Genomic DNA, 72089 nt, shown 5'->3' with positions numbered 1-72089 from the left:
AGCGGTTAGATAAAGTCAACTAGTGTAGTTCGAAAGAATATGTCTATTAAATTATTGTAGTTGCTCGAGAGAGAATTACGACACCTAAAGTACTCACGATCAGTAGAGAATACATTGACAAATTTGTAGGGAACATAGCTAGCAGGATTCCGACAATTGGGAAAATCATAACTCTAGACCTCCTTAATTTAGTCTCCAACCTTTTGCCTCGTTAGTTGATAATTTTACCGCTTTCTAGTATTTGCTAGTTAATTAGTTAGAAAAATAAATCTCAATCTTTTTAATTTAGAAAATTGTTCAAACTTGTATTTTTAGTGGTATTAAACAGATATAGCTAAGCCTTAGTTATCTGTGGGATTTGATTCCCAACTTTTAGACCGGATTATATTTACATCGACCGTTTATCCTTTTTAGGACTAGAGTTGGACAACCCAAAAATACTGCATAATTTTGTAAAGAATGGTTTCTTTGTGTAAGGAGTTGGCTAAACATGATTATCAATTTAATATTTGTTATTTTTAGAAACTTACGACTTATTTTCTTGGTTTTATTTTATAACTCAAAAATATTTTTAATATTATTTGTTTGATATTCTTGTAAGTTTATGCTCATTAATACAGGATACACATGCATCACATGACCCTAACTCTATGCAATATTCAAGATAACTTTTTAATGTGAATTGTATTTTTTTCACTAATTCTCTTAAATATCTTATATTTTTAATTTTGTTTATTAGCATCTTTGTTGATTTATATTTATATTTCGTTATTTTAGGAACTCGAACGTCGAAATATCAAAACTAAAGTTTGGCCAAACCTTAAAGAGGACAGAGATATAGTTGTTCTATGTGCATGTATAATTTTATTGTAAGATTTATATAAGGCAAAATTTTAATAAATCTAAATTCCCAAAATATAACGATTTCTTAACTATTTCAAATAAGCAAAGACTTAATAAGTAAAATTTGAGTTAATTTTAAACTTCTAAAAAATAGAAAAATAATCAAATGACCATTTTGTCTAGTGTGAACGCTATTTTAAAAGGGTAAAAAGACGAACGATATTTCATTAAGGGCCTTCGTGCTTTTAATATAGTATAGAATAAATATAGATATGAGGCAAAATTTTAAGTGATTTTAAAGTCATAAATTTTAGGATATTCTTTAAGTTCAAATAAGGAAAGTCTAATAATCAAAATTTTAATCGATTTTTTAAAGTCCTAAATATTAATTAAAATGACTATTTTTCCTAGTATGAAATCTATTTTTAAAGGTTCAAACAGGGGAAATATATATATATATATATATAATAAATATAGATATGAGGCAAAATTTTAAGTGATTTTAAAGTCATAAATTTTAGGATATTCTTTAAGTTCATATAAGGAAAGTCTAATAATCAAAATTTTAATCGATTTTTTAAAGTCCTAAATATTAATTAAAATGACTATTTTTCCTAGTATGAAATCTATTTTTAAGGGTTCAAACAGGGGAAATATATATATATATATATATATATATATAAATAATTTGTGTTCACCAAGCCAGATAAATTTATTTCTCTTCAAGTGTTTGAGGATTTAAGGGAACATATAATTTGGAGTCATTTGTTAGGTTCCGGATTTCTACCATGATTAGAAATGGTTTTATTGTTAAAAAAAAGTCTCTTCAATATTTAACTTTTTTTTTTGGAGAAAAATATTTTACGCTTCTATAAATTGAGTATTCATTTTTCTCATTTTACACAACACAATAGCATCCATGATATTATTATTAAAAGTCTTATTTTGGGGGAGATTATTATCTCAATAGTTTTATATTTTCTTTTTATATTAGTTTATATATATATATATATATATATATATATATATATATATATTATTAACTTACACATAATACCTTATTATTTTGATCTCAATGCCATTTTCAGTAGAAAGAAAAAGATGATTTCATATGATGAATCACTAGAATGATAGAAAAAGAGATATAATAGCGAAAAGAGAGAGAACAAAGCAAGAAAAAAGGGTCATTCGAATAATATACTAATTATTGGTGCATGATATTTACAAAGTGGGCTAAACATTAAATAACACAATATTATCACGACCCATAATTTCTCTTAAGATTGTGATGGTGTCTAACCTACTTGCTAGGCAAGCCAACACTCTAAAAAATACCTATAATTATAATATATTGGTCTGCTTGATGAAATTGCGTCTTTTTGTTGTGTACGACCAAAAGATTCTACTTTGTTCATTAAAAAAAGAATATTTTAGTTTAATTAATTCTTTCTTAAAATTTTCAGTCTATTTTCTTTAGTATAATATAGATGTAAGACAAAACATTTATTTAATTAATTCTTTCTTAAAAAAGAATACGTACAATAACTGAATTATACATAAAATTTAATTAAAGATACTTATAGTAATGTATATGATACCTATATTAATGTATATTATTCGCAAATAAGGTCAGATACAAAGCTTGTACTAAATATAGAGTTATTATTTCAACTTAAAATTAATGTGTAAGATACAAAATAAATTTTAATTGATTCTTTCTCGAAAAAGGATGCCTACCATAAAAGAAATCCTTAATAGTATTACAAATCGATGATCCTGTAATTTTGTATGGCAAGTGTGAGTAATCATATATTGTCATGTCACAATGATCTTTTTCTTTTACTTATTTTTGGACTTTGGTCCATAACATGGAAAGAATTTTTTCTTTCCATTTTTATGTCAGCAGAATATTTCATACCTTTTTCTCTTACTCATATTAACTCAAAGCATTAATTTCATATTTCAACAGAATATTTGTCATATGTAATATTACTCCGAATATGGTTATATATGTTCACGGACAGCTCTATTTCATATTTCATTCCCACAAAAAAAAGTAATTATTAATTAGATACAAAAGAACATCAAATAATAATTTTTTGACGGAAACCATGAAGTTATATATAATATAATATAGATATGGTAATATATGTTCACGGATAGCTCGATTTCATCTTTCTTTCCCAACAGATTTTTTTATCCAATTAATAATTAGATACAAAAGAATATCAAATAATACTTTTTCAATGTTATACAAATAGAATCCAACAGATAGATTTCATAAAAGTGCCAAGTGGCTTTTTCTCAATACGCCACTTGGCTTAACCTCATGCTTCATTACTCTCATTTTAATATAATATAGATAGATTGAGTAAGATCTTATTTTGCTGCTTGAATTTATTTAATTTTTATACTCAATAAATTTTTAATATCATAAATAAATTTTAATTTTATTTTATATTTTAACATACTCCAAAATATAATTAGTCATAGATTATCTCAATTTACGTATTTCTGTATTTTTTTATTTTTTTCTATTATAGTTTTTTAATGTTTAATTAATTTTTCACTTCCATATTTCTAGCTAATATAGAAGAAAATCTAGGAGTGGATCAATATATCTATACTATATTAAAGCACGAAGACCCTTAGCAAAATTTCGTTCGCCTTTTTTACCCTTCCAAAACATATTTTCTGCTGGATAAAATCGTAATTTAAGTAACTTTCCTAAATTTTAGGACTTTAAAATCAACTAAAATTTTACTTATTAAATCGTTCCTTAATTGATCTAGATACGGAGTCCTAACACTTAGGAGTTTAAATTTACCTTATATAGTTTATTTAAATATCTTAATTTTCACAAATTATAAAAATTATGAAGTGACTCTTATGAAAGATGAATTCAAACTTGCGCGAACTTGAAGCGAGGGAAAAAACCTAATTTGATATGACTAAAGCATGTCGAGAGAATTATTTACATAGCGAATACTAAAACTTGAAGAAAAACAGGGTATCATGATAAGATAGACTTTCGATACATGAGCAATATATTTAAGGATTGATAAGGAAACAAATTTCAATATACACAACTACAAAATCTCCAAAAGAAAAAACTACTCCGGCTTAATATATATTATAGCATATGATCTAGGTTAAGACAATTAAGTGCTCAGAACCAACATGCAAATTAAACTAAGTTAATATGTCCATAGTTTTTCTTTTTTAAGAACTAATTTTACAATAAAAAAAATATTTTTTATTCTATATATTTAGGATTTTTTTATATTCATTTATCAAGGTACACGCGCAACGCACATAGCCAAAAACTAGTATAGATATGAATATATATATATATATATATATAGATACAAATATACATATAAATATAGATATATAGATTAGATTTGTCTAAGATCTATTTAGATTATGTATAAGAGTCATTAAATTACTCCCATTAATTATATTTCTATTTATAATTTTTAATAATTAATGTTGTCTTAAAATTGCCAAGTGGCTTCATTTTAGTTTGTCACTTGGCTTAACCACATGCTTCACTACTCTCCTTTTAATATAATATAGATGTTTCACTACTCTCTTTTTAATATAATATAGATTTATGCACTTCTGAATCATAAGAAAAGGAGAATTTATGCTATTATTTTTGGTTAACTTTAGAACTTACACTACCATTTTCGGTCAATTTTAGATTATTTTGAATTAAGTAGTCTAACGTTTGATTTACATTTCAATAGTTTTTCTATGATGGAGGAAAAAAGAAAAAAAATAGGGGTTTGGGTAGGGTGGGGATGAAAAAAAAGTTTACTTCCACTTGTGAAGCGATATTATAATGTGCAATTTTTTTTTAAAATGAACGGAGAAGGGTTAAAAATGCCCTTAAACTATTGGAAAAGGTTTAAAAATATCCTTCATTCACCTATTAGGTTAAAAATACCCCTACATCCACCTTTTTGGTTCACTTATGCCCTTTGACCGTTAGGTCAATGTTGAATTAAAAATAATAATTATTTAAATTCCACGTGAAAACTTTTTATGGATTGAAATTAAAACATCTAACCTATTAAAAAGACCCACCCATATCTACCCGTTTTGGACTATTCCGCCCCAAACACTAACCCGACCCGAATAAAAAGTTGGAACTTACTCCTGATTAACTGCTGCAAAAAAATGAAGTCTTCCAAAGAGACAGGCTACCAAGCGCCAGAAGGTCCCATCCTTTGCATCAACAACTGTGGATTCTTTGGTAGTGCAACTACCATGAATGTGTTCTAAGTATAACAAGGACATGATACTGAAGCAAGACAAACTAAATTTGCAGCTACATCAATCGCAACATTGTAAATGGAAACTCTAGCAGTAATGACAAAGAGCATCTTCAGATTTATCCTCAGGTCAGAGTTCAGATGTGAAGCCAAAAGAGGGCCCAACTAGGTGCACTACTTGTCGCAAGCATGTAGGTTTAACAAGATTCAATTGCAAGTGTGGGAATCTTTTATGTGCGGCTCATCGTTATTCTGACAAGCACGACTACCCATATGATTGTAAGAATGCTGGTCGGGATGCTATTGCTAAGGCAGTTCCTGCTGTTGTAGTAGAAAAGCCAAAGAAGATCTAGGATCCCTCTACTATATGAACTGAAGTACGATGTTCCTGCTTTAAAATCTATTGGTCTTCCTATAAATTGGCCTTTTATAAGTTGGAGTTAGATAGAAGTGGGGCGTCCTTTTTCTAGTTCAACTTTTTATTTGGGATGGGTTAGTGTTTGGGGTCGGTTAGTCCTAAAAACGGGTAGATATGGGTGAGTCTTTCTTAATTTCGATCAATAATAAGTTGCCACGTGGAATTTGCAAAGGGCCAAATATACCACCCTGCACTATGAGAGAATGTTTAAATATACTCTTTGTTATACTTTGGGTCTAAATATATCCCTGCCGTAATACTTTCTATACTATATTAAAAGCACGAAGACCCTTAGCGAAATGTCGTTCGCCTTTTTTGCCCTTTAAAAATAGAGTTTACAATGAATAAAATAGTCATTTTATTAATTTTTTAATATTTAGGATTTTAAAATCAACTAAAACTTTAGTTATTATAATAGGAAATCCCAATATTTAAGATATTAAAATCAACTAAAATTTTCCTTTTATAATTTAAAATCCTAATATTTAGGATCAAATATAAGAACTAATTCTGACATTGAAATACGTTTTAGGAATTCAAATTTCAAAGTATTAATGTCTCACCACTAAGCATTAAATTGGGATTCTAGACATTAAATGCAAAAAAAATGAGACGAACTATTACTACTTTTTAATTTGAAGAAAAAACTACTATTATTAATTCTTCTTTTTATTTCTAAGTACTATCGATATTCTAAAAGTCAAGCTAGATGAGAATTAGAGTTAAAATAAGCCAATATATAATTAATATAAGGGAATTAATTTCTACTCCCTCCATCTCAAGTTATTTATCGTAATTCTAAAAATAGATATTTCAAATTATTTGTCATTTTAGAAGTAATTGTTTCAAACTAATTTGTTTTTATTATATTCTTAGTAGTAATTGTTCTTGAAGATGGAGATGGCACATAAATTAAGTAAATGTTCAACGAAGAGATATTATATTTATGACATAATAAGGGTTAAATAGTTAAAAAAATCCTTTGAAATAAAATTTTCTTTAGGTGTTTGTAATAGAAATACGATAAATAGTTTAAGACAAAGGAAATATTTATTAGTAATCAAGAGCATTTAAATAGGTAAAAAATGGTGAACTTATTAATTATATGAAACATTTATTTTAACAACAAGAACGTAACTCCAATCAAACAAATAATTGATCAATGTCAGAAATCACATCAATTGGTAAATGAAACGATTACCGTTACAGATGTTAGTACTGAAGTTGCACTAATCAATAAACTCATGAGTTTACTAGCAAAATTAACTAAGTTCTGGTTGGTGGAATTGTATTTTCTAAAAGATGAAGACAGTAAATTTTATTTATATTTGACATAAAAAAAAAAATAGAAAAAAAAATTATAACTCACAAAGTTAAAATCATGTATCAAAATTATTTAACATTGAAATAACTCACAAAGTTAAAACCATGTATCAAAATTATTTAAAGTCGCCAATCGAAAACTATATTTTTTTAAATATAAAAGGACTAAAAACAATTAACATTAGATCTTTGTTTAATTTTAACTATATGTATTGTGCACAACAACAGAAATGTACACGGATCTATCTATCTGTCTATCTTATTTTAATAAGAAAAATATATTATGCAAATTAAAATAGAGGAAGTAATATTTATATCTTCTAAATTTAGCATTCATTGATACAAGTACACGCGCAAAGCGCGTACCATAAAGCTAGTTGGTTCAAATATACCTCTATTCTGTTAAGTTTGTCCAAAATGGACATCCAATCCTACATGACACTAATATTTGATGAGGTGAATGCCACATGGCATGCCACCTCAGCGCCCCTAATCCATATATAAAAGACTAAAATTTGAAATATATTTTTCATGGTAGCAGTAAGTGGAGAGGAAGAAAATTTTAGGCGTGGAAAAGAAATAGAAGAGAGGGATAAAATGGGTTAGGCGCGCTGAAGTGGCGAGTCATGTGACATACACCTCATCAAATGTTAGTGCCACGTAAGATTGAATGTCTACTTAGGACAAACTTAACGGAAAAGGGGTATATTTGAACCAATAGTATAACGACAAGGGTATATTTCGACTCAAAGTATAACGGGGGTTACATTTAAACCTTTTCTAGTAGTAAATGGATATATTTGACCATTTTTTTGTTTAAATAATTATTATTTTTAATTCAGCATTGACCTAACGATTAAAGGGAATAAGTGGACCAAAAAATAAATAAAGGGATATTTTTAGCCTAATAGGTAAATGAAGTATATTTTTAAAGCATTTTTAACCCTTTTCCGTTTAAATGAACAATATACATAGTCTTTATTAATGCTGTATTTTGTCCCGGGCCCGGGCCTTAGTGGGCCTAACGGGCCGGGTCTCGCGGTCCCGGGCTTCGTGGTCCCGGGCTCTGGCGGTCCCGGGCCTGGCGGTCCCGGTCTTCGTGGGCCTAATGGGTGGAACCGGCCCGTGACGGGCCTAAGCCCACATGGTCCTGTGCTTAACGGGCCGGGCTCGTGGGCTTCGCGGGCCTAGCGGGTTTTTTTTTTTTTTTTTTAAGACAATTTCTTGTAGTATCATGGCTATATTAATATGTAGTATATATGTATATCTAATTATTAAAGTGCTTGACGAAAAAGAAAATAACAAAACAATAGTAAAACACTAAATTGTCATGCATAAATATCACTTCTTGAAGTATATTATATTGTATCTTATGTATATATATTCTCTTATATATTTTCTTGTAGTATATATATTGTATCTTATGTATATATTGTAGCTTATAAATATATTTTCTTGTAGTATATATATTGTATATTATGTATATATTGTAGCATAATATATTTTCTTGTAGTATATTATATTGTATCTTATGTATATATATTCTCTTATATATTTTCTTGTAGTATATATATTGTATCTTATGTATATATATTCGCATAATATATTTTCTTGTAGTATATATATTGTATCTTATGTATATATTGTAGCATAATATATTTTCTTGTAGTATATTATATTGTATCTTATGTATATATATTCTCTTATATATTTTCTTGTAGTATATATATTGTATCTTATGTATATATTGTAGCTTATAAATATATTTTCTTGTAGTATATATATTGTATATTATGTATATATTGTAGCATAATATATTTGCTTGTAGTATATTATATTGTATCTTATGTATATATATTCTCTTATATATTTGCTTGTAGTATATTATATTGTATCTTATGTATATATATTCTCTTATATATTTTCTTGTAGTATATATATTGTATATTATGTATATATTGTAGCTTATAAATATATTTTCTTGTAGTATATATATTGTATATTATGTATATATTGTAGCATAATATATTTGCTTGTAGTATATTATATTGTATCTTATGTATATATATTCTCTTATATATTTGCTTGTAGTATATTATATTGTATCTTATGTATATATATTCTCTTATATATTTTCTTGTAGTATATATATTGTATCTTATGTATATATTGTAGCTTATAAATATATTTTCTTGTAGTATATATATTGTATCTTATGTATATATTGTATCTTATAAATATATTTTCTTGTAGTATATATATTGTATATTATGTATATATTGTAGCATATAAATAATTCTAAGTATAGACAAAGAAATATTGCGAAAAGAAGCTCATGGGTAGAAGCAATAAATTTTATTACCAAAAATGACATATCTTTCTTAGTCATCCTTCCCCCAATGGAATGAGCACAACAAGGTACTAATACCACCATTAGAAGGAAAAAAACTAAGGAAGATGTGCCAAAATACAAGTTACATATTATTCTATGTATTATCTCTAACAAATCTCATACGAAACCCCACCGAACCTCCTTGACCTAAAAACCCTAAACCCAGCATCGTCTCCTCTCCAGTCCTCTCCATTCTCACCCCAAAAACCCCAATGGAGTCTCCGCCACCCTCCGCCTCCAAGGTCGGCCGTGCCACCATAGAGAAGGCAGTGAGCGCCCTCCTCAAATGGAAAGAATCCCAGTCCAAACTCCAGAAAGCCCAACTGCTCCCACAAGACGACTTCATCTACCTCAACCTCACTCTCAAGAAAATCCCACCAAAGCCTCGTACCAACGCTTTCAGAATCCCTTTCCCTAACCCTATTCACGATCCTTCCTCCTCCGAGCTCTGCCTCATTATCGACGACAGACCCAATTCCAAACTCACTTCGGACGCCGCCAAAAAGATCATCAAATCCCAAAACATACCCATCAGTAAAGTCATTAAGCTCTCGAAGCTTAAAACTAACTACAAACCCTTTGAAGCAAAAAGAAAGCTTTGTGATTCTTACGACCTTTTCTTGGTCGATAGGAGGATTGTTCATTTGCTTCCTAAGCTTTTAGGGAAGCAATTTTTCAAGAAAAAGAAGCTGCCTTTGCCATTGGATTTGACACACAAGAATTGGAAGGAGCAAGTGGAGAGGGCTTGTGGGTCCGGGTTGTTTTACTTGAGGACTGGGACTTGTTGTGTGATGAGGGTTGGTAAGGTTTCAATGGAGAGTGAGCAGATTGTGGAGAATGTGGTGGAAGCAATAAAGGGTGTTGTTCAGGTGGTTCCCAAGAAATGGGGCGGTGTGAGGAGCTTGCACTTGAGGCTTTCTGATTCTCTTGCATTGCCTTTGTATCAAGCTTTGCCTGATATCAAGCTCAAGATTGAGGGGTTTAAGGAGAAACAAGCCGAAGAAGAAGTGAGTGGTGGTTTGGTTGAGGTTAAGGAGAGTGAAAAGAAAGCTGATGAGGAGTCAGGGAATAAGAAGGGGAAGAAGAATAAAGGGAGGATTCATGAAGTTAGGTATATGGACTTTGACACTGGTGTGGATGAATCCGAGAGTGATGATGATGTTGGTATTATTGCAGATAATGTTTGCAATGATGCAGAAGAGGACAACAGTGATGAAGATATCGAGGAGAGCGAGGATGATGGAGTTGAGAAAGCAAAGAAGAGGAAAACTGAGAAGAAAGCCAAAAAATTGAAAAATGCTGAGAAGCGTGGTGATGTTCTGAGTGAGTTGAATGGTGAGAAGAAGGCCAAGAAGTTGAAAAGTGCTGAGAAACAGAAGAAGAGTAAGTTGTCTTTGAAAGATGGAAAGAAGAATAAGAAGACTAGTGAGGTTGGGAAAAAACTGAAAGATGGGTCCGCAAAGAGTAAGAGAAACAAGATGAGAGCATAAGAATAATCGATTAGGAGTTTTTCTGATACCACACCCCTACTATCCTGGAGTATTCAACAGGGGGCATCACCTAAGCTTCAGCTGATTCTTTCTATCCTGAAGTCTTCAGCAGGCATTGCCCTCAGACTCTTTCGGAAGTCTCCTGTTTTACTTTTCCTATTTATTTTGTTATCAATTTTGATTTTGAAGGAATCCGTAGTTCAACTACTGACCTGCTGTGAGTAGCTGGCTCTTCTATGTTAATCAAAGATATGTTATTTTATTTAAAGCTCTCACTTGTAGTCTTTAATGATGTTTAGAGATTCTGTGGCATGCTTTTCTGTGTTTTAATTGTCTTTCTTGATGTGAGTATCATGTCAATCTTGAATTTTGATATTTATGATGACTTTCAATTTCATAAGTAGGGATGAAGAGCTGTAATCCGTTTTGACTGCTTTTTTCAAACTAGCTTGTTAGTAGTTTTACAACCTTTAGCGGTTGAGGCATGTAGCAGACAGATTGTCCCCTCTTCAGCATATGCTGTTAAAAATTTCACTTTATATGGCAAAGAGGGAGATTCTACTCTACATTGGTTCTTGTAAGAGGATGCTATTTAATTTCGAGCGGCTGTTGGAAATTGACATTTGACCTGCCTGATGAAATGTCAAAATAACTGGTGATGTACTTGTACATTATTAGCATGAATTTTTTGTCCGATTTTAACATTTTACTATTGTATTATTTCCTCCACACGGAGCAAACATGGAATTGAGGCATAGTAGTTCTATATGGAGCAAACATGGGAGTGCTAGAGAATATTAGACTTTGTGAATAATGCTGCCATGTTATGATTAACTGCAGAAATAGGATTAAAAATTTCTGCTCATGGTCCTGCCTCGACAAGTTTAGCGATGCTGGGTTTGCTTTTCTAAATGTAGGTGAAATGTGGGCTATGAAGTATTGACAGCATTAGGGTTGATAAGTTTGAGAAACCGAAGAAATAACGTCTGTATCTAGTCCATTAGTAGTTCCCAAATCATCATGGAATCATTTTTGATATGTTGGGGAAATCCCCTTACACAAACAGTACACTAAAGACCTAGAAATATCATTTAGATATTGATGTCTTTTTCTCTTTGTGGATGCTTCATTAACCCTTTCTCTCTGCTTCAATCTTCATTTGTTATCATGATTCATGGATATTATGCTTCTCTTAGTGATTGAAACATATCTCTATACATCTTGTAAGATAATATTCCATTGATGTAGAAGGGGGGCATCCCATATACAATAGCAGTAGACCAAAAGTTGTCAATCTCATGCGAATTCTCTACAAGATTCTCAGACAAAATAACCTTTTCTGCATTTTCTTCTGCCATCTCTTTCTTTTAGTGACAGAAACTTCTCCCCGTGCACATATTTTCCTCTGCCTATTAGTTGCTCAAAAGATCCTTCCTTCATGTCTGACTGCATCTATTGAACTCAATTTCTATTGGGCTGATTTTATTTTACATATTGCCGACCTATATAGCTTTGCATTCTTTGTATGTAGATAGTTGTTTTGGCAAGCAAAAGTCAATGAATTGGTATTTGCACTCTGTAGGTCATTCTCAGATCAAATCTTTACATCTGGTTTCAACTCAAAAGTGGGTGGCCTATAATTTGCCTACATTGAATTGGCCTGGTATAAACAGCCTGGTACGCGTTTGTGATTTTTGCATTCTGGAGCCTATTTTGCATCCTGCTTGAAATATTTTTGAAAGGACACTCGAAAAGGGAAAGGAACTTCCATTACAAGTAGTGTTTGAATCCAGTTGGTACCTTTTTCTCTTTGTCCAAATAGCTTGCAGGAGTTTGAGGCTTAATCAGTTGAGCAACATATAACTTGAGGAAAATGTAGACGGTATATCACTTGGTGCTTGCCCCTAGGGCTTTGGTTCAATGATAAGAGCGTGCATGTCGTGTGTGGGCTAGGTGCGCATCACGAGTTTGAGTTTGCCATAAATAAAGCCTGGTATTTAAGTGAAATAGGGTAGAGGGGTGAGTTATTATCCATCAGGTTACGTACTGCACCAGTTGGCCTGTAGAGGGGCGAGTCCATTATCCACTGATTAACGAACTACACCAGTGGGCCCTTAGGGATTTTTTGGTTACAAATAAAGAGAACACTTGGTGTTTGTGAATTGTGATGAGGATGCTGCAATTAAGATGCTCTTGAAGCATTAAAATTTTGCATTATCCTTGGTCTTAGGAATGACGCTGTTGACATGATGTGCATGGTAACAATGATTAGGCAACTGCTGCTCTTGCTTTGGTGTAATTAGTTTGTGCTTCCGGAATGCAGAGCAGATTAGGGCTTGGCATATATCGGGTAAACGCGATAGACCGAACCGAAAAAAGTTTATTGGGTTATCGGTACCGGGTTATTAGGTTAACAATTTGCTAACGGTTTAGTGTTATTTTACTATTGGGCTATCAGTTCGGGTCTCGATTTGCCTAATTTTATTAACGGTTTAACCGATAACCCAATAAACTTTATCAAAATACGATTTTATCCTTAGGTATATAAATTTTTCCGTTTTCACAATTCTCTATCTACTGTTGTAACCCTCCCAAATGTGTCATTCAACACATAGAGAAACAATGTTGTAAGATTTATCATATTCTTTGAGAGGGTTACAATAATAAAGAAAGTTTATCATATTCTTTATACAGTACACATTATCCTTCATTACTTCTTCCCTTTAGAATCTAGATTGAGTTATTTTATCGTGTAAACTGATAACCGAACCAATAGCGATCGATAACCGATATTTTATCGGTTTATCATATTTATAAATTGATAACCAATATACCAAACCGATAATATTCACAACTGAACCGACCGATGCCCACCTATGGAGGAGATCAAGTGAAAGATTTGCCACAGTGTGCAGGGCTGGATTATCCTACTGCTAGCTGTTACAGTCCAGGCCGTCTCCCATGTCCAGGTTGTCATCTAGGTCTACATACAACAATAATATTATTTGCCTCAATCATGTTGAAGTCGACGGTATGAATCCTTATTGATCCTGTTCATCATTAACATGTACTTTTCGCCTCTAAATAGCCAGACTGGCCCCAAGACGACCAGGACCGCGTTTCTCCGACCAGCACTAATTTAACCTTTAAATAATTAGACGTGCAGACCTCATTTTTTGACTTGGCATTCATCTTTTTTTATTTTGGTCCTCCATGACATTCTCATCCTCCTTTTTTTAAACAACTATTACCTACTACTATTATTGTATCTTGGTAATCTGTGTATCACTAACTTATGATCACGTTTAGCTCATTACTCTGTCGACAACTAATACCACTGTTAGTAACATGTTTATGGTCATCCACCTAAACCTAAAAAGTTATTACTAATTTTATTTATATTTTAGTAATATCTGCGTCTACACTAAGTCATGATCCTATATCAAGACACTTTGTTCACAACTTTCTTGGGAACTAAAATCATAAGCCAAAGAGAAAAAAAAAACAAGAATATTTAAGGAAAGATTTCTGCGAGAACATGGATGAATCTGAGAAACTCTCCAACCAAGAGGAAAGCCAGAATTTGGAAACCACCACGAACGAGGAAACTCCTGCTGATGCTACTGCCGCCGGTGGCGAACAGAGTTCAGACTTGTTGAAAAAAGAATTGGACAGTCTAGAAAAAATGGTGGTGGAAAAGCTGAATTCTGATGAAACCAAGGCTACCATTGAATCAGCAGTAGTTAACCCTGTGGTATCATTGGCACAAGGCTTCACACATTCTGCAAAGGGTTTGGTTAATAAAGTAGAAGGCAAGATTGAGACATGGTCCTCTTTACTACACAAGAAGCAGACAAATGGGACTGAGGAAACTGATTCATTGCCTACTTCAGATGGACATGTAGGAGAGTCATCAGCAGCAGACACAGAGAAATATGTCAAATTTCCAGAGCCCAAAATCTATCCGAATGATAATGCTAATAATGGGGATCACGAGCAAACTCCTAGAAGCACTGAGAATCAGGTAATGCGTTCATTAGCTCTTTGACAACGGGTTCATTCCAACCAAATATTTCAATATATTGTGAAAACTCACGAAATTTCAATAAATATTAGTAGATTTGAACTCATAATTTTAAAAATTCAATTATAAGAACCTTAAAGGTCGAACCTATCAAGTTTAAATTCTGAATCCACCTTTCTGTCTAACTAGTTAAAATTGAAGATAAAGGCAGATCCAAAATTTAATCTTTGATGGGTTCAATATATAATTTCGTACCTTTAAATTCAGTGCAATCTTGAAATTAGTGAATTGATAATTCAGGGCATACTAACGAATTTACAAATTTTCCTTTTACTGTCACTTTTGCAGTCACTTATTGGAATGACCCCTCAGACTAAAACTTCATGGATGAACTGTTGTGGTTTACTTGAAGTTCTTGTGAGAAAATCAGATCAATAATTTTTGGTAATTGACATTTGATGAAACTTATGTTTTCCCTTATTATTTCTTTGTTTTTTTAGCCTATTATAAATTGTAATAAGCTATTGTTGCATTACAGGACAAAAACCGTTGCTAAGCAGATTGTGTTGGTTCGTGATGGAGAGTGTGCAGAATATTGCAGAGTGATCTTAGACTAGAAAATTTTTCTTCTTTTTCAACTAATGTAACAAAGTTATGAAAATTAGTGTGCTTGTGAGAGGGCTTTGTTTCTTCATTTTCTGTTTCACGTTCACGTGTATCTTCTTAAAATATCGATCCAAGAATGACTATTCTGAGTTTTGAGTATGATTTGCTAATAATGCTGTATTTTGTCCCGGGCCCGGGCCTTAGTGGGCCTAACGGGCCGGGCTTCGTGGTCCCGGGCTCTGGCGGTCCCGGGCCTGGCGGTCCCGGTCTTCGTGGGCCTAATGGGTGGAACCGGCCCGTGACGGGCCTAAGCCCACATGGTCCTGTGCTTAACGGGCCGGGCTCGTGGGCTTCGCGGGCCTAGCGGGTTTTTTTTTTTTTTAAGACAATTTCTTGTAGTATCATGGCTATATTAATATGTAGTATATATGTATATCTAATTATTAAAGTGCTTGACGAAAAAGAAAATAACAAAACAATAGTAAAACACTAAATTGTCATGCATAAATATCACTTCTTGAAGTATATTATATTGTATCTTATGTATATATATTCTCTTATATATTTTCTTTTAGTATATGTATTGTATCTTATGTATATATATTCGCATAATAATATATTTTCTTGTAGTATATATATTGTATATTATGTATATATTGTAGCATAATATATTTTCTTGTAGTATATTATATTGTATCTTATGTATATATATTCTCTTATATATTTTCTTGTAGTATATATATTGTATCTTATGTATATATATTCGCATAATATATTTTCTTGTAGTATATATATTGTATCTTATGTATATATTGTAGCATAATATATTTTCTTGTAGTATATTATATTGTATCTTATGTATATATATTCTCTTATATATTTTCTTGTAGTATATATATTGTATCTTATGTATATATTGTAGCTTATAAATATATTTTCTTGTAGTATATATATTGTATATTATGTATATATTGTAGCATAATATATTTTCTTGTAGTATATTATATTGTATCTTATGTATATATATTCTCTTATATATTTTCTTGTAGTATATATATTGTATCTTATGTATATATTGTAGCTTATAAATATATTTTCTTGTAGTATATATATTGTATATTATGTATATATTGTAGCATAATATATTTTCTTGTAGTATATTATATTGTATCTTATGTATATATATTCTCTTATATATTTTCTTGTAGTATATATATTGTATCTTATGTATATATTGTAGCTTATAAATATATTTTCTTGTAGTATATATATTGTATATTATGTATATATTGTAGCATATAAATAATTCTAAGTATAGACAAAGAAATATTGCGAAAAGAAGCTCATGGGTAGAAGCAATAAATTTTATTACCAAAAAATGACATATCTTTCTTAGTCATCCTTCCCCCAATGGAATGAGCACAACAAGGTACTAATACCACCATTAGAAGGAAAAAAACTAAGGAAGATGTGCCAAAATACAAGTTACATATTATTCTATGTATTATCTCTAACAAATCTCATAAATCCTTCAAGGTTCGGAGGAGGTTGCGTTGGTGGTGGTGGAAAAGAAGCTTGTTCATCACCACTTCCGGGCGAAGCCGAATCCTCCGTAAGTTCCGCTATCATTTCTTCATAAGCTTCATCTATCGCCGGTTGTGCTTCTGCAATTCCAAAGTTTCTTCTTTCCGAGCGGATCCAATCTCTAAACAATACTGATTTTTCCAAGCTATCCCTCATAGACGCTCTATGATCACCTATTTGCAGTCTTGCTTGACTGAAAGCGCTCTCTGATGCAACAGTTGAAGCTTGAATTGATAAAATATCCCGAGCCATCCTTGCAAGAACAGGAAAATGTTTTTCCCTTGCCTTCCACCATTCCAAAAGATCAAAAGAGCCGTCTGGATTCTCCTTTTCAAGTCCCTGAGACAAATAAACTTGAAGCTCATTTAGATGTGAAGTTTCATCATAATTTTCACCTTGAGACCCCCTGAACTCCGTCCAAGATTTAAGAGCTTTTAAGCCCGCAACTCTTTTAGAGGATTGTGAGCTAGACGAAGTAGGGGTTGGAATAGTTGGCCTAGCATGCTCTAAGGCAAGTTGATAAGCATTATAAACAGTTTGAGCGTTAATCTTAATTGAAGCTTTTGCATCTGCAAGTGTCGCAATTTCCTCATTTGAAAGATCTAAAGCCTTATAAATATTTGAATACCAAAAATGAGGACCTCCCAATTTCATTGTAGGATTTAGCATTGCAGCAAGACCATAAATAGGAGGGATAGGAAAAAAATATTTTTTAAACTTTTGTTTCATTTCATTTATAGCAAGTTCATAAATATCCCCACCCTCACTAAATTCAACAAACAAATCAGATAGTGCTGCAATATAAACTAAACAGTTTGAAATAGTAGGATAATATTGCCCAGAAAATGCATTTGTTGCAATTTGAAAATGTTCTAAAAAATCTAAAAGAATTTTAACATTAGTCCAATCTTGAGTGGTAAGCATTTCATCATCATCTTCACCACCTACCCGAGAATTAAACGTTGCATTAATTGGGTTTCTATATTCATATGCTACTACTAAACTTTCGTACATACAATTCCATCTAGTCGGGCAAGGTTTAGGAACCTTTCTTTCTCTAAGGCCATATTCATCACATTTTTTAAAATACTCTCTAAGTCTACTTCTACGGTTTGAATAAAAAAGCCAATTAAGAGCCATTCTAACCTTTTCAATTTCTATGTTTAATATTCGCATACCATCACCGACAATTAAATGATAAATATGACAAATACATCTAACATGGAAAATATTAGTAAATGCAGGATTTAGTGTTGTTGTAAGCATGCCTATAGCACTGGTGTTACTAGAAGCATTATCCATTGAAATTGCCATTATTTTATCGCTAAAGCAAAAATATCTACAAATATCTGCAACAGTGTTAGCTATAAATTTACCTGTGTGACGCGAATTAATTATTCTATATGCAATTATGCGTTTTTGCATTATCCATTCTTCATCTATCCAATGACTTGTAACAGTTAGGTAATCACAATCATTACCACTTCTACCAATATCAGTAGTAATAGAAATCCGATTAGGTATATGAGTAAATAAATAACGCAAATATTGTTCATATTCATGTTTGAATTTATAAATATCACTCTTAACTGTTGCGCGAGGCCAACCTTTATAAGTAGGATTAAACACTCTTCTAATATAATGAACCCAATTAGGATTAGAAGCAAAAGTATAAGGTAAGCACATAACAGTAATCATCTTTGCTAATTCTTCACGATCTCTATTTGGATCGTAATATAAAATACCTCCAGTGACAGTGTTAATTCCTGGTTGAACTAGATTTGAACCTGTACTAGGGTTAATCGCAGAATCTACACTTGTCCCCTCTAGATGCGCTTTCATTTGAAAAAATCTAGCCTTATCTCTAGGGTGTGTTTTTATGTGCCTAGTCAAACTACCTGTGCCGCTACGGTCTCCTACATATTTATGCGACATTAATTTCCCACAAGTTTTACACTTAGCCTTATTTTTTTCTCTTACTTGAGTAAAAAAATTCCAAACTAATGATGTTTCTAAGCGTTTAGCAGGTTCTCTATTAAAAGTAGGAGTTTCTACAGGTGGGTCGACCGGTGCATCACTTGGGTTATTAAGAGGACTAGTAGGTGTATCATCTAAATCCGGTGCTTGAGTTTCATCATCATCCTCATTTTCCTCATTATTTTCTAAGATGGTTTCATTAGGATAAAGAGCATTCATAATTTCATCATCTAATCTATCACCTGGTGCAACATTATGATAAAATTCACTATCGGTAAATTGAAAACAAGGGTGATCACTATCAAGAATTACGGAAGGAGGAGGACGTCTAGGTTGGCGACTACTTTCAACTTGCTTATCTTTTCTAGGTCGGGGAGCCGGGGGAAGGGTAGTTGGTTGGCCACTACTTTCACCGGTTTTATCTTTTCCTTTACCAAACATTTTTTTCAAAGTAAATGCCATATTAATTATAATTATGCAAACTAAACCACACAAAAATATATTCTAAAAACGTAAGAGTTGAAACGAGTTTACCGGATTGCCGAACAACTTCTTGAAAATTGAAAATCGTTGAACACTTGAAAACTTCAATTCAACAACTTCACAATTTTTCACGAAATTTCAACAATAAATTAAGTAATTGTAGTAGAGAGATTGAGAGAGATTGAGAGATATTGATGAATTGGTGAATAAAAATGAAAGAATGAGGGGGTATTTATAGTTGAGAAATGGGGAAAAGTGTAATTATATAAAGTTTGGGGTTAAAATAAAGTTTGGGGGCCAAATGGCCATTTTTTTAACTTAAAAAACGGTCATATTTTCAGCCCAAACGGCTAGATTTTAAATATGGCCGTTTGAATTTTTTTTTTTTTTTTTTGAAAAATAGCCGTTGGGCCCGCCAGGCCCGCCAGGACCGGCCTAGGCCCGCCTGTCGGTCCCGGGCTCGTGGGCTCAACCATGGAGACCAGCCCGTGACGGGCTCAGGAGGCCCACCAAGACCGGCCCACCCAGGACCGGCCCACCAGGCCCACCAGGCCCGTTAGGACCGCGGGCCCGGTCCGGTCCGGTTCAGGCCCGGCCCACCGAGCAGCATTATTTGCTAATTCTGTCTTCAATAAGTTACTATTTCTGATGGACCAATGATATACTTGTCTAACCGTACTTCACAAGAGCCGAAATCTAATATGGGGATTTTTTACATGGTTCTCCCTTTCTAAAAGCTCTTCTCATAAATAAGTAGTAATCTTTGTTTATTCCAAAAATAATAATTTTTTTTATTTATATTTTTAGCAGTTTCATTTAGGTAACTTCATTAATTAAGGAATCGCTCTATATTAATACACTTTTTACTATATTTCCTTTTTTCGTTCTTGATATTTGGCTATAATGTATATTTGTAGTGTATTACTTGCCTTACATTTTGATGTTATAATATTAATATGTGCGACGTTTGAGCTTAATTATATCGTTTTTATGTGTAGGATTGTTGAAGGATGAAAACGAGTGAAGATTACATCCAAGGATGTCAAAAATACACAAAAAGAACACGAAAAGGCAAAAGTCGGACAAGTCCTGGAACCAGGCACCATGCTAGGCAAGCTAGATCGCACGTTAGAGCAAGCCTCGCGAGCTCTGGGGCGCGCTACAAGCCAAACCTCAGGAGCTCTGAGGCATGGACCTTTCCTAGTCACTTCATTAAACGTTTCCCACTTGGTTTTGGGCTTGGGGACTCCGACTCTAGCCTATAAGTACCCCTAACCGTTATTAGTGAAGGGTTGGTCAATTTGAAGGCGGCAAAGGCATAGAAACACAAACGGAGCACGAAATTCATCGATTCTTTCATCTTTCGTATAGTATTCATACAGTTTATACAAAATAGAGTATCAAATGAGTTTAGTTAAAAATCATATAAGGTAAAGTAAAATAACATTTTTAAATAAATTAAAACATCAGATAAGTTGGCAAATTAAATGTGGAATCATTTATAGTAAATATACGTAAAGTAAAGCATCAAATAGGGTAATGGTAATTATAGAATAATTTAAAGTAGGCATGATAACAATTTAAATATAGTAAAGTACCGAGTGAGATGACGAGTTTTGTCTTAAGAGTCACATAAAGTAAAGCATATTGACTATTTCTTTATTTAAAGCCGTTATGTTACCAATATTTAACAGATTATGAGATGATGACTCCCCGCAATAAATTCATCTTGGCAATCAATTCACCAAGTAATGATGGAGGCACAAATTGGCACATTAAAATAACATAACAAATCACATAGAATGCATGGCTCACACAAGAAGTCACAATCGTTCCAATACTAGAATAACAGTAGTCAACCAAATGCGATCAAAATATAAGTGAAATGATTTGAGAAAAAATAATAACCGTTCAACCGATAAACCATTCCAACGTAGAATGTACCATGAGAATCATAACCCGAGGATAACTTTTCTGTCACAACAATTACAACATATCAATTCATTGAGGCATGCAACCCGATCCAACCTATATCATATCATCCGCCCTTATCTTGTCATCTCATATCATATCATTTCAATACAGTTGCGGCATGCAAACCGATCCCCAAACAATATGAATTGAACAAACAAACTACAACCAACTACGACGTATCACACAAATTAAATGCAATAAAGAAGCTAAACAAAGAAATTCAAAAGCGAATAAAATAGTTACATGATAACTCACTAATCAAATAGCAAGTAATGATAGTTCATAAATAAAGGCACGGTTGCAAAGAATCAATTAACAATTAAGGCACGTAATATATAAGGCGAGAATTCAACAAGTAATTGCAATTAATAATTAAAGCATATAAGAGTAAACTTGACAATAAAAGATAGAACATGTACTAAAAACTTCAAGTAAAGAACGTAAGAGCAAGCCTAAGAATAGAAGATATAACATGAAATGACAATTTCAATTAAATGCATGAAAGAAGCCTCATTGTCTAAACTGGTCAAATATCACATATAAGCCCGTATACACACTCGTCACCTCGTGTACACGTCTTTCACATAATTCAAATAGTACCATCAACCCAAAACGTAAGGTGTAGCTTCTCCCACATAAAGTTAGGTAAGATACTTATCTCAATTAGGCCAAATCAATACTCAAAATAGCTTTTCCCTTTAAAATTCACCTACGCTTGACTCAAATATATCCAAAAACGACTTATTAATATCAAACAATGTAAAAGAAACCAATTCCAATTAATAAAGCTATGATCTTTATACAATTTCTCAAAAGTCAACAAAAGTCAACCCCGGGCCTGCACAGTCAAAATCCGAGTCGAAGGGTAGGTCTCAACTATCCATCGCCCTACGAGTCCATATATATTATTTTATTTTCAAATCCGAGTCCAATTCTACCCTCAAAATCTCAAATTTCATTTTTTAAAACATAGACAAATCCCCAAAATTTCTCTTAGATTCTCATGAATTTGATGTAAATCTTGTATATAGTCATGTAATATAATTGAAAATTGATTAAAATCACTTATCCAATAGTTTGGTATAAAAATCTCTCCACAAAATCACCTCCCACCGAGTCTAGGACTCAATATATGATAAAATGAAATGAAGTCCCAAAATACAAAATATATAACCAGGTACAGATGTCGCATTTGCAACCTAGGGTTAGCAAATGCAATTGCGGAAAAAGGGATCGCAAAGGAGAACCCAGCCAGACCTGCTAATGGCGCATTTGCAACAATAAACTTCGCAAATGCGAAGTTGTTTCCCCCAACAGCTCGTCGCAAATGCGACTCTAGTGCCGCAAAAGCGAAACTCTAGTCTCCAACATTGCGATAGAATCCTTGAAAATTCGAGATCCCTTCCCCAGCAGCCCAGATTCGCAAAAGCAAGGATGTCCTCACAAATGCAGTTGTCACATTTGCGACCAAAATATTGCAATTGCGATGGAACCAGCACCAACACTCAAAATTCTACAAAACCAATCCGAAACTCACCTGAACGCCCAGAGCTCCATACCAAACATCCATACAAGTCTAAAAATATCATACAAACTCGCTCGCATGATCAAAACACCAAAATAACATCTAGAACCACAAATCGGACATCAGACACATGAAAATCACAATGAATTTCAAGAATTGCAAGAAACACAACCACGCGTCCGATTTCTATCAAACTAACTCTGAATGACACCAAATTCTACAGACAATTTCTTATTGACAAAACAGATCTATTCCAAGTCCCGAAAGTAAAATTTGAACCCGATATCCATAAAGTCAAACCATGGTCAAACCAAAGAAAATTTCTAAACCTCAAATTGCTAATATCGCCAAATATTGCCAAAACCTTCTAGAAATATCCAAATAAAGATCCAGACATACAACCAAGTCCAAAAATCACCATCCAAACTCCGATCCGAGGCCAAATACAGAAAAGTTAAAATTTGTTAACTCTTTCAACTTCAAGCTTCTCAAGCGAGAGTCATCCTTCTAAATCAATCCCAAACCACTCAAAAAACCAAAGCCGACAATACATGCAATTCATAATACACCAGGCAAAGTTACCCATGACCTTAAACTGCCAAACTGGATGCAAATTCTCAAAATAACTGATCGGGTCATTACACACAGTTCCTGAGCATGTTTGGTACATTGTCTCAGACGGGATTGATCCCAGTTGCTAGCTATGTCACAAGCTGGGGGAGGATCTCAGATTCCCGTCGCTCGTACTCCAGAGCAGCGGGCTCACATTGGTCAGGTTCAAGGTGTTATGCCGGTACAACCTGTTATTTTGCTTTAGCTTGAGGTCAGGCTAGAGGCATCATAGGAGGAGCAGAAGAGGCTTGAGAGGTTCAAGAAGTATGACCCTCCTACTTTAAGTGGAACATCTACCATTGATGCACAAGGTTTTCTAGAGAAGTGCCATCGAATTCTCCGGACCATGGGTATTGTGGAGGTGAGTGGAGTTGCTTTTACTATATTTTAACACTCAGGAGCAGCGTATCGGTGGTGGCAGGCTTACGAGGAGGATAGGCCAGCTGATGCATCCCCACTCACTTGAGCTCAGCTTATAGAGAAATTTTTGAGGAAGTTTGTATTCCTCAAACCCTTTGAGATGTATGGCTCACAGAGATCGAGTAGCGTGCTAGGGCACTATGACAGTGTCATAGACACCATTGGATTCAGCGAGTTGTCTCGACATGCACCTACCTTGGTTCCTACAGTGACAGCGAGAGAGAGAGTCAACAAATTTATTAAGGGGCTCAATTATGGTCTTAGATTCAGCATGGCTCGATAGTTGGAGATAGATACTCCATTTCAATAGGTTGTAGAGATCGCTCGAAAGATGGAGGGGGTGCGGGGCTAATAGAGGGAGTACAGGGATGCTAAGAGGCCTCGTGGTCTGGGAGGATCTATTGATCCCTTTTTAGAGGCATGATGCATCATGGTAGAGGCTTTGTGGGTCAACCAGTTCAGTCTACACTTCAGGTTTCACGTGGCACTTCAGATATCCATGGGTCCCAAAGTACCCGTTTCGGATAGCTTCCACAACTACGTCAGTAGAAAGGTTGCTTTGAGTGTGATGATATCAAGCAAATGATGAGGGACTGTCCCAGACTTCAGGTTGGTATACCACAACAAAGTATTTATGCTATGGGTTCCGCTCCAATTGCTGCTATACCTGCACCACCAGCTAGGGGTGGAGGTCAAACGGGTAGAGGTCGTCCTAGAGGAGAAGGCCAAGCCCATTGTTATGATATTCCTGGTTAGACTGAGGCTGCTACACCAGATGATGTCATTATAGGTGGTTTAGTTTGTTTATGGATATGCATTAGTATTATTTTTATTCAGTCCCAATTTATTGGTAAGATTCCTCCTACCTTGCTTCATGTCTGGTTGCGTTTTATGATTCTTGTACTTTGTTAATGTGTTTACGCCAATTCTATTATGATAGCTAATGTCTATAATTTTGGTTTGGTTGCTATTGAGGGTCATGAGGCTTGAGGTGGACTTCCTGTTAGTTAATACAATGAGTTTTGATGTGATTTCTAGGTGGTTTGACCACGACTTGTGATTTTGGTGCTTTACAAGTATGGGAAGTCTGTTACATGTTGTGGTTTTGGTTATACGGGACTGAGTTAGTAGATTATTTTAGTTGTTGAGATGTTTATCTTCCGTGTGATTCCGAGTTGAGGATGGACCTGGTGTTCTTTGTGGATAGGTATGTTTGTACCGAGCTATATACCGAGGTAATGTTATGTTAGGGTAAGATTTGTTGTGATTGTTGCGTGTGTCTTATTTCTTCTTTGTGAATTGGATCCGTAGTATGATATCGATGGGGATTTATACCTGTTGGACTTGTTTGATAGTTATCTCATATGTTTCTTTTTCTATGTTCAGTCAAATTCGGGTTGTGCTTGTGGGATTGGATTGCGATATATGTGCCCAACTGGCGTTTGACGTGACTTATTGGTCAGGTGAGTACTTATGAGTTTCACATGTTTCTTGCATCATTATCAGTGTTGGGAAGGATTGGAACATGGTTTTGTCAATATGAGATTATTTACCAGTACCAGGTTTGGTAATGGGCAACTATTATGGTCATAGTTATTGCTTGGCCATGTAGTGATTTGTTATGTCATGTGGTTATATCTTGTGGATGTATGGATGAGCCGTTACAACTAGTTGAGGATTTTACAGTGTGTTTGTTAAAATAGGTCCCTTGATGGATGTGGAAATTTGATTCTAAGGCTTATCAACATGAGTGGAAGGAATAATCTTTGATTGGGATGATGTTATCAAACTTATGTGGATTGGGGGTGACATAGGATCACCTGCATGTATGTGTATGGAGAGTTTATATGGTGATTTTAAGGCTTTGGAAAGACTCTTGGCACGTTCGAGGACAAATTTTTTTAAGAGGACGTAACGACCCGACCGGTTATTTTGAGCTTTAGCATTCCGTTTAGTGGTTAGAGGTCTTGAGTGGCTTCATATTATGTTTTATGACTTGCGTGTATGGTCGGATTCGATCTTCAAATATTTTGGGATTGATTTGGATGAGTTATTTTGGACTTGGGCGTACTCTCGAAATTGAATTCAGAGGTTCCTAGGTTGATTTGGAATGTTTTGACGAAAGTTGGTAATTTGAAGGTTTAGAAATTTCTTAGGTTTGACTATGGTTTGACTTTATGGCTATTGGGTTAGGATTTTGGTTTTGGGACTTGAAATGGGTCCGTTATGCTATTTGGAACTTGTTCGCAAAGTTTGGCGTCATTCCGAGTAAATTTGATAGGAATCAGACACGTGATTGTGGTTTTAGAAGTTCTTGAGTTTCAATGTTAATTTCATGTATTTTAGAGGTGCGATTCGTGGTTTCAGATGTTATTTTGGTGTTTTGATCGCGTGAGCGAGTATTATATTTTTATACTTGTGTTGATGTTTGGTGTGGAGCCCCGAGGTCTCGGGTGAGTTTGGGACGCGTTTCAGGGTGTTAGAAAGAGTTTCAAATTGCTGATTTCTGGTCAGGTGTAGCAGGTCTCACAAATGCGAGATATGGTTCGCATTTGCAAGGGGGCATCGCTTTTGCGAGGTCTGGGATGTTGGCTGTTTTCGCATTTGCGATAAGGGCTTCGCATTTGCGATGTAGCTTTTGCGAAGCTTTAGTCGCATTTGCGATAATGGATGGGCAGTGGCTAGTTCGTATTTGCGAGCTTTCTTCTGCATCATCGATGGGCCATGCTTCGCATTTGCGAAGATTTTGTCGCTTTTGCGATGCCTAGGTGGGCTTGGCAATGTTCGCTTTTGCAAACAATGGGTCGCTTCTGTAGTGGTCGCATTTGCGAATCCTGGGTCGCAAATCCGACTTCTGCAACTGAACATAAGGGTTGACTTACAAGATTTTGGGTTCATTTTTCATATCTTTGAACCCTAAGCTCAATAGGAGGAAATTTTGAAAGGGGATCACCTACAATCATTGTGTAAGTAGTATTAATCAATTTCCAACTATATTTCATGATTATATATGAGATTTAACATCAAATTTGTGAGAAACAAAGTAAAATTTTTTCTATGTTTTGAAAAATAAAATTTGGGATTTGAGAGTCAAATTGTACTCGGATTTTGAAACAAAACACATATATAGACTCGTGGTATTATTGGTAGCCGGAATCTACCTTTGAATCCGGATTTTGACCAGGCAAGCCCAGGGTTGACTTTTGTTGACTTCTAGGGAATTGTGTAAAGATCATGACTTTATTAATTGTAATTAGTTTCTCTTGCGTTGGTTGATATGATTAAGTCATTTTTGGTTAGATTTGAGCCGTGAGAGGCGAATGTTAAGGGAAAAACTATCTTTGAGTGATGATTTGACCTAGTTGAGGTAAATATCTTGCCTAACTTTGTGTGGGGGAAACTATTCCTTAGGGATTGATTTGATTGCACTATTTTATACGTGGAAGACGTGTACATGAGGCGATGAGTGTGTACACGACCTTATATGTGGAAACTCAATCGGTTTAGACCCTTAGTCTTCTTATGTACATTTAATTTAAGTTGCCCTATCATGTTATATCCTCCAATGTTAAATTTACCCTTACATGCTTTATTTGAAGTCGTTAGTTCATGTTCCATCGTTTATTGCTGACTATACTCTTATATGCTTTAATTGAAGTTGTTGCCTCTTTTATTGTCATGTTATTTCTTTCATAGTTGAGTTATTCTTATTTAAAGTCGTTGTTACATGCTATCTCTCTCATTGTTGATTTATTCTTTTTTGAAGTCGTTGTTACATGTTATCTCTCTCATTGTTGAGTTATTCTTATTTGAAGTCACTATTACTTGTTATGTCTTTCATTGTTGAGCTTACTCTTTTGTTTTATTGTGTTGTTGTAATTCTTGTGTTGATTTACTTGACTTACTCTCGTGTTATCGTTTTTGTTGTTGTACTCAGTGTTGTTGAGACGCATGCCATGCGTGGTTGTGGTATTGAAATTATTGTTATGAAAATGTTGTGGCATATGAGCACATGTGAGAGTTGTTATATTGTGTTGCTATGTTATCTTTTGGCACATGTGGGATTGTTGAGAGGATTGTCGTGGTATTTGCACGTGAGTTGTCCATGCTATTATTATTATTGATATTTGCATATGCGGCATGACAAGGTGGGCCATATATGTTGGGTTTGCACATGTGATGAGACAAGGTGGGATAATTATCTATGCGCGTGTGATGAGATAAGGCGGATATTTACTTTATTATTGCGTACACGGCGAGACAAGTGTGCTATATCAGGAATGATTATAATGGCCTGAGGGGATTGTTATTGATGATATTTGTGCAGTGGTGTGACCTTCTTGTGTGTCATGCATATTGGGGGTTTTGTGGTGTTATTTCCAATGCGCTACTCGTTGTCTCTGATTTTACCTGTTGACTTGAACTTTGATAGTTCACTTGCACAAGCATACACCGTAACATGTCCCATATATCAGTCCAAGAGTATGAATTTTGATGTTTATTGATCATGTACTTGTATTCTTGTATACCTGCCTTTTGTGCTTGGATTGGATTGTTGGCACTTGAGTTGCCTGTGCGGATATGAGGTATTGTTATTATTGGCACATGAGTTGTCCATGCATAATCGAGGTATTAATGGTATTGGCATGTGAGTGGTCGGGGCAGCACATGAGTTGTCTGTGCTGTTGTGATTGATAATGTGGGCACGAAATGCCAGGTGATTATGATTCGTGATTTGGGACCCGTGACTTGTGATTATGAGGTGTAGTACTTGGAATTGATTCTTGTGTAAACATTGCGAAAGAACGGTTGATTATTTGGTTGTCATTTGTTTTCCTTAATTGTGTTCTGATTACCTTGAGGCGTTATCACTTGTTTACTCCTCTTTGTTATTGGTTGCTTCTACTTTTCGTTTGCTAACGCTATATTGTTATTCTTTTCATGTTTAGCTTTATATTGATATTCGTTCCTCTGTTAATTTAGATTAATACTTGCACATGTTATGATATCTAGTAGGTATCTCGATTGTACCTCGTCACTACTCCACCGAGGTTAGTCTTGATACTTAGGTACCGTTGTGGTGTACTCATGTTACGCTTCTGTACATCCTTTATGCAGATCCAGGTACCTCTGAGCGTACCGATCATTGGCTAGATGTTGGGAGTTGCTACAAAGACTTCAAGGTATACCGGCCACTACACTCGCAGGCCTCAGAGTCACCTTCTAGATGCTTCACATTGTTACTGTTTACTTCTATTCGAAATAGTGATGGATTTGATATTCTTAGCTACTCTCAAAAAAGCTTATGACTTTGTACTACCGGTTTTGAGATATTATAAATATATTTATGGTTGTTGGCTATGTATGGCAGTTGTTGATTCCTATTTAATGGTTAAATGATTTAGATATGATAATAATTCAGCATATGTTAGGCTTACCTAGTCTTAGAGATTAGGTGCCATCACGACATCCGAATGTGAGAATTTGGGGTCGTGACAAGTGGTTAAGGGTATTATTGTCATATTATTATATATTTTTTGTCAACTGGCTATCAATTCAATAATTTTTACAAATAAGGTACAAGTTAAAAGGTGTTACAAATATAGAGTACGACTGCAAATAGCCTTTTATTAGGTGGGAGAGCCCATTCGGCCTGTAAACCCTTTAGTATTTCTCTCTTCAATCAATGAGAGGACAATTGGCACACAACACTAAGATACAAGGCATTGACAGAGACAAAGGATCTTTTAAAAGAATATGTTCTATGAGCTCAGAAGAATGTACACAAGTGCATGGATGAACCATAATATACAATTAGCTGCACCGGCTCAGATTGTACACAATGTGGATCCTATTAACTTTCAGCTGGATTTTAAAACTACTAGATACAAGATCATACATAAAATTGTACAACTGCAAGACAGAAGGATTTCTCTATATCACTCCCTTTCTCCAGTAAAGAACTGGTGATGGAAAATTCTGAAGGAGAAAAGAAATTTGCAAATTGCAACAAGAGCTAAACCTGTTTTTGAGATAAGAGGACAAGCAGACCTTGAGGGCCTAGTAAAATCTCATTAATGAAACTGACTAATCCAAACCAAACGACAGGAGTTACGTCGACTCCAGCGAGAGGAGGAATCAATTTTCGTGTTGCACCAAGAATGGGCTCTGTGGGTGCATAAGCTATGACATACGGGAATTCTCCTACTGGAAGCTTAGGATACCAGGACATGACTATTCTCAAAATGAACAGAAACGAAAATGCTGATAGGAAGGGGCCAAGAAAGCTGATTGCTAGTTTTGCTGTGGCAGGGTCTAAATCTAACAGTACCAATCTTTGCATCAGCGGCAATGAAGCATCTGAGGTCTCAATTGCGCTGCTTGCCAGTACTTTAACAACCTCTTCTGAATTGAGAGGACTAATCGGAACATTTCCATTTGACTGCACCAATTCAATAGTCGCAGACACTGAGCCGTCCAGATAAGAACATGCTCTGAATTTTGTGTCTCGACAGCTTTGGATATTTTTTCTTCTCATGGGTATTAGGAAGTTTCCCTGCAAGAGATAAAGGTCCGAAGTTCATGAACTGTGGAAAAGTAAAATAATGGCAGTCACAGAAACAAAATGAGATCTAAGCTAATTGGTATATACTGAATAGAGTTAATATCACTCTTTCTTCTTCTTCTTCTTCTTCTTCTTCTATATGAGAACAATGACGCATACCTACAATTGAAACTACATGTGATCAAGTCTTGCTTACTTTAGACTAAAACCTGTGTGCTAGGTGGGAAGTTCTTCCTAAGTAGTAAGTTATAGACTACTAGGACGTAAGAATGAAATATTCAGCCAAAATGACAGTTACTGATGATTTTCTAGAAATAATACTGTTTCATAATTCCATGACAGAGCTATCAATTAGGAACAAAAATTGAAGTTTACAAGTCGCAGCCAACAGAAAGGACAAGAGTTCTGAACATTAACACGTAGAAATACCTAAACAGGGAGTAAATGTTAGATATATTACAAGAACATCATTATGTTTTAGCATCTGAGCCTAAAATATCTTTCACAGAAAATTCCCTCCCTCTGCTTGTGAGCAGCCATCAGTGCTCAACCGACTGATACAACAAAAAATCTGAAGCTTATGTATAAAGTCCTTAATGCAATCATTGTTATTTACTGAGCATCTAGAGCAACCATGAGTCAGATGTTATTGAGACAAGCAGTCAGAGGTGGATCCAGGATTTGAAGTTATGGGTTCCTACTACGATCTCAAGTTAATATACTGTCACTGGGTTCTCAGTCAGATATTTGTAGATATTTAGTAGATTTTTTAATATAAATACTGCTGTATATTCAAAAAATTGAATAGGCAACAATAGACTAGTATTGTAAACCTCTATAACCAACATGTTATTTTTTCCTAATAATCCTGGCAATGGTAATGAAAGGCAATTCCCCCCATCATTGGAAAATACTTACATTAGACATTATAAAGACAAGCTTGAATTCAATCTATACTTTCTAAAGTTTAACCAACTAGGTGACTGTACTGCTATAATGAAACTAAATTGTTTTCTAATATACCTTTTTAACTAAAAATTACGAACTCTCATTATGTGTAACAATGGTTAAGAGAAGAAATGGAATGAAATATGCGTCATTTCCTATGATCAACACATAAAGCATACCTACAATAGGTACTAAAGTAAAATAAAGGGAACTCAGAGAGGTGATAGAAGCCTAAAGACCTCTGTTAGATATGTACATAATGTAGTCTTGTCCCACATTGGAATAGGAGTAGTATGTCCTTGTATAGTATAGCTATAAATAAGGACCTCTTGTATTGTATTGAACACACAATATCAATATATTATATTTTCTCCCGTGCCTTCTCACATGGTATTAGAGCTATCGTGAGAGATTTATCGCTGTGCATAAATTCCAGCGATTCCGGGAAGTGAAATCAGTCATCGGAACCCTTTTTTTCCGGCGATTTTTCAAAGTTGTTTTGCATCTGCTTTGTCTCGGTCAGTGTTGTGCAAAATTCAACACTACCACAAGAGTAGTCACTGTCAGGCGACCAAACCCCAGTGAAAATCTCCGGCTGTACTGTAGCTGTCGGAAGAAACTTTTCCAGCGAATTTCCGACGTCGCGTGGGTGGCCATTTTTTGGCGACGACTCTTCATGACAGATTGTTCCCCTTGCAATTCCGAGCCTACCCATTCAGGTTATACCAAATTCCGACCACTTTTATATTTTTCCGACGTGAACAGTGAATTAAGAAGTGGACTGCCGGCCATTTTTTGAAAAAGTTTCTTCAGAGCAGTTGGGTCGTTTGGTAATTCCGATCCTACCCCTACTGTTTTTATTTCATTCCGACCACTTTGAATTTTTTCCGGCTGCTACAGTATTTCTGGCGTAACAGTGTTTTCCACGCAGAACAGTGTTAAGTTTCCGGCGCAGAAACAGTGTTTTCTTAGCGATTTCTTCAGTTTTCCCAAAGGAGTTACTAATTTCCACTATTTCAAGTTAACCCTACTACTATTAATTGTAGCGACATGAGAACCGATACTTCGAATAGTCGGATGGTTTCTTTAGCGGATTATTTTGAGTTTCTTCAGTAGAAAGCAGGTAAGCAGACATCTTCTGAGATAGCTTCCGTTGTTCAAACAGGTAATAGCGTGACTTGTGTCTCTCAATCTTCATCCTCTGAGTCTTGGGTCATTGATTCAGGTGCATCGGATCATATTTCTGGTAACAAATCTCTTTTCACTACTATTTCGTATTCTCAATCTCTTCCAAGAGTCACAATGGCCAATGGGTCTCAAACCATGACAACTGCAATAGGTCAAGCAAGCCCAATTCCTTCCTTACCTTTAGATTCAGTTCTTTATGTCCCTAATAGTCCTTTTAATCTCATAGCTGCTAGTCGCCAAGCCAAATCACTTAAATGTGCCGTTTTATTTCTTGATGATCATGTTTTTATACAAGAACGCAGTACAGGGAGGATCATTGGTATCGGGCGTGAACCAAATGGACTTTATTACCTTATCCTTGCTAAATCACATGGACTCACATCTTGTCTTCCATCACCAACTTGTCCCGTTACTGATTCACCAGCTTTATTACATAAACGGTTAGGACATCCCAGTTTGTCAAAACTTCAGAAAATGGTACCTGGTTTATCTCACTTGTCAGCTCTAGAGTGTGAGTCATGTCAGCTCGGTAAGCATACTCGCTCTCATTTCCCTCGACGTATTGATAATCGAGCAGAGTCACCTTTTACTTTAGTCCATTTAGATGTTTGGGGTCCTAGTCGGGTTAGTTCTACATTAGGATTCCGCTACTTTGTCAGCTTCATTGATGACTATTCTAGGTGCACCTGGATATTTTTGATAAAAAACCGATCTGAGTTGTTTTCTATTTTCTAGACCTTTCACGCTGAAATTCAAAATCAATTTGGGGTTTCTATTCGCACATTTCGTAGTGATAATGCCCGAAAGTATTTGTCTTCCCCATTTCAGCAGTTTATGAAATCTCATGGGATTATTCATCAAACATCTTGTCCGTACACATCTCAACAAAATGGGGTAGCTGAAAGAAAGAATAGACATCTTATTGAAACTGCTCGTACCCTACTCATACAATCTCATGCTCCGTCGCGTTTTTGGGGATGCAGTTCTTACATCTTGCTATCTTATTAATCGTATGTCATCTTCAGATATCCAGAACCAAGTTCCATTCTCTGTCATGTTTCTCCACTTACCTTTGTTCTCTCTTCCACCCCGTGTCTTTGGAAGCACTTGTTTTGTCCATAACCTTACTCCGGAACAAATAAGTTAGCTCCCCGTGCTCTTAAGTGCGTATTTCTTGGTTTCTCGAGAACGCAAAAGGGGTATCGATGCTATTCTCCTGACCTCCAGCGATACCTTATGTCCGCTGATGTTACCTTTTTTGAAACCCAATCATACTTCACAGATCCAGGTAATCATTTAGATATTTCTGAGGTACTACCAGTCTCTTCTTTTGGAGATTCAGTCACTATCTCCCATCCATCTTCCTCTACATCTCCAGCTCCACCATTTATAGCTCCCGTTCCACCATCTATAGCTCCAGTTCCATCACCTATAGGTCCAGTTCCTCCACATAATCCAGTTCAACCTTCTGCAGCTCCGCCACTCTTGACTTATCATCGTCGCCCACATCCAGCATCAGGCCTAGGTGATTCACGTCCTGCATCAGGTTCTGCACCTACTGCGGACTTGTCTCCTCTTAGTCAACCAATTGCACTCCGCAAAGGTGTACAGTCCACACTTAATCCTAATCCCCACTATGTTGGTCTAAGTTATCATCGTCTGTCGTCACCTCATTATGCTTTTATATCTTCTTTGTCCACTGTTTCTATTCCTAAGTCTACAGGTGAGACACTATCTCATCCTAGATGGCGACAGGCTATGATTGACGAGATGTCTACTTTACATGCGAGTGACACTTGGGAGCTTGTTCCTCTTCCTGCAGGTAAGTCTACTGTTGGTTGTCGTTGGGTTTATGCAGTCAAAGTCGGTCCAGATGGCCAGGTTGATCGACTTAAGACTCGTCTTGTTGCAAAAGGATATACTCAGATTTTTTGTCTTGATTATAGTAATACTTTCTCTCCCGTGGCTAAAGTAGCATATGTTCGTCTTTTTTTGTCCATGGCTGTTGTACGTCATTGGCCTCTTTATCAGTTAGACATTAAGAATGCTTTTCTCCACGGTGATCTTGACGAGGAAGTTTATATGGAGCAACCACTTGGTTTTGTTGCTCAGGGGGAGTTTAGTGGTTGTGTATGCAGATTGCGCAGGTCACTATATGGTTTGAAACAGTCCCCTCGAGCCTGGTTTGGTAAGTTCAGTACAATTATTCAGGAGTTCGGCATGACTCGTAGTGAGGCTGATCACTCTGTATTTTATCGGCATTCTGCTCCGAATCTGTGTATTTATCTGGTGGTTTATGTTGATGATATTGTTATTACTGGCAACGATCAAGATGGTATTACTAATCTGAAGAAACATCTCTTTGAGCACTTCCAAACTAAGGATCTGGGCAGTCTGAAGTATTTTCTAGGTATTGAGGTCGCTCAGTCTAGCTCAGGTATTGTTATTTCACAGCGGAAGTATGCCTTAGACATTCTTGAGAAGACTAGAATGATGGGTTGCAGACCTATTGACTCTCCTATGGATCCGAATGCTAAGCTTCTGCCTGGACAGGGGGAGCCTCTTAGAGACCCTACGAGATATAGGAGGTTGGTTGAAAAACTGAATTACCTCACAGTGACTAGACCTGACATTTCTTTTCCGATGAGTGTTGTAAGTCAGTTTATGGATTTTCCCTGTGATAGTCACTGGGATGTAGTTGTTCGTATTCTTCGGTATATAAAGTCAGCTCCAGACAAAGGATTACTATTCGAAGATCGAGGCCACGAGCAGATTGTTGGGTACACAGATGCTGATTGGGCAGGATCACCTTTTGATAGACGATCTACATCTGGATATTGTGTTCTAGTAGGAGGTAATTTGGTCTCGTGGAAGAGCACGAAACAGAATGTAGTTGCTCGATCTAGCGCAGAAGCCGAATATTGGGCCATGGCTATGGCAACGTGTGAGTTAGTTTGGGTCAAGCAATTGCTCAAGGAGTTAAAGTTCGGAGAAATCAGTAGGATGGAACTAGTGTGTGATAACCAAGCTGCTCTTCATATTGCGTCAAATCTGGTGTTCCATGAGAGGACTAAACACATTGAGATCGACTGTCACTTTGTCAGAGAAAAAATACTTTCAGGAGATATTGTTACAAAGTTTGTAAAGTCGAATGATCAACTAGCAGATATTTTCACTAAGTCTCTTACTGGTTCTCGTATTAGTTACATGTGTAACAAGCTAGGTACATATGATGTGTATGCACCGGCTTGAGGGGGAGTGTTAGATATGTACATAATGTAGTCTTGTCTCACATTGGAATAGGAGTAGTATGTCCTTGTATAGTATAGCTATAAATAAGGACCTTTTGTATTGTATTGAACACACAATATCAATACATCATATTTTCTCCCGTGCCTTCTCACAACCTCAAATCTATCATAAGATTATAAAAGCTATGGAATATCAAATCTTGCAATTATTATAAGCAGAAACAAATCACAAATTTATTTTTATATAGAACAAAAAGCAAACCAATATTATTCTTTGTTCCATCTTAGAATAAAATCAATATCCTCAGCTATGTTGAATAGATCATGAGTTATTCTCAATTTCTTTCAAAGCCGTGTTGGAAGAATTGGCCGTCTTCTTCTCAGTTTATGCTGGCACTGGAAAAGTTTGACTGGAATGGAGCAAAATTTCCTTTGGAGAGTTTCTTCTTCTTCTTTTTTTTTTAAAGGAAAGGAGTTTTTAGATTACGCCATGTATTTTCAATATAGAATTTTCCCTCGCTAAGCATGAGTTATTCTGCTTGCTAAAATTTGTAAATAGATTAACTGCCAAATAACATAGAAACATAGACTATCAGATAAGCTCATTCACATAATACAGCAATGCCCTTCCTTCCAACAAAACACACACACACACACACACAGTGAAAGAGGTAGTGAAGGAACTTACATAGTCACATGGAGTCCCATTCGTATGTGGGTGTAACAAAGCAGCTGGGTATCCTAAAAGGGAAAGAAAGAGAGAGCAATCAATAAAGACTGAAGTTTTATTTATTTTTATACAAATGAACTGAAATTAGAGTATAAAGAAACTGGAACTTACCAATGGATTGAGGTGGGCTGGGAATAAGAGAAGATATAGCCATATCTGATGTCTCTCACACAGAGAAGATGGGAAATGAGCACACGTTATCGTCAACAAAGCAGGGGAAGGTTAGGACTTAGGGATATTAGAGAGTGAAAAATGCATAAATGGTCCCCTCCCCCCCCCCAAAGCTTGTATATCGTCAACTTGGTCCTTAGGGTTTTGATAACTTCAATTGGATCCTTAACATTTGGCATTTTATGTTCATTATGCCCCTGATCTTGCCTTCTGGTTCACTCACATGGTCTACGGACCTCCCTTTGGATTCCGTAACACTAATTAACCATCTTATGATTTACAATAATACAAATATTCTTTTTGTTTTGAATATTCCTTACGATTTTGATAACATCATTGTATCCGTAACTTTCATGGAGCCTTATATATGCACTGGTCTATGCTAGATCTGATATTATTTTTGCGGTAGGAATGCTTGATAGATATCAAAGTAACCCTGATCTTGATCATGGGGAAGCTAGTAAAAAGGTTTTAAGATATTTGCAAAGAACCAAGGATTTTAATTAAGCTCACATACAAATACTCTGACTTATTGGAGGTGATTGGATATTCAGACTCTGATTTGGGAGGATGCAAAGACACTAGTAAATCTACTTCAGAATATATTTTCCTTCTTGCTGGAGTCGTTATATCTTGGAGAAGTGTCAAGCAGACAATTGTTGTAACATCCAATATGGAAGCTGAATTTATAGCATGCTATGAAGCTATATCACATGCGTTATGGTTGAAGAACTTTATTTTCGGCCTTAGGATTGTCGATTCCATTTCAAGGCTATTGAGAATATTCTGTGACAATTCAACTACAGCGTTCTTTTCTAAGAACAATAACGTGGCAGTCGAAGCAAACACATCGACATAAAGTACTTGATGGTTAGAGACTATGTCAAGAGGCAGGATGTGAGTTTTGAGCCTGTTAGTACTACTTTGATGAATAATTGCTGATCCTATGACTAAAAGTCTGCCGACTAATATATTCAAGGATCACGTAACCCATATGGGAGTTAGTAGCTCAATTTAGTCTTATTTTGCTCTCTAATAGTTTGCCTAGACATTATGTTTATTTTAATATACATGACAGCGCACACTTGATTTTTCATGTATTATTTTGTGATCATTGGATTAATAAAATTGGACTCTAAATGACTTATATTAAGTTCATTCATAAAGGTGTTGACACTTTATTAGAACATATTGTACATTGTAATACATGGAAGGATTATTTATTTAAGAGCATGACCGCGATGATTCATGTAATGATATGTTCTAGGCTTCTAGCTAAACTGATTGTTGCATAACTTTTAGTTGAGTGATAAAATCTACAAACATATTATTATGTTTCTCTTATAAAGGATTATCTGATTTTAATATGTGGGCCAAATGGAAGAATGTTAGAATACCGTCTCTTCTAGATACTTTTAGTGTGACCAACATATAAGATAATAAATCCCAAGTTGATAATATATCAGATAATATTCTGTAGTTATGCATATATGGTAGTTTCTTTGATGGAAAGAAATAATTTTTATTAGGAGTCCCTACGACAATTATAATTTATGGAGAAGTCCCTCGGTCTAAAGTATTTGCCTAAGAGTCCCTAGCATACCTATAATACGCATGTGACTCCATCAGACTAGCATCACACGATAGGCACATGCTAGAAGGCTTCCTAGGTTTTCTGCTAAAGGTTTCAAAGACGATTCTTTATAACGCTCGAACAACAATGGCTGAAGGTACGTCCTATTAATATTTCGCTGCGTAGGTTCTGTGTATATGTGTTTAAATCCTACAATACACACATGACAAAACTGTGTAATAACACTCTATTACACCCAAATCTAATTATAAGATGACTTTCCAAATATACCCTTATTTTTAGTATAGTGGACAAGTAAACTTGAACGGAGAGAGTATTACATTTTCATACAATCGGCTAAGTGTTGGGGCCAAATGCACACACAAGTATACAGGGTCGTCAAGTAATAAAAAGTCGGATATCGAACCTACGAGGACTTGTGATTAACTATTAACTATATTGGACTATCCTAAATATCTAAACAAGAATTAAACCTAGAAATATTTGATTCTAAACTAATTAAATAAAAAAATATAAATAATAAACCTTGAACAGAGGAAGAACAAATTTTTATGTTATCAATATAATGAAAACGATCTAGGGTCATGGGCTATCTAATATTCCTATTGTATTCTTCAATTGAATTGAATAAATAATTTATCTAATATTTTGGTTGACAGAGTTAATATTGCTCATAAGAATCTGTTGAATTCTTACTTGCCTATTCAAGCTAACCTAGCGCCTATATGTCTATGGAGTTAGAATCAACAAGAATGCATTTATATTTCCTGTACATCAACCAAGCAAGGGAATTAAGTATATGTCTTTTCTAACCGCGTATCCATTCCCCGATGCCCAGGTTCAAGAACTTGCTCTACTCAATCCTATGTGCAATCTAGAATTCCCACTTTCGAGTTCAATTCTAGATTCGTAGATAATATTCAATTGGTGATCAACCAATTAAATAATTAAGCGCAAGATTGAATAAATAAACTAATATGACAATCGAGTAATCAAAATCAATGTTCAAATAACAATAGTCATGAAAGAACCACAACCCTAGAACGTGAAGTTTAGCTCCACATAGACATAGTGCCAAACAACAAATCATACAAAGAAACATAAGAATTACTAAGTTTGGTGGAATAAAAGATGAAACCCGGCCTCCACGGCGGCTCTGTGCTCTCCCTAGGTCAAAATTTTGTCAAAAGTTAGAAAAATAACGTTTTTACATGTATTTATACCAAGTAGGGTCGGGCCCAGATGAAAACATCTTCTGCTGCATGAAATAGGACTCTGGCTCTGTAAAATTTGCATAGGCGTGCTGCATTGGGCGACGCGCCACACGGTGTGCTTGTGGGAAACTTCAGAGAGCATGCAATTTGAGAGCAACATCAATTTACAAAGCCACGGCGCTCTATGTGGCGTGGCTGTGGAAATTTGGAAAAATATAAAATATGAAAGTTGTAGAACTTTTAAATAGCTTTCCAACGATATATTGTGGAGCCCAAACGGATTTCTGAGTGAAAAGTTATGTGTATTTTACTAGACAATGCATAGTATGCCTGCTTGATTCTTCGTTTCGTTCTTAAAGTGCATTATCATCCGTTGATCCCCGAACACGATCCCAACTTAATCCTTGGGCTTTTACTCAGACTTCAAAGCTCCAGAATAACTTGAATTCATTTCATAATATCTACATAGATCGGAATCATTCCTACAAGGCATAAAATATACATTTAGTGCAAAACACTAACGATTAAAACTCAAACTCAATTAAAATACAATAAATTAAAATGTAATAAGCGATTAAAATACATAATTATAGCCTACCATCAGTAAGACGTTCCCCCGATCGCCATGCGTTGCGGGAAGCCTCTTGAACCCTCAAGAATCTCCCACTTTGCTTTCCCAGATTTTCAATTTAGTCAAAATCATCCTAATTGTTTCTTTTCATCTAAATTGCTTCTTTTCACCTTAACTGCTTCTTAAACATCATAAATCAACTATCAGCCTGATTTGGTAACTTAACCGCAAACATTCAAAGGATATAAAATTATGGAATAAATTATACCACAACATAATACATCCAAAATCAGTAAAAGAATAATATCGTGTTAAAAGCATGTCACAATAACAACTTAAAAAAAAGAAGATACATGTACAAAGTGTAATATAGTAATTGTTTTTCCACAAAAATATCCCAAGGTGTCCACATGGTATCCATATGTTTTCTATGCGTCATTTGGTACAAGAAATCTAATTCAGTAAAATCTCAATTTTATATTTACTATTTTGGATGCTGATATCACACGGGTCACGACCATCGTGTTATAAGTTATATATATGTCGACTTTTGTCTTTTTTCGTTGACCCCCTTTTTTAGTGGTGCAACATAAATTTGATATGATATATTTGATTAAAGAATGGGTTCATTGGATAGTTTTATTTAACATTATTCTAGTAAGATATCTTATATCTTATCAAACAGATGGTCTATATACCATGAGAAAATTTTCACTTCATCAATTTTTTTAAGGAAGTGAGAAGATTTCTGGCCAGAATAATACATATTTAAAGTTGAAATTGAGGTTTGAATAATATTTGTACCTTGGCGGGAGTTAAGCGTAAAACGGAAAAGTTAGCAGAAATAAAAGATTATATCAATGAAGGCTATCTCTGCAAGTTATATTCTTGATATCTAATCTTATTGTACATGCACTCGAGAATAAATATTGAAGTTTTCTATTCTGCGGTACTATCTCTTGTATCAATCACTGAAAATGTTAGTTCCAAATTCAGGCGGTTGACATAGAAACCAATTAACTCGTTGCCTTCAAATCCTCGTCGTTGAGCAACACGTTCTATCCAATCTTCATAAAATCCGAAAACTCCATTGATGTCCTTTTTCAACTTGAAGATATGGTTAGCTCCTGTGTCTTGATCCCAAATAGGAATCATGACTTCGTCTTCTTCCTTTACAATCACAGCCACAACAGGATCTAAGTTCTTGAAAAGGTATTCCAAATCACTTTCACTAAATCTTATACCTCTAAAATCCTTCGTCAGCCATTTCACTAAAGGAAACTCATTATCAACTTTACTCTTGCCTTTCTTCCAGAACATTTTGTATATTTTGGACGTATGATTTTTGACTTTGGGAGGTATATATAATCCTCTCGACTTTGACTATGGAGGTAAATACAATCCTTTAGATAAACAGATTATCATTATGAGCTTATCCAAATTTTCCTTTTTCTTTAAACATCTCTAAAAACATTAAGAAAATATATCCTTCTTTAGATTGCATCAAGAGGAGATTAAGTAAAATTAAGTGAGCTTTTTCTTTATATGTTTTGAATCTAAAACAATTTAATGTTTTTCCTTATAAGGAAAAATACAAATTTCCCCTTAAACTTGTCCTGAATATCCATTTCACACTTAAATTTCTAGGCGAATGTTTACTCCCTATTCTTGTCCAAAGTATATCATGTAATACCACGTAATATCAATAACTAATTTGGAACTTGTTTGAAGTTCATAAATTAATAAATGATTAACAATAAATAGAATACAATAAATATGAGCAATAAATAAGATAACGAAACCAAGAGAATGTGTTAGAGAGTAGAAAGAATATTCTAGTATATTTAGTATGGAGCAACAGATGTTTACAAAATGACAAAGGTCGCTTTTATATAAGAGGGAGAATCCCAACATAGTACAAATACATTAATTACAAAGATATGAGGTTGATACAACCATTAAATGCCCTGATTCACCTTTTGGGCTAGTCCACTAGACGTGACCTGCCATATGCATGTGCCTTGGGAACTCTACCTTGATCCGCCAAGACCGGTAATTCACAATGTCTCGGGACTGGTCATTAGTTATACTGTCTCAAAGTCGAACTGTCTTGAAGTCGATCTGTCTCGAAGTCGATCACTGGAAGCCTTCGACGATGCCTTGATACCCGTGAAATCAAGCCGTCGATTTCCACTGTATACAGATAGTCCCTGCGTTTTCTAGAACAAAGTGATAGGAAACGATTTTGAGCTCCTACTCCATAAGCATCATCGCTATGATTTCAGCCTATCATAGCATTAAATGCCATACTTCAAAAATCCGTGCAAGGGTTGCCGTCAAACACAACTATCGAGAAGCCCACAAACCGCTATTGGCTCGTCCTTTCCGCTGCCCACACGACTCCTATAAATGCATCAATCGTTTGATAATTCATACTTTCTCAACATCTTCAAATTTTCAAGTCCAGATCCATCTCCCTTCACATTTTTTTTCTTCTTCTGTTCTTGACCCTTTGCCTACTTTCTCAGAAAAGCTTTACCATCACCATGGCTAGAACTTCCAAGACAGTTCCTCGAAAAGACGAGGCTGCCTCTTCATCTCGAACATCCAAAGGAAAACCCAAAGTGATATCCACCGTTGAGTAGTGCACTCATATTAGGTTCGACAAGATGAACGATTTCACCATCGACAAACCTTCATCTACACCGGGCCGATGCGAACATGTGTCCCGGTATATTAGCGTAGTGACCGATGTAAAGAAAGTGAAGAAAGACTGCCGTTGGGGGAAGGCAGTGCTGGTTGAGATCCCCTGCTCTAACAAGAGCGTAACAGATCACAAAGCTGGTTTCCTTTATGTATATACTTACCCGTTCACTTTGGGTCCGATCGACTCTTCCAACCCTTCTTCCCCGGAGATAGACTCGGTTATTCTCGATTTCTGCGGCAAGTACTAAGTGATGCTTGGTCAAATCTATCCATCTTTTTGGAGGATAGTCTACATGCTCCGCCACTGCTCCAATGGGGCCGAGGGCGAGACCTTTACCCTTGACCATTTGATTAGATTGTTTAGCCCTCGATTTTATCTAGGTTTGATTAAGCTTCACCATCGGTCCAAAAAACCATTTTTCTCGAGCACTGATGAGGACAAGGACTGAGGGTGGATGAACAAGTTTGTCCGAGTGAGGACTTCAGACATTATTTCGGCCGGGAGGATGCCATTCCCGAAGAAGTGGAATATATAGCGTAAGTACTTTTCCTTCGAACATGCTTTGTGATCTTCTTACCTCTCTTCCGAAAAATGACCCCCCCTTGGTTTTTGCAGCTACCGCTTGGTACCCCGAAGTGGTTCAGGATCTGCCGGGATGGATCAAGCGGTTGGATACCTCGTTCCCGTATCTCGTCCAGTCTTGGCCTAACCTGGCCAAAACGCGATGGGTGGCCAAGAACCATGGTAAAATCCTTCTTACCTCTTTTACTATGTTTTTGCATACTTTTTCCATATCCTTTATCCTGACAAATTTCGACCAATGTGTTTGCGTACGCCTTGGCAATGGATTGCAGATGAGACCGCCTCCTAATGGTGAGGAGGAGGCTCCGAAGCCTAACAAAGGAAAGAAGAGGAATAAATGATCGGCCGCTGAGTCCCCGGTGACGAAGAAAGCTAAGCCCAATAGATCTCGAGTCGAAGCCGAGGTCTCGATCTTATCTTCTGGAGTGGGCTCCGACGACGAGGACGATGATGGAGATGATGCCTCTTTGGTACAAAGGAGAAAGTCGGGCACGGAAGCCCCCCAAATGTCTGTGCCAAAGGGTGCTGAGTTAGGGTTAGCTGAATCGGCTCGAGCCCGTGCCTCTGAGGGCCTCAAAGAGGGCGTGGACATGGCCCCTGAGCCTCCGTCTAGTTGTGGTGCAGCCCTCGTCGAGAAGACTGTCGCTGAAGGTTGCTTTTCGGGGGCAGGATTTGCCCTTTGGTGACATCGAAGTATTGGGTGGCTTCAGTTTGGGCCCTCAATTCTCGTCTGGGGAGTTGAGGGATGCCTAGGACCCGAATGTTGCCAACGTGGAGGGCCCTCTCAAGGGAGGAGGTGCGTTTGCCAACTTCTTTGATGACATTGACGATACCAGTGAGGGCATCGATCTCGATGCTCCTAGCGCCATTGAGGCAGCGGAGAAGTTCCATCTACAGGTGATGGCTTGTTCATGCAAACCTTTTTTAGTCTCAAGCATTTTTCTTCATTTTTTTGACTCCTATGTTTTGCCGTAGTCCAAGGAGATGTATGATCATGCCCTCTCTAGGCTCCAAGAGGAGCTTTCGTGCCGTGGAAAGGAGCTCAAGAAACTCGCCTCGGGCCTGTAAGATTCGGAGGCCTCCTCTGCCCGAAAGGAGAAGGAGCTAAGCGAACTTCGGGCGAGCTTGGAGGGAGTGCTCATAGAAAGGGCTGGCCTTGCTGAGCAGGTAGCCTGTTATTCGTAAATCCTATCATTGTTCCCATAATTCAATGTTGGCTGACTTATCCTTTCTTTTGCAGATCTGTTAGAAGAATGGGGAGATCCTCGAGCTGAGGAGGAAAAACGAGGTAGTGACCTCGGAATTGACATCGACCCAGGGTCTTCTAAAAAATGCTCAAAAAGAGATTTCCAAGCTGTCTACGGCCAAATCTGAGGTCGAAGCAAAAGTCGCCACTTATCTGAAGGACGCCTCTACCGCAAATCAAATAGCCCGAAGTATATCGGAGAAGGCCGAGCAAAAACTAATTCGAGATGTCACTCATGCTAGTGTAAAGGTGAGGAGGCAAGGCTTAGAGGAAGCCAGTGCCAAAGGTGCTGAACTCTTAACTGAGATCGAGAAAGCCCAAGAATTGGAGGAAAACTGGGAGCTCTTAGTCACCTTGGATGAAGGTCCCGGAGATGGTTTGGAGGGTAGTGGCAAAGAAGAGTAGGCCTGCATCGCCTTTTCTTTTCTTCTTTTTTTGCGCATGTACTCCCGGGGAACAAGTCTTGTAAAGACGCCCCATGTAAATATATTTTTTGGCAATGCAAGAGAATCTTTCTGCTTCAAGTTTTTCCATTCGTTATATTTCATCGTTCTTGCGGAGTTAGCCTTCGAATTTCGATGTTGGCTCTTTGGATCTCGTGCTTGGAGTGACCGGAGCTCCCGAAATCGGGTTCTATCTTGAAATTAGGTCGATAGCTCCTTAGGGGCCGATGCTTATGATAGTAGGAAAACCTTCGTGGTCTCGATACCTCCCGAACTTCGTGCGATAGAAACATTCATGTGACCTGATAGTGGGACCATCGGGGTGCTCCTGCCAGTACATTCCCTAAAAAAGGTGATGTTGTCATGGCCAGAATTAATTGATCTTCTGGGTAGGCGAGCAGTCGTTGCCTGCCTTTATATATTCACTCGCTTACTTCTCAAATGGAGATTCTGCTATTCTGAGTAACTATTTCTTCCATAGAACTTTGTTCTTTGTGCTAGTTCTCTCGCAGTTTCGACTTAAAGCCTTTGCCTAAACCTCCATCCTCCTCTTCCTGTTTTATCGTAGCCATGGATTCTACATCGACATCCGCCCATCAAGGAGAGGGGAGTTCTACCTCTGTTCCATGTCCGGTCGGTGGTACACCACCGGCACCCGGTGAGCGAGCCTCGAGGAGAGACTTTACGTTGGAGAGACCTCCCAACGTTCAAGGGCATCAGGAGCATATATCGAGGTTAATCTCTTCAATAAGGGAGGAACACCTCGAGATGATTAGAAAAGATTGCGGATGGGAAGAAGGAGTGGTACTACATGTACCTTCCTAGGAGGAGAATATCATGACCCATGTCGAGGGGTTTTTGAGCATGTATACGCATCCTTTTACGCCAGGTCCCCCTGATAGGGTCGTGATTGAGTTCTATAGGAGATATCAGGTTACCCTGGCGCAGGCTCACCCATCCCTCTGGAAAATAGTGCTGATGATAAGGTACTCTACGACATCAATCCACTCGGTCCCCTGCCATTAACGACGAAGAGGACGAGGACCGAGGGTGGATGAGCCAGTTCGTTCGAGCACGGACAATCTATATTATCCCTGGAGAGTCCTTGCCATTTCCTGAGAAATGGAATTTCACACGTAAGTAGCGTACCTGTATTTTTATCACTTTGTCCATAGCGGAGGCGTACTCCATAAGGGCATCTTTCTATTTTATTCTTTATAGCAATTCCTTAGTTGCCGAATGAGGTCCCTAATCTGGCTGAATGGTCCCGCAAGCTGGGAGTTTGTTCGACCTATGATAAGCACAGGTGGCAAGACTTGTCCAAGGGGAGATGGGAGGCAAAGCATCACGGTAGGCGTTTAGTGGCTTATTTCCTCAAAAAGGTACCTTTCTTTTTAGCATACTAACTCTGTCACCGCAGGTGTTGGACATTTTTCCGAGATGAGACCGTGCCCCCTGGAGGAGGAGAAAAGACTGCCGAAACCTCGGGGTTGAGGGTTGATAATAAATGGAAAGAGTCTCCGAGGTGTGTGGATGCCCACGGTGGGGCGAGTCCTTTTCTGAGGTCCAAAAGAGGCGATTCGGCCGACCTTCCGGCTTCAGAGGCCTCTATTTCCGAAAGATCATTTCCCACTCCTGTCGAAGGTACTTCGAGGAACAAGGGTCATGTGGCGCCTTCCTCTTTTTTTGCCAAAGGCGCTTTGGGGGATACTAGGCCATCAGACATTGGCTCAGCCTTTGGTGAGGCTCATAGGCTTGGCTTTATGGTAAGCTTTGGTAGCCGGTATATGCTTATCTTGGTTTCGCGCCCTTCCTTTCTTATTGAATTTTCCTTTGCAAGCCTTTGACAAGCTTAAGTCCGAGCTGCTTCACCATGATGCTAGGCTGCGGAAAGCTTTGGATAGGGAGAGATCCATTAGGCTCCTTTGTGAGAGAAAGGAAAGTGAGCTGGTATACCTGTGGTGTGAGGCGGATCGAAGTCATAACTGCGAAAACCGTCTTGAAAGACAAGTAACCTGTATTTCAGGTTGATGTATGCTCCTCTTTCATTTTCGGAGATTAATGTTTCGATATTTCAGTTAAAGAGCAAAACAAAGGAGCTAGAACGTCTTTGGGGCGAAGTTGGCCGGGCCGAGCATGAGCTTAACGAGTTGAAGGCTCGAGTAGATGCCCAAGTTGCGGCCAAGGAGAATGCTTTGGCTAAGGCTTCTACCCTCGAGGTGCAAATTCGGAACGCTTATGCAAATGATTCTGTCCAAACGAATATGATTACAAGGCTCGAGTCTGAGATTTTGAAGGCAAAGTCCAAGGTGGTGAATGCCCGGGTTGAGGCCGTAATGAGCCGCACTAAGGCCGACCAGAAAGTGGCAGCCTATTTGAAGGGCACTGCCTATGCTAGAGCTGAGCTGAGGGAAGCTCTTGATCGTGAGAACAATAGTAAAAAGTACGTGAAGTGTAAATCTCGAAGGGAAACCCTCGAGGAAATTCATGCCAGGGGCTTCGACCTCTCGAAAGAGATCAAGCAAGCGAAAGCGGAAGAACATGATGTTAAATTCCTTCTGTCCGATGCCGAGGATAGCGAGGATGAGGCCGACGAGCCATAGTCCCCAAGGGGGACGTATATTTTCTTTTCTGATTCTGTACATAATACTTTCGAAGTATGTTGTAAATGGAGCTTGTATTTTTTTGCATATATGTATAAAGAGAAAACCTCGCGGTTTTGTTTCTCTTGCATTTATTTTTGCCTTGGTTTTGGCCAGATAAACTGGTCTTTGAGTTTTAGAGGAATCCTTAGATTCGTGGTACGGTCCTAGGGCTCATTAGGCTGGCCCGTAGGCTCTTACGCACTTGGTCGATGCGACCTTCAATTTTAGTGCTGGCGACAGTGGCTCTTATGCGTTTGTTCTTAGGCATATTCAGTTAACTGTTTTGGGTTAAGTCTCCGAATCGGGTTCGACTCGAGCTCATTCAACCCTCAAGTTTTTGAATTGCAAGCTGGCCCTTAGGCTCTTACGCGTTGGGTCGGTGCGACCTTTTGTGTGGGCTAGCAACAATGGCTGTTACGCCTTAGGTCGATGCGACCTTTTATGTGGGCTAGCGACAATGACTCTTATGCCTTAGGTTGATGCGACCTTTTATGTGGGATGGCGATAGTGGCTCTTACGCCTTAGGTCGATGCGACCTTTTATGTAAGCTTTATTTTTCCCTCGATAAGGATTTTTCGAAATAGTGTTTTCCTGACTCTTCGACGGCTTAATAAAAAACCTCGATTGCAAGTCGTTATATGGGGATGATCGAGTACCGCATGAGGTTTTGGCTCGGAGGCTGAGTATCTCAAAGCTAGTGTTTAGGAGATGACATAGTGGAAACTCTTTTGCCTATATCGAGGGTAGCTTGTTTAATTAGTTCTTTCCGAAGTATATTCGAAGTAATTGAAGGCCTGTGATTTATAGCGATGGTCGGGCATCCCTGAGTCGCGTTAGTTTGGCTGGTACTACCTTAAGTCATTTGTGTTTGTCTAGAGCCTTTAAGTCCCGAGTGAAGTAGTTTCGACATCTATATCGAGGGTATGCCTTTTTAGGGGTCTTACAAGTTCGATATATAGCCGAAACTTTGAGATCGGGTTTATGCCTTTAGTAAAGTCTTACAAGTTTTTCATGCCTTTGTGGTCTTACAGTTTTGGATACTTGGTACAAGTATTGTTCATGCCTTACTTGAGGTCTTACAGATGTTGTTCTTCCTTATGTAGGTCTTACGAGACCGAGGCTGCTCACATGTGGCCGTACTGCCTCGGGTTTTGATAAGTCGGTGGAGATGGCGATTGACGACAGTCCCCGAGTCATCGAGGGTTTCTTGGCTCGGGAGCCATTACTTGTAAACTTGGTGTTGCTTCATTGAGGGCTTATGATTTTGGAGTTTCCGACCCGGAGGTCGTGTAGCCGTGAGTTTTCGACGCCAGTCCCTGAGTGTTCGGGATGTTTTGGCTCTGAAGTTGTTTTGTGATCTCGTTGCTGCCTCATCGAGGGCTTACGAGTTAGGAGCTCCGACCCGGGGGTCGCGTTGTTTCAAGTTGTTGACGCCAGTCCCCGAGTGTTCAGGGTGACTTTCGGCTTAGGAGCCATTTTTTGCAAAAATATTGAGCTTCCTTGAAATGCAAAATACTCTTGGGAAGTATTCTTTAATTACTTGGTACAAGTATACATGTTTTTGCTGTTAAGGGCCCAGTTGTTTTATACAGACACGGTTTATTCGACCGTTTGGTCCGATACATTATTTTCCCGTTGAGCCCCGTTTGGCGTATCTTGGCTACTCCGAGTAGGTGACCTTTCGAGGGGATGCCCCCCGGTATTTGAGGTTGATTGAAAAAGAAGCCTTGAATACTTGTTGGATCTTCCTTAGGTAGCATATGGGTATTGCCTTGTTAAAAACCTCACCGGTAAAACCCTTTTTTGGGATAAAAAACCCAGTCGAAGGAAAAGAGTGCAATGCATGCTTTTGAAATCTAAGGCCTTCGAGTTGGAGAGCACTTTGGCCTTTTCGATCGGATACCTGCACTCAGGTCAGTGTAGAATGTGATTGAAAGAGAAAGGAGACGGTCTTACCTCAGTGTAGAATGTGTCGGAGATGTTTCGAGCCCTGATACGTTTTAGTTTCTTGTGATGAGGATGCGGTATGGTCCCATGCTTTGTTTAGTCGAGGATATCCGAGAGTATCTGAGAGTGTGTCTTGCGGTCATCGTGTTGAATCCGTTGAAGGTTCGAGGGGCGGGCATAATTTGGTCAAGCAGTTCAAGCTGCTCTGTTGTCCTCGGCCAGATAATATTGGCCGAGCTACTTGGATCCACAAGCACAAGTTTAATTTGAAATGTATTCGCAAGAAAAAAAGTTACCAGTGCATCGTTAGGGGGCTGAGATAGAGCATCAAGTTTGCTTTTCCTTGGTGAGGGAAGTTTCCGCTCTTCTGACCGTGGGTTCTTGCATGGTATTGACACCTTAAAAGATCGTATAGGTGACATGTTTCAGCTCATTTGCTTCATTCTTTTTGGTCTCCTCTCTTTCCCGGAACTGATTTTTGGCTCGATCGCTGAGGAATTCCCGAAGATGACCTTTACTGAGTAGTCGGGGCTACCTCTTCCCGGAGTTGTCGGTAGTCTTCGGTCTTGTGACTGCGTGTGTTGTGGAATTCACACACTAAGTTATGGTTCCTTTGTGAAGGATCCGATTGTACAGGCCTGGGCCACCTGGCATCTCTGATTTTACTGATGGCGATCATGATGTCTGATACATCGACATTGAAGTTGTATTCCGACAAGCGATGTGCCTCCGTCGTCCCTGTGTACCTATCGAATCCGACTTTGCTGATAAGTCCCCAAGGATTCTGGCTTTGGTCTATTCTTCGATCGTTGCGGGGTATGTTGCGCCTCGGGGTGTTTCTTCTATCCTCGGTGTATGGTTGGTATCTTTCTTTGTTCTGTTTCGACTCCTTTGTCGGAAGCCTGCTTGGGTACACCGAGCTCGAGGGGGCTCCTAATTGGTCATCCTCGACCCTGATCTTCGACTGGTATCGATTGTGGACGTCCGACCAGGTCACGACAAGGTATTCAACTAGGTTTTATTTCAGCTGCTTTGAAGACACCGAGATTTGTTCATTCAGACCTTCTGTGAAGGCCTGCACTGCCCAGTCGTCGGAGACTGGTGGTAGTTCCATTCGTTCCATTTGAAAGCGAGATACGAAGTCTTGTAACATCTCATTCTCCCTCTGTTTGATCTTGAAGACGTCGGATTTCCTTGTTGCTACCTTGATGGCACCAACATACGCCTTTATGAAAGAATCTACCAGCATGATAAACAAATCTATAGAGTTAGGAGCTAGGTTGTAATACCACATCATGTCCCCTTTGGAAAGCGTTTCTTCGAACTTCTTTAGTAAGACAAACTCGATCTCGTCATCTTTTAGGTCGTTTTCCTTCACTGCACAAGTATAGGCAGTAACCTGCTCATTGGGGTCTGAGGTTCCGTTGTATTTTGGAAGGTCTGGAATTCTGAACTTCTTTAGAATGGGCTTTGGAGCCACTTCCTCTGGGAACTGCCTTTGTATGAACTGCTTCGAATCCACACCTTTCATGATCGGGGGTGCGCCCGGAATTTGATCGACCTTGGAGTTGTAGGTCTCGGCCATTTTTTCGTTGGCTTCAATTTTCTTCTCGCCCGATTCGATCCTCCTCGTGAGGTCCTCGAGCATCGTTACGATGGTAGGGCCGACTACCGACCCGTTGTTGCTTGATCTCTTCGGTACCTGTTTGGTTGGAGGAGCCGTACCCGGTGCTACCGTGCTGGGAGTTTTCTGGTGACTTTGCAGCTGAGCAATCGCTAGCTGTTGTGCTTGCAACATTTCAAGAATAACATGAAGGCTAACCTCTCGTTCTTCCCTAGCCGGGGTTTCCTGGGCATCTTGTTGGTCTCCTTGGTGCACGCTCCTATTAGTGTGGGAGCTTACATCGATGTGTTGAGCATCGCGTGAGACCGCATCCACGGGAATCGGTTCTGGTACGTTCTCAGGGTTTCTTGGCGGTACACCATCACCTGGAACATCTACACCATTCTCTCCGTGGTTCTCAAGGTTGTTGTTCACCGAGTCAGACATTTTGACCTAAAATCAAAGATCTTGGGCAAGAAAGAGTGTTAAAGATAACTTGCGTTATGTAGCTAAACCAGCAAGAAAATAATCACTATTATTTTTAGCCCCACGGCGGGTGCCAAACTATTTACCGTGAAAATGGTAATAACAATTAAATTTGATTTAGTGGTTCTAAAAATACGTGACATATTTTTATGCTAGTTGTTAGGCAGCTGATGCTATGTGAAAGACTTAGAAACGAGATGTTAATCAAACTGAATCGCTGTCAATCGGGCCCTTGAGCTTGCCTATTCGAGGGCCTCGGGGTCGAATCTGAAGCTCGGCTGGGAGCTATCGAAGGCAGTCGATGGTGACTAACAGTTATAAATAAATCAAAGGCGGCTCTTTATGGCCAATAATAAGCAATAAATGATGAATAATAAATAGAACACAATAAATATGAGCAATAAATAAGATAACGAAACCAATAGAATGTGTTAGAGAGCAGAAAGAATGTTCTAGTATATTTAGTATAGAGCAACAGATGTTTACAAAATGACAAGGATCCCCTTTATATAAGAGGGGGAATCCCAACATAGTATAAATGCATTAATTACAAAGATATGGGGCTGGTACAGCCATTAAATGCCCTGATTCGCCTTTTGGGCTAGTCCACTAGACTTGACCTTCCATATGCACGTGCCTTGGGAACTCCACCTTGATTCGCCAAGACCGGTAATTCATAATGTCTCAGGACCAGTCATTAGTTATACTGTCTCGAAGTCGAACTGTATCGAAGTCGATCTATCTTGAAGTCGATCACTGAAAGCCTTCGAGATGCCTTGATGCTCGTGAAATCGAGCCGTCAATTTCCACCGTATACAACTGCTGCCATACGCCCCCTTCAAACCATCAACTTTATCTGCATCTGTGATCTCGTAGGTGCGGAAAAAATCATCGCACCTGCGATCACTGCCTAGCTTTCTTCCAGGCCGTTTCTGCGCTCATTTTGTCGCTTCTGCGGTCATGCACCTGCGACCAATTCCATCGCAGGTGCGATCGCACAAGAATTGAAATTCCAACATTTCCTCAAGTCCAAACTTCGATCTAACCATCCGAATTCCACCCGAGGTCCTCGGTACCTCAACCAAACATACCAACAAGTCCTAAAACATGATACAAACTCGCTCGAAGTGTCAAATCACATCAAACAACGCTAAAACCACGAATCACGCATCGATTCAAGCCTAATGAACTTATGCATTTTTAACTTCTGTATTCGATAAACCTATCAAATCAAGTCCGATTGATCTCATATTTTGCACACAATTCATAAATGACACAACGAACTTATATAAACTTCTAGAACCAAAATCTGAGTCCGGTAACCACAAGGTCAACTTTCGGTCAAACTTCTCAATTTCCAAAACTTCTAATTTTCCAACTTTCGCCATTTCAAGCCAAAATCAACTACGGACTTCCAAATCACTATCCGGACATACTCCTAAGTCCTAAATCACCCTACGGAGCTATTTGAACTATCAAAACTCCATTCCGGAGTCATTTACACATAAGTAAATATTCGGTCAACCTTTTCAACTTAAGCTTCCAACCTTGAGACTAAGTGTCTCAACTCATTCCGAAACATCCCCGAAACCAAATCAACAACCCCGTTAAGTCACAGATCGACAATTGAGCATAAAATAAGTTGTAAGTGGGGAAGGGGGCTACACCACTCAAAGCGACCGGCCGAGTCATTACATCCTCCCCCTTTTAAATAAGTGTTCATCCTCGAATGGGTCTAGAAACATACCTGAAGTCTCAAATAGGTGTGGATATCTACTCAGCATATCCCGCTCGGTCTCCTAAGTGGCCTCCTCAACTGGCTGAACTCTCCACTGCACCTTGACTGAAGCTATGTTCTTTGACCTCAATTTTCGAACCTGCTTCTCCAAAACGGCCACCAGATCCATATCATAAGTCAAATCACCATCCAACTGAACCGCGCTGAAGTCTAAACATGAGACGGATTGTCGACATACTTTCGAAGCATCGAAACATGAAACATTGGATGAACACTCGACAATCTAAGCGGCAATGCAAGCTTGTAAGCCACCTCTCTAATACTCTCCAGCACCTCAAAAGGCCCAATATACTAAGGGCTCAACCCACCCTTCTTCTCGAACCTCATAACACCCTTCATGGGTAAAACTCTGAGCAGTACCTTCTCTCCCACCATGTAAGCAACATCACGAACCTTTCTATCGGCGTAGCTCTTCTTCCTAGACTGTGCCATGCAAAGACGATCCTGAATCAACTTAACCTTGTCCAAAGCATCCTGAACCAAGTCAGTACCCAATAGCCTAGCCTCACCCGGCTCAAACCATCCCACTGGAGACCGACATCATCTCCCATACAAAGCCTCATATAGAGCCATCTGAATGCTCGATTGGTAGCTGTTGTTGTAGCCAAACTCTATGAGCGACAGAAATTGATTTAAAGAACCCCCAAAATCTATGACACAAGCGCGTAACATATCCTCTAATATCCGAATATGCACTCATAATGTTTATCCATATGAGGGTGAACTGTTGTACTCAAATCAACTTGTGTGCCCAACTCTCATTGCATTACTCTACAAAACTGCAATGTAAATTGTGTTCCCTGATCTAAAATGATAGACACTGGCACACCGTGAAGGCGAACAATCTCGCGGATGTAGACCTCAGTCAACCGCTCAGAAGAATAAGCAGTCCTAACTGGAATGAAATGCATGGACTTGGTCAACCAATCCACAATCACCGAAATAGCATCAAACTTCCTCGATGTCCGTGGGAGCCCAACTACAAAATCTATGGTGATACGCTCCCATTTCCACTCTGGAATATCAAACCTTTGAAGCAATCTGCCCGGTATCTAATGGTCATACTTCACCTACTGACAATTTAGGCACCAAGCTACAAACCCCACTATATCCTTCTTCATCATCCTCCACCAATTGTGCTGCCTCAAGTCTTGGTACATCTTCACGGCACCCAGATGAATGGAATACCGTGAACTGTGGGCCTCCTTAAGAATTAGCTCACATAGCCCATCTATATTAGGCACACAAATCCGACCCGAAATTCTCAACACCCCATTATCTCTAATAGTAACATCTTTGGAATCATCGTGCTGAACTGTATCCTTAAGGACAAACAAATAAGGATTATCATACTGACACTCTCTCTGATGTGATCATATAGGGAACATCGAGAAATTACACAGCTAGAATCCAACCGGGCTTTGAAACATCTAGTCTCACGAATTGATTGATCAAGGATTGAACATCTGATTCAAGTGGTCTCTCACCAACAAGAATAAAAGCAAGACTACCCATACTCACCGCCTTCCTATTCAAAGCATCAGCCACCATATTTACCTTCACAAGATGATATAAAATGGTGATATCATAGTCCTTTAGCAGCTCCAACCATCTCCGCTGCCTCAAGTTTAGATCTTTTTGCTTGAACAAGTGCTGGATACTCCATTGATTTGTAAATACCTCACAAGACACACCATAGAGATAATGCCTCCAAATCTTCAATGCATGAGCAATGGCTGCCAACCCCAAATCATGGACATGGTAGTTCTTCTCATGTGGCTCCAACTGATGCAAAGCATAAGCAATCACTCTACCCCCTGCACCAAGACACACCCAATACCAATTCGATAGGCATCACAATACATTGTATAAGAGCCTGACACTGAAGGCAAAACTAGAACTGGAGTTGTGGTTAAGGAAGTCTTGGGCTTTTGAATACTCTCCTCACACTCATCTGACCACCTGAAGGGAGCACCCTTCTACGTCAATTTGGTCAAAGGCGCTGTAATAGATGAGAAACCCTCCATAAAGTGACAATAATATCCGGCCAAACCGAAAAAGCTCTAAATATCAGTAGTTGAAGACGCTCTAGGCTAACTCTGAATTGCCTCTATCTTCTTTGGATCCATCTTAATCCCCTCACTATATACCACGTGGCCCAAGAACGCTACTGAACTAAGCCAAAACTCACACTTGGAGAACTTGACATAAAGCTTCTCCTCTCTCAACCTCTATAGTACAATCGTCAAATATTGTGCATACTCCTCCTGGATACTTGAGTACACCACCATATGTTCAATGAATACTATGACAAACAAATCAAGATATGGCTAAAATACACTATTCATTAGATGCATGAAAGTTGTTGGGTGTTGGTCAGCCCAAAAGACATCACAAGGAACTCATAGTGACCATAACAGGTTCTGAATGTCTTCTTTAGAATATCCGAGTCCCGAATCTTCAATTGGTGATACCCAGACCTCAAATCAATCTTAGAGAACACCCTCACTCCCTGAAGCTGGTCAAATAGATTATCAATACGTGGCAAAGGATATTTGTTCAACTACCTATTGTCGATGCACATCCGTATAGTACCATCCTTCTTCTTCACAAACAGAACCAGTGCACCCCAAGGCTGTCACTAGGCCTAATAAATTCCTTATTAAGAAGCTCATAAAGCTGCTCTTACAATTCCTTCAACTAACTGGTGGCATACGATACAGAGGAATAGAAATGGGCTGAGTGCCCGACACTAAGTCAATACCAAAATCAATATTCTTGTCAGGTGGCATGCCTGTCAGGTTTGCAGGAAACATTTCTGGGAAGTCTCACACTACTAGAACAAAATCAATAGTAGAAGTATCAGCACCAACATCCCTCACAAAGGTCAAATATGATAGACACACCTTTCACACCATCCGTTGGGCCTTTAAATAAAAAATCACCCTATTGGGAACATAATCTAGAGAACCTATCCACTCGATTCTTGGCAACCCTGGCATTGCTAACTCACGGTCTTAGCGTGATAATCCAGAATAGCATGACATGGAGACAACCAATCCATACCCAAAATCACGCCAAAATCAATGATACTAAGCAATAAGAGATCAACTCTAGCCTCGAATCCCCAAATAGTCACTACATACGACTGATACACACGGTCCACAACAATAGTATCGCCCACCGATGTAGATACATGAATAGGTGAAACTAAGGACTTACGAGGCATATCCAAATAATTAGAAAAATAGGATAATACATAGGAATAAGTAAAAACATGGTCAAATAATGTGGATGCATCTTTGTGGCACACAAAAACAATACATGCGATTACAACACCTTAAGCAATGACCTCTATCCTAGTAGGAATAACATAAAATCGTGCCTTATTGCCACCTGACCGGCCACCCTCCCTAGAGCGACCTCTAGCTGTTTGAGCCCCACCCCGAGCTGGTTGGGCGGGTGGTGAAACATTTGGTGTGAATTTCATAGCCTGACCCCTCTGCTGAACTGGACCTCCTAAGCAACAGGACACTATCTCTATACATGTCCAAACTCCATGCACTCATATCAACTCCCCAGTGTTATAGCAGGGATTGAATCGGACCCCGAGTACCAGAATAACTTCTAGAAGGACCTGACACAGATGAACCTTGAATCGATGGTGCACGGGATGAGCTTTGAGCTGGGACGAGCAATGTGTCAACCATGGCCGATGCACCACGATGAACTGGACGATCCATCTGAGTGGTCCTATAAGGACGACCCCTATTGTGGTAGGACTGCCACCAGAAGGAACACCGCTAAAACCACCCGAACCACGAGGCCTTTTGGCCTCCCTCTCCTCACGCTCTTGACTACGGACCAACTCTAGCCGCCAAGCAATATCAACCACCTAGTCAAACCTAGAACCTTCTACATTCTCCAGAGTCATAACAAAATGCAACTAATAGTTGAGGCCATCTATGAACCTCCTAATCCTCTCCCTCTTAGTGGTAACCAACCAAACTACGTGATGAGGAAAATATGAAAACCTCATCTCATATTGGGTCACATACATTCCCTCCTAACATAGCTTCTCGAACTGCCTACGCAGCTCTTCCCTGTTGGTATGTGGCACGAACTTCTCCAATAAGATAACGGAGAACTCATGCTATAAAAGTGGTGCTGCACCGACTGGACTGCTCCTCTCATAGGCCTCCCACAATCTGAAGGAAGCCCTCGATAGTTGAAAAGTAGTAAATGAGACCCAGTAGTCTCCAAAATACCCGTCGTGCAAAGAATTTGCTGGCACCTATCTAAGAAATCCTAAGCATCCTCTGACTCAGCCCCACTGAAGGATGGAGGCTTGAGCCTCCCAAACATCTCTAGTCTCTTTTGCTACTCATCACTCATAATAGGACCCACCTAGTCCTAAGCAACTGCAACCAGCTGGGCTGGTAGTACCCTGGTGTCTGAAGTCCCTATACCGCCTACTCTGGAGTGCGAGCGGCGGGAGTCTAAATATCTCCCTCGACCTTAGAAGTGGTTGGTGCGGTCTGAACAGAGAATGCTTGAGCAAGGCTAGTGCAAGAAGTCAATATCTGAGCCAAAGCCTCCTGAAGACCTGGAATCACAACGAGCACAGCTGGTGCCTGAGCTAGCCCTACTAGCTCAACCATATCTAGAACCTACTCCTGATTTGGAGCAACAGGTGGGTCTATAGGTGCTTCTCTAGCTGCTGTACGAGCTGCACCTCGGCCTCTACCGTGGCCTTAGCTGGTGGTAGTGGTGGTCGTCTGCCTGATCCAGTAGCACGTGTCCTCACCATCTATGAGAGAATAAAATAATAGAAGTTTAGTTCTCGAAATCAACAAATTCACACGATAAGAATACAAGAATTTGAAGTTTTCCTAAGGGTTCAACAGCCTCTCAAAGATAAGTGCAGACGTCTCCGTACCGATTTGCAAGACTCTACTAAACATGCTTATAACTCGTGAGACCTATGCAACCTAGGCTCTAATACAAACTTGTCACAACCCAAAACACAACATGTCGTGATGGTGCCTATCACGATACTAGGCAAGCCGACAACTCACACATGCTAACATTTTTAAATTCAAAATTTACTAAAACAAGTTTAAGTAAGTGAAAATCTCATAAAAACTGGATGAAAATGCCACAACTCAATACAGAATTTCCCAAAAGATTCGGGTGTCACGAAGTACATGAGCATCTATATAATAACACGGTCTGACAAATAAAGCACTGTCTAGAAATTATAATAGTATAAACAAACCTAAGAGATAAAGGAGGAGAGTCAAGGACTGCAGACGCCAAAGTAGCTACCTCAAGGATCTCTGAACTAAATACTAGCTCTAAAGTCAGCAACCACTGTACCCAGAAATACCTGGATCTGCACACAAAGTGCAGGGTGTAGCGTAAGTACAACCAACTCAATAAGTAATAAGTCAAACCTTAGGGCTGAAAGTAGTGATGAGCTTTACAGGTACAATACAATTACAGAAATATAGGACAGAAATATAGACATGCTTTCAAGTTTAACAGTTAAAGCTCAAACATGTAAGATTTGTCAAGTGTAACTTAAATGAAGAATGATATATCTCGATATATACATGTTAGTTATGTATGCCAAATGTAATACAGAGCAGTGATGAAATCATATGCATATTCTCAGAGTATCAATCGCTCAGTCATCCTATTTACTATCCTCACAGTCACTCATTCTCCACAATCACTCACTCCTCCCAATCTCTCCGCACTCAGTTTTGGCACTCGCACTCAGTAGGTACCTACGCTCATTGCTTAGAAGTTAGACTTCGAAGGGGCGGATCCTGCCCAAGCACTATAATAAGCCAATCATTGCATGAATCAATAAAGCCTGCTGCGACATGCAACCCGATCCTATAAATTTCCTTACAATCAGGCCATCGGCCTCACTCAGTCACTAATCTCTTCAGTCTCTCAGGCTCACAATGTCAAGTAAATCAACCAAAACAATGATGATATGAAGTATCACTAAATGGAAACAGAGACTAAGATATGATATGTAGATGATAGATGTGGCTGAGTACATGATTGCAAATTAAGTAAGTAATTTAATAGCAATACGACCTCTGTGGGTCCCAACAGTACCAGCATATATCCTAAGCATGATTTCTAACATAAATTGTAGCTTAATTTCTCTAACACATAGAGCATATATAGATAACAACAAGATTATTCAACTATATAGTTCTACGGAATCGACCTAGTCACAATTCCTACGGTGCATGCTCGCACGCCCAACACCTAGGATGTGAGTCACCTCAACATCGACCACATAACACATAATTCAGGGATTCATACCCTCAGAACCAAGTTTAGAAATGTTACTTACCTCAAACCGTGTAAATCTCTACTCCAACAAGTTGTTGCCTCGTGAATCGGCCTTAGAATGCCTTGAATCTAATCACAAACAATTCGATACAATAAACTTAAGCTATAGGAATCAATTCCATATGAAAATGCTAAGTTATTAATCAAAAATCAAAAAGTCAACTCAAAAGTCAACCCCCGGGCCCACCTCTCGAAATACGATAAAAGTTACAAAATTCAAACACCATTCAACTACGAGTCCATCCATAATAAATTTACCAAATTCTGATACCAAATTATCACTGGAATCCCCAAATTTAACTCTCCAATCCCTAGCCCAAAACTCCCAAAATTCCACCTCAAAAACACACAAATTAGATGGGAAAACTAATGGGTAAACAATAGTATTGCGCAAAGATGATCATGAGTGACTTACCTCAAGAAACCCTTCGAAATCCCTCTCAAAAATTGCCTTACTCTGAGCTTGAAATGTCCAAAATGATTGAAAACCTCTGAACCCTCAAATTAATATTTTGTCCAGAGGTCTTCGCTTCTGCGGACCATTTACCCGCACATGTGTTCTTGCAGGGGCAACAAAACTTTGCTTCAATGATGCCCCCGACCATGCTCACCTGCGGCAAATTCCCCGCATCTGTAGGTGCGCTTCTGCGATGCAACATCCGCTTCTGCAGAGACTGCTGCCACATGCCCCCTTCGTACCTGTGACCTTATCCCGCATCTGCAAACTCGCAGGTGCGAACAAATCGCACCTGTGATTACGCCCAGCTTTCTTCCAAGCCACTTCTGCACTTATTCTGTCACTTCTGCGGTCACGCAACTGGGACCAATTCTATTGCAGGTGCGATTGCACATGAACTGAAACTCCAGCCTTTCCTCAAGTCCAAACTTCGACGTGTTAACTATCTGAATTCCATCCGAGGTTCTCAAGACCTCAACCAAATATACCAACAAGTCCTAAAACATGATACGAACTCACTCGAAGCATCAAATCATATCAAACAACGCTAAAACAATGAATCACACATCGATTCAAGCCTAATAAACTTATGTATTTTTAATTTTTACATTCGATAAACCTATCAAATCAAGTCCGATTGATCTCAAATTTTGCACACAAGTCATAAATGACACAACAAACCTATACCAACCTCTAGAACCAAAATTTTCACCCAGTAAACACAATGTTAACCCTCGGTTAAACTTCTCAATTTCCAAAACTTCTAATTTTTCAACTTTCGCCATTTCAAGCCAATATCGACTACGGACTTCCAAATCACTATCCAGACACACTCCTAAGCCCAAAATCACCCTACAAAGATATTAGAACTATCAAAACTCCATTTCGGAGTCGTTTACACATAAGTCAACATCCGGTCAACCTTTTCAACTTAAGCTTCCAACTTTGAGACTACGTGTCTCGACTCAATACGAAACATCCCTGGAACCAAACCAAATACCTTGAAACGTCACATAATGATAATTGAGCATAAAACAAGAAGTAAATGGGGGAAGGGAATTACAACACACAAAACAACAGGCTAGGTCGTTACACGAACCTAGGGTTTTTGATAACATTACTCAAGGTATTTCCCATTACTTTCCATCATTAAAGTTAAATTCTTTTCAATGTTTTACAATTATTGGGCATACGATTGGAAGAGATTAAGGGAAAAAGTGGCTATAAACCCTAAATGGTGAAATTGGAATTTGAAAGTAGTGATTGATGGGATGTTGAATGCTAAGCAAATAATTTTTACCTACCTAATTTTAGAATTCAAGCAGTTGAATGTGAACATTTGTTGGAAGAGAATCTAAATAGTAACTTGAGGTAAGTTAAAGTTACTTCCCTAAATCAAGAGATTGATGAAAAGAAAATGAATGAAAAGAAAATATTGTGATAAGAAACTATTGGATTGTTCTTGTGTGTAAATGTTGGGATTGTAGTTTAAAAACTATTGAATGCTTCATGCTATGAACATGTTAGTAGCTTCATGATACAAATTTATGTATAAGAAATGTATTATTTTACATAATAACTCAATTAGTGTCACGAACCAAAATCAACAACTGATCGTAATGGCGCCTATCACACTTTCTAGGCAAGCCAAAAATAACAATAACGAATTATAATAATAGAAATGATGAAAATAATACAAGTCTAAAGCCATAAACATAATATAATAGCGTCGATACATAATACATATCCTGAACTAGTAAATATAGAATCATGAGCTCTAAAATTGAAATACAAGTCTGAAATACCAAATAACAATATTGTCAGAATGAAATATAGCATTACAAAATGAAAAGAGACGTGAAGGCTGCAATCGAGATGCAACTCTACCTCATAGCTCCAAAGATAAATCAACAACAAGCCTCAGCTACAGGTGGCTCGATGCAACACCTGGATCTTCACAATTAAGTGCAGAGTATAGTACGAGTACAACCGATGCCATGTACTCAGCACATATCATAATTAACCTTGGTGAGGTAATATAAGCAAGAATTATAAATGATACTGGCTAATCACTTGTACAGTTTATAAATCCAACAAGTACCTAACATTAATATGACCAAGCAATGAATAACAAAAAAAAACATCTTGGTTCACACAATTACTTACGTACTCTGCTCAGTCAAACTGTTACACCCTGTAATTTCGTACATAAAACTGCGTTGTAAGCAAACTAATGTAAGGCCAAAAATAAGATCATATTTAAAAGTATATAAAGTAAGTTATCATGTTACCTAGGAGGTTATAAATATTAAAGATCATGAACAACAAGTACAAAGTGGGTTAGAAGGTTCAGAAGCTAAAATAATTGAAGAAAATAATGGTTCGTCGAAAGTCGACAAGTTGAGAACATTATAACCCGTACCTTTGGGGTGAGACCATGGTTCTTAACATGATAAGAGGGTTATTATTAGCCCATGTAAAGGTGAAGTTTTGAAGACTGACAAAGGAACTCAGACATGGACTAGGTCCATCTTGTGAAGCACAGTTATGATCAACTCAAACATGTGAGATGCACGTGAAGGAGATAAACGTAACTTATTAGAAATGATATCTCCTGATCGTGATCGAAAAGGTTGTATATTGGATAAGAAAAAAACACAGTTATGATCAACTCAAACATGTGAGATGCACGTGAAGGAGATAAACCTAACTTATCAGAAGTGATATCTCCTGATCGTGATCGAAAATGTTGCATATTGGATAAGGAGAAAGACTCCTTACACAAATAGAACACAGTTTAGGAAAAGGATAGAGTTAGAGTATGAGATCAACTAGAACTCTTCTACCATGGAAGAGTGGCATCTGTATCCTAGTCAATCTCTAATTACTAACTCCTTAAATATTAGTGTTGTTCTCTTTTACAGTTAATGCACATAAGCAGAAGTTAAACGTGAATTGAGAGAAAAATAGCAAGACAATTTTGCAAGCAACTTATATGTGATTCAACCAGATAGAAGAACCAGTTCCAAGTGTCTATCTTTTATTCTAGTTCAATTGTAGTAGGTGATTTTACATTGTACCTTTTAGCTTATATAGAAGCAATTGTATTAGGTACTTAGAGTTTTCAAGTTAGAGTTAACTTGATGTTGTTGCAACAGTTGAGGTTGTGTGCCACAACGGGATTAGAGTTAATCTTGGGTTTATAAAAGAGTTTTGTAGTGGAGAGTTTGGGAAAATCCTACTGGAAGGTAGGTCGTGGTTTTTTCACCTTTTGAGCCAGGTGTTTTTCACGTAAAATCTATATGTTCTTTATTTTCTGTATTTATTAGTCCGCAACAGTAGTAGTTGGAACACATAGAAGAACCAGGTCCTTCTATAATCAAGTTAAGCGAAAATTGGGTACCACACAAATCACTCCCCTCTTGTGTGGTATTGAAGTATAAAACATCAGTCATGTGTTAAGTTTTTAATTCAAGCGAGTTGTGTAAAAAAAGTCGATGAAAGCCATCACATGTTACGTTCATAAGTTTTACTGAAATTTGGCTCAAATATAACTGCAATTTTCTCTCAATATACTTAGAGTTATGGGGTGTTCCACCCATAAAATTGAAGATCTATGAGTCTATTATTTAACTCATTAAACTGTTTGTCAATACGACATTGGAGTAGAGATATATATGTATTTTTGCAAGACTGCATAGACTGCTAGGTGACAAGTAGGTATGTCACCTACTTGCTTAAATGAGAGGATTAAATATGCCCAAATGAGTCTATTAAGGGTCGTCCAAAGAGACCATTTAAGGTATTATCCCCTGTGATATAAGACTCATTATATAGCACAATAACCAGACATAAACCCCTTCAAAAATCCTCCCAAAATTGCATACAAACCCTAATTGATTTTCTCTCCTTTTCAAATTTTAGTTGGAGGAAAAACCTAGAGTTTGAAGAACCATTATAGGAGCTGAGTTATTCAACAAATAAGGTAGGTTTACTGCTCTCTTTTATCCATTTTTTTGTTGGAATTGTATGGGAAGTCGTTCTATATTTGTAATAACTCACGGACAGTGATCGGAAGTCGTGAATTCGAGTTATTCAACTAGTAGTGGACTGTTTTGTGGGATGCTATTGGATTGTGTATTTTGCTACTATTTTAGGGAGTTTTGGAGGAGAAAGGGTGTGGAGAAAAACCACATAAATGTATTATTGTGGGCTTGTTGTTCGTCATAACATTTTCGAGCTGTTTGACACTACTACGGTGATCGTTTTGTGTATGAAGAGATTGTGGTATGTTGGGATGTTTTGTAGTATTTGGTGATGTATATAAGGTTGGAAAATAATGTACATATGTTTTTATTATTTTATTCTTGTGTTGTTGGTGTTATATTGAATTTGGAGGAAGTAAAGATTAAAGGGGAGATGGTGCCCGTTTTAATATAAAATAAGTCTATCATTCGTTATGCGATAGTTGTACCTTTCGTAACTTAATGATAGTATTATTATCATTGTTGTTGATTAAGGTAATGTGGTTATTGAAAATATTATGATAAGGTATATTAAGGCTAAACCTTTCCTTCATTTTGCCATGATCTTGTAACTACATGCGTTGGATGACGAGACATAAATAGAAGTTTATGTACATTATGCTAGTCTCATAAGTTACAGTATTCTCCCTTATCGGAACTTTATATGCAGTTAAGTATATATATACACAATATTATAGTATTTTCACTACCATCGAACTATAATCGATGGGCAGGCCCCTATTAGGCAACCTCTAATTAGATGGTAAGTTATATACTGAGCCTACTATAGTCGAGCACCTATGAGCGAGCCTAGAATGGCCGAGATATAGAGCCTAGTATGGCCAAGCGCCTATGAACGAGCCTACTACGGCAGAGCAGTTACATGTTCCGAGCTTTATAGGGTCGGACGTCTATTTTACTTACTATATTGAGAGAGTTGAGTTAGTATTAGCCGGTAAGTATATCTATAAATCATCTTTGATTCCCGGTTATTTTCAATTATTATATTATCAGTTTAGTTTCAGCTTTAAGTTATTCTATTGCCTTACATACTCGGTACATTATTTCGTACTGACATCCCATTCCTGGGGACGCTGCATTTTAGGCATGCAGGTTCGGATAGACAGACTAGTAGACCTCCTCTATAGGCGTTGTCCGTGATCAGCTTGATCGGTAAGCTCGACGTCCTTCATAGTTGCCGGGTGTAGGGTTTTGAGTACTTATTATTTATATAAGAATATGTATTATGGGTAGGTCGGGGCCCTGTTCCGACCACGGTACATCCATCAGTAGAGGCTTGTAGACATATCCTGTCAGTCAATGTAGTATGTTGGGCTTGTAGGCCTTGTATGCATATTTTTGTTAGTTTGTCAGTTGTAGTAGTTATGACAGCCTTGTCGGTCCAGCTTTATATTGATGTTCAGTCGGAGCTAGTTTCCATTTAGTTTTATATTTTGTTTCACAAATTATCTTGCAATGTGGCCCTATGGCTAAGGTATGTCATTGTATATTCCGAATCCCTCAGTCTCAAGTTGGAACCCTAGGTTAAGTGAGGCATCGGGTGCTGGTCCTGCCCCCAGGTTTGGGGCGTGACAACCCAAACCTGGTGGGCGGGACCCAAATCTTCAACCTTTTAACTTTCGCCAATTCAAGCCAAAATGACCTAGGAACCTCCAAATCCAAATTCGGGCATACTCCTAAGTCCAAAATCACTAGATGAAGCTGTTGAAACCATCATAATAACCTGGAATTACTGTTCCATTAAGATCAGATGCCTTCCCATCAGTTGTCTCGTGTTATGACCTTACTGTATCATGTAGTACCTTATCATGAACATTCCCAACCTGAACCCCACCCAAAACCTCCACCGGATCACCTTCAACATTATCCAAAATCTCAACAGCTCCAATATGGTTTACTGTTGCATTGCCTGCTTCTTAGCTGAGGCTTCAACCACTGAAACTCTAGTTGTTCTAGCTTCCTTAGATGATTTTTTATAAAATCTAGCTGGTGAGATTGATTGCTGCTTGTTTGAACTCAAGCTAACCATCAACCATAGATGTTCTCCTAGGGTTTACTGTAGCCCTAGGGTTACTTATGTCTGCTATTTGCTCCTGCGTGTTATCCTTTTTTTCTCTACCTCCTGTGATGATTGTTGTGTCTATTTGTGCCTCCATATTATCAATTTCATCACTCCATAAAGATTTCCCAGAGTTAACCTCAATATTTCCTCCTTTTGCCTAGAATCTTCATACATTTGAGATGGAATTTCTTGATACGATTGGTTGACTGTGACATTGAGCTCCCTAAGTTCTTCCTTGCTAGTACCAAATCGCCTATGTACTCATTCAATAGTATATTCCTTTCTTGTAGCTTCCTCAATCCTTATAATAATAGGATTAGGAACATGTTCCTTTGTCAAACCTTGGATTCCATTCTTCTTGGGATTGCCTCTCCCAGATGATGTAGGACTCAATTGTTTCTCCTTATTTTCAACATTGAAGACAACTTCCTTTTAATCTGTTTGGGTTCTTCCTCTCCTTCATTTAATAAAGCATAATTATGAATCCTATTCTCATTAGGATTTGGAGTTGAAGTTTGTATTGTCTTCTTCTCCAATTCCTTAGGAGATTGAACTTATTTACCATCAATGATCTTCAATGTTGTCATCTCCTATTATTTCTCATTTGACACATCAAACGAATTCTTAGTAACCACAACATCTTTCTTGGCCTTCTCCTTACCCTTGCCACCTTCCTTATCATTTTTACCATCAACAATATGGCCTCTTTTGTCTCTTTGATAGTTGTTTTGTCTCCTTTGCATCTATTCATGCCTTGCATTATTAGGAAAACACTTTAGTAGTAGCAACAGTTGTTCCCAGCACCTTCTTTTCTTTAATTTGATCATCAATAACCGCCTCAAACTTCTTGTGTAACTCAGGATGAATTACCCAGCAATCCACCTCATTGTGTCCTTGATTTTTACAAGTTTTACAATATTTTGACATATAATCATAATTTATTTTGATCCACTTTGATTCTTCGGGCCTAGAATCATCTTCCTCCTCAACACTTTTAATTCTTTAAGGGAACTTAGCTAATAATTAACTTCAACTTTAACCTTTGAACAACTAGGCCTAACACAATTTTGAGTAGCTAGGTCAACATGTAAAGGCTTCCCTACAGCAGTGGCTAGCAAAAATACAAACTCCTTACCAAAGAAATTTGGAGGCAATTCTGGAAAACTAATCCACGCAATGGCAATTGGAGTTTCTTCATCAGTCTTCCACCATGGATTCCATTTTGTACATTTCATCTGCCACATCTCAAAGTAGAATGCAGGCTTTGACATTAGATGGACATAATCCTCAAGAAAAGACTATCGAATCAAAACATGATTGTCTTCAATAAGACCTACTGTACATGCTCTTTTCAGTTCACATTGAATTGGGATTGCTTTGCGAAGTTCATTGATCACTGGCTTGCCATAGGAGAATTTGCAAAGAGATTTAATCCATGTTGTATTATGGATTGCTTCACTTCAGACTTCTTCTACTTAATAATCGGTTTACCATGTAAATACTCGAGAGGTTTTATAGGGATGTGAAATAGGGTTTGTATGGGAGCATTTTGGTTGTAGTAATTGCACGTACTTTGGGATTGGATTTGGGTTTGTAATGGGTGTTTGGGATTGTGGGGGTGAAGAAGAAGACTGACCAACCTCCAGAGGAGACTGGCTAGGGGCTGGTGAGGCCATGAGAGGAGCGTTGTTTAAGCATCAAGTTTAGGGGTTTTCATGAGAGGAAAGAAAGTGTTTTTGACCAACATATGTTGTTTAAAAAAACAAAACACTCTTTCAAGTATATATACCAATATTATTTTCTAATACTCCTTTATAAACTCATATCCTTGTAAAACAAAAGACCCTCTTTGTAAATATTATGTCCTAATATATAGTAAGTCGCACATCTTTAAACACTAGTTAAACAAAATACAAACAACTAATCCTCTAAATCTAGTGTAAGTCCTATGGAGCTACCTCGGGTAGATTTTGAGGAGTGCCTAACACCTTCTCCTTGGAAGAACAAGAACCCTTACCCATAATCTTATCAGTTAGCAGACCAAAAAAGAATATGACTTTAGTAATAAAATAGGCACCCTAGTATACCTTTAAATATTAGGTGGCGACTCTCTTTAATCAACAACAGAGAAATCACAAGTTGAATCTTGTTTTGACTAGTGCAAAATAGGGTGCAACAGTGCACAATACATAAAAGTTGACATGCTTTCAAGTTCAACAGTTTAGGCTCAATACTGTTAAATATAACAAGTATAGCTAACATGAGGAGCTCTTTATGTTTACATGTCAAATATACATGTCACCTGTAATGCAACACAATGATGAACTCATATACTCATGCTCTCAGAGTATTCAGCCTCACTCAGCATGCTCAATCATTCAGCAGTCCCTATCACTCAACACTCTCAATCACTCGGCACTTGCACTTGGCACTCGCTCTCACTCATCACTCAATAGTATATGCGCTCATTGCTGGCATGTCAGAATTCGGAGGGGCGAATCCTACCCAAGAACTAATATAAGCCAACATGGAATGTTGCGGCATGCAGCCCAATCCCATCATGAATTAATAAATCTTGCTGCGACGTGCAGCCCCATAACATAATCATCACTCACAATCAGTCCCTCGAGCTCACTCTATCATCAATATCTCCAGTCTCTCGTGCTCATAAATCTCATATCAATTAGCCAAAAAATGATACATGATGTAACAATTAATGATAATAGAGATTGAGCTATGATATGCAAATGATGAATGTGACTGAGTACATAACTGTAATTTAAACAAATAACTCAATAGCAGAAATGACCTCTATAGGTCCCAACAGAATAAACATATAGCCTAAACATGGTTTCTAATATAGATTACAGCTAAATTTCTGTAACACGTAGAGATTACATGATTAACAACAAGATTCGGTAACTACACAGTTCCACGGAAACAACCGAGTCACAATTACTACGGTGCACGCCCACACTCCCATCACCTAGCATGTGCTTCACCTCAACATCAACTACATAACACATAGTTCAGGGATTCATACCTTCAATATCAAGTTAAGAAGTATTACTTAGCTCAAATCGCACAATCCCTACTCCAATAAGCCCTTGCCTCGTAAATTGACCTCTGAACGACTCAAATCTAGCCATCAACTACATAACACATAGTTCAGGGATTCATACCTTCAATATCAAGTTTAGAAGTATTACTTAGCTCAAATCGCACAATCCCTACTCCAATAAGCCCTTGCCTCATAAATTGACCTCCGAACAACTCAAATCTAGCCACAAACAACTTAATACAATTAAAACAAGCTATAGGAATTAACTCCATATGATAAAACTAAGTTCTTTAATCAAAGTCAAAAAGTCAACTCTGGGTCCATGTCTCAGAATCCAACAAAATTTACCAAATCCGAATACCCATTTAATAATGAGTCCAACCATACCAAAATAACCCAATTCCGACCTCAAATTGTCGCTCAAATCCCCAAATTTTTCTCTCCAATACTTGGGTCAAAAATTCCAAAATTTCACCTCAAAAACATCAAATCTATGGGGGGGGAAAATCAATGGTAATTCAATATTAATAGATAAAAACAACCAAAAATTTCTTACCTCTTCAAATCTAGTGAAAACCTCTTCAAAAACTACCTCAATCCAAGCTCCCAAAGTCCAAAAATGAGAAAATTCTCAAGACTCTCGATTTTATGTAGTTTGCCAGGCATCTCGCTCTTGAGAATCAAAAATCGCTTCTGCGGAACCGAATCTGTAGTCAAAGTCCCTCACATGTGGAACTCACTTAAGTTCCTGACCAGTTGCACCTACGTTCCCCTCCTCGCACCCGCGGGACGGCTTCTGCGCAAACCCTTCCGCTCTAGCGGGCCTGCCTTACAATCCCATCTTCCGCTTATGCGACCCCTCCTCCGCCTCTACGTTTTTGCATGTGTGGAATCTCTCTCACATATATTCTCCTAGGCCTCCTCCCCAAAACTCGCTCCTGCGGCGCATCACCCGCAACTACGTGACCGTACCTATAGCCGCTCCTTCTGCAGGTGTGATGAAACCAGACATCAGCTGCGTCAGCAATCTTCTAAGTCCAAATTTCAATTCGTTAACCATATCCACCCGAGGCCCCAGGGACCTCAACCAAACATACCAACAAGTCCTAAATCACCATATGAACTTAGTCGAGGCCTCAAATCACATCAAACAATATCAAAACACGAATCACACCCTAATTCATGCCTAATGAAACTAATGGATTTCCAACTTCTACAATCGATGCCGAAACTATCAAACCAACTCCGATTGACCTCAAATTCTTCACTCAAGCCATAAATGATAAAACAAATCCATTCCAACTTCATGAACAAAAATTTGAGCCCAGTAACGACAAAGTCAACTCTCGGTCAAACTTCTCAACTTTCTAAACTACAACTTTTCCAACTTTTGACAATTCAAACCAAAAGACCTACAGACCTCCAAATCAATATTTAAACACACTCCTAAGTCCAAAATCACCATACAGAGCTATCAGAACCATTAAAACTCCATTTTGGATCCATTTACACATAAGTCAACATTCGATCAACTCTTTCAATGTAGGCTTCCAACCTTGTGACAAAGTGCCCCAACTCATTGCGAAAGATCCCCGAAACTAAACCAACTACTCGACAAGTCAAATAACAAACGACCATGGAATAAACAATAAATAGAGGAACGTGACTACAATACTCAAAATGATTGGCCGAGTCATTACATTGCTAGGTTGATTTGGCTTTAGTTGTTGAATGTTTGAAAGTTGGAGGTTTAGAAGGTCTATAGGTTTGACTGGGAGTTTACTTTGAGGCTATTGGAATCAGATTTTTATTTTGGGAGTTGAAAGAGCTTTGTTATATTATTTAGGACTTGTGTGCAAAAATTTTCATTATTCTGAATTGGTTAGACATGGTTTGACAAAAGTATTGAAAGCCAAAAGTTAATTAGTTCATTAAGCTTGAATTAACATGCAATTTACAGTTTTGGTATAAATTTATGTGATATGAGTCCTAGAGTAGGTTCGTGTTATATTTTGGGAATGGTTGGTGTAATTGGACAAGGTCTCAAGAGGCTCAGGAGTGTATTGGATGAGTCTTGGATCATTTTGAGGCTTCAGAGCAGTCTGGTTCTGGTGTTTGCGCACCTGCGTGGTTTGGATCGCAGGTGTGAATTCGCAGAAGTGGACATGAGGTTGCAGAAGTGAAGGATGGTTGGGCAAGAAAAGTTTGCAGAAACGGGGCAGTTAGCACATCTACAAAATCGCAGATGCTGACTGAAGAGCGCAAATATAGAGCAGACCAGTTTTGTCACGACCTGAAACCCCAACCTGTCATGATGTAACACACTTTCCAGGCAAGCCAGATATAACAATAAAGAACCAAAATAATGGAATTTGTAGAAATAATATAAGTCTGAAATCTCAATATAACAATATACCGCGAATACATGATAAATCCCCCAGAAAA

At 37.9% G+C, this 72089-nt stretch overlaps 4 protein-coding genes across 4 annotated transcripts; 3 read left to right on the top strand and 1 right to left on the bottom strand.

Moving 5' to 3' along the window:
- The first annotated feature begins 9383 nt into the window (after positions 1-9383).
- Positions 9384-11008, top strand: LOC104221203 (putative ribosome biogenesis protein C8F11.04). The gene has a single exon (XM_009772200.2). The coding sequence runs from the start codon at positions 9469-9471 to the stop codon at positions 10744-10746; it is 1278 nt and encodes a 425-aa protein (XP_009770502.1). The 5' UTR covers positions 9384-9468; the 3' UTR covers positions 10747-11008.
- A 3164-nt stretch (positions 11009-14172) lies between these two features.
- Positions 14173-15535, top strand: LOC104221202 (uncharacterized). The gene is made up of 3 exons (XM_009772199.2): positions 14173-14770; positions 15119-15214; positions 15309-15535. The coding sequence occupies exons 1-2, from the start codon at positions 14285-14287 to the stop codon at positions 15206-15208; spliced, it is 576 nt and encodes a 191-aa protein (XP_009770501.1). The 5' UTR covers positions 14173-14284; the 3' UTR covers positions 15209-15214; positions 15309-15535.
- Positions 15536-29678: 14143 nt separating this feature from the next.
- Positions 29679-36848, bottom strand: LOC104221201 (protein COFACTOR ASSEMBLY OF COMPLEX C SUBUNIT B CCB3, chloroplastic). Its single transcript, XM_009772198.2, has 3 exons — positions 36745-36848; positions 36592-36644; positions 29679-30507 (listed from the first exon to the last, which is right to left on the bottom strand). Exons 1-3 carry the CDS (start codon positions 36785-36787, stop codon positions 29968-29970), a joined length of 636 nt encoding a protein of 211 aa, XP_009770500.1. The 5' UTR covers positions 36788-36848; the 3' UTR covers positions 29679-29967.
- A 7130-nt stretch (positions 36849-43978) lies between these two features.
- Positions 43979-47764, top strand: LOC138889702 (uncharacterized). The gene is made up of 4 exons (XM_070173038.1): positions 43979-44154; positions 44309-44369; positions 44722-45119; positions 47188-47764. The coding sequence occupies exons 1-4, from the start codon at positions 43979-43981 to the stop codon at positions 47762-47764; spliced, it is 1212 nt and encodes a 403-aa protein (XP_070029139.1).
- Positions 47765-72089: the final 24325 nt, after the last annotated feature.

The sequence above is a fragment of the Nicotiana sylvestris genome, chromosome 4 (assembly GCF_000393655.2).
Source record: "Nicotiana sylvestris chromosome 4, ASM39365v2, whole genome shotgun sequence".
Lineage (NCBI taxonomy): Eukaryota > Viridiplantae > Streptophyta > Magnoliopsida > Solanales > Solanaceae > Nicotiana > Nicotiana sylvestris.
This window is presented reverse-complemented; position numbering and strand designations above follow the sequence as displayed.

Excerpts from the sequence above, each read along its gene's own strand:
- LOC104221203 (XM_009772200.2), top strand. The coding sequence starts at position 9,469 with ATGGAGTCTCCGCCACCCTCCGCCTCCAAGGTCGGCCGTGCCACCATA.
- LOC104221202 (XM_009772199.2), top strand. The coding sequence starts at position 14,285 with ATGGATGAATCTGAGAAACTCTCCAACCAAGAGGAAAGCCAGAATTTG. Across the intron at positions 14,771-15,118 it reads CTAGAAGCACTGAGAATCAG|TCACTTATTGGAATGACCCC; the intron begins GTAATGCGTTCA and ends TCACTTTTGCAG.
- LOC104221201 (XM_009772198.2), bottom strand. The coding sequence starts at position 36,787 with ATGGCTATATCTTCTCTTATTCCCAGCCCACCTCAATCCATTG. Across the intron at positions 36,645-36,744 it reads CAGCCCACCTCAATCCATTG|GATACCCAGCTGCTTTGTTA; the intron begins GTAAGTTCCAGT and ends TTTCCCTTTTAG. Across the intron at positions 30,508-36,591 it reads ATGGGACTCCATGTGACTAT|GGAAACTTCCTAATACCCAT; the intron begins GTAAGTTCCTTC and ends TATCTCTTGCAG.
- LOC138889702 (XM_070173038.1), top strand. The coding sequence starts at position 43,979 with ATGTCTGTGCCAAAGGGTGCTGAGTTAGGGTTAGCTGAATCGGCTCGA. Across the intron at positions 44,155-44,308 it reads GGGGCAGGATTTGCCCTTTG|TGAGGGCATCGATCTCGATG; the intron begins GTGACATCGAAG and ends TGACGATACCAG. Across the intron at positions 45,120-47,187 it reads GAGGGTAGTGGCAAAGAAGA|GTTGATGTATGCTCCTCTTT; the intron begins GTAGGCCTGCAT and ends CCTGTATTTCAG.